The sequence below is a fragment of the Lolium rigidum genome, chromosome 6 (genome assembly GCF_022539505.1).
Source record: "Lolium rigidum isolate FL_2022 chromosome 6, APGP_CSIRO_Lrig_0.1, whole genome shotgun sequence".
In the NCBI taxonomy this organism is placed as follows: Eukaryota; Viridiplantae; Streptophyta; class Magnoliopsida; order Poales; family Poaceae; genus Lolium; species Lolium rigidum.
Window position 1 is genome coordinate 290,619,889 of NC_061513.1, and position 52,019 is coordinate 290,671,907.

Here is a 52,019-nt window from a genome sequence, read left to right on the forward strand (position 1 = left end):
TTATCCATCGTACATGGAGCAATGTCATAATTTGAACAACTCATTGTTTTCATTTGACCAGAGCAAAATAACAATTTATTAAGTTCTTTATTATAAACTCTAAGGGCTAGGTAGAATGCCAACGACAAACATAATAACACTTTATTATGTTCCAGACGTGCATTATTACCATATTCCTTATCAGTCACTTAGGCCATCGTATTCTTGTATTGCGTTGTATTGTATGACATCTCATACCAATCAATCTGGTACAAATACCCAAGAATTTTATTATGTGACCAAACAAGGAATACATCCATAACATGTATATCATCTATATACACCTGAGCTAGACTTTCTAGTCCTTTTCTTTCTTTCTGCTAAAATATCTTTGTGGTTTCTCTTTTAACTTTCCTCATTCTCAAAAAACACTTCACAGCCTAGGACCTCGTGGATTCGCAGTCTCCAATCCCGAAGAACAAGAATAAAGATAAAGGAGGAGAGATAGAAGTATATGGCCACGAAAAAGTAGTAGATTGATTTGTTAGATTGCTCTTAGTTCAATCGGCCGTCACCCTCATGAATATAAAGGGGGGCTGGACTTTCCGTGCAAGATGAAGGGTTAGATTCACTTCCAAAACCCTAATTTAGGTACAATTGGGATGATTTAGCACGAACTTTCCAAAATATGTACCTTGCGGGGCTTATTTGGGGCAGTAAACGATCTCAAATGAAAATCTCGTAAACAAGAAAGTTGTTCGTCTCAAAAAAACAAGAACTGTCATGTTCACCACTTTTTCATCCGAGTTAATCTTGTCCGTTTAATCGAGTTCGCAAGAAAATAGATCAATCCTAACGTTTTTATCTCTTCTCCAACTTCGCTCGCGCCTTACCTCAGACGCCTCTATGGTTGGGCGCCCCACCTTCGGTAATTCGGGTTTCGAAAATATTTTGGATCCACAAGCTGCATACTAACTCGGATCGCGATGACTCAAAAAACCAAAGTTGCTTGTTTCGACGAGAGGACAAATTTCGTTTGTATCACTTCTTCATTTGAGGTCATCTTAAAGGATCTCTAGTTGAAGCCTTCATATATCAATCCGCGAGATCATCTCTGACAGCTAGCATAATCGGCTATCAAGCCAGATCATGGCACAACTTGGCACGGTGGACATGGTATCTACTTAATGAGAAATAAAAAACTCGTCGAGTCAATCTTTCCAATTGCATCTAATATGTTTTCATCTGTCACGGTGGAATTATGTTCTTGATTAGCCATCGGCCTAAAACGAGTGTCAACACCATGGAACCTATTGCAACATGAGAAAACACAATAGAGGGAGAGGTTAAGTTGTTAGAAAGTGAAATGGTCTCCATGGACCTATCAACTATCTCTCTCAACTCACTCGGTGTATCACTCATGTCCTCCAAATGGAAGCACTCAATCTCACATATGGGGTGGGAGTCACTCGATTAACTATCACTCTCACTCAAGTGGGCTAAGTGGCTCTCATACTCACATGGGATTGGTACCATTTCATCATTCAAGCATATAGGAGTAGGCTCGGTTTTCTCATCTCCATGCGCCACCATTGGTGAAGGGAAAATCCCATGCTCACCATTCTCAACTCCATTCGCCTCCTTGGTTGAAGGGAAAATCCCATGCTCAACCTTCTCAACTCCATCACCTACCAAATTAGTCTTCGTGGCGGCTATGGCATTCATCTCGTCGAAGTAGAGCTTCTTAGCGCATGGCGTTGTGGCCACGTCATGTGCCGCTTGGCCTTGCACACATCACATAGGAGATTGGGACATTCCCGTGGATGGTGGCCTTGTTGCTTGCACTTGTAGCATCGGAGTCCATAGGCATATGACGATGTAGGGGCCATTGTGGTGGTGGCACAAGAAGTGGAAGTCACCTCATGAGAAAGGTATGCTTGATGTGCACTTCCCACCCTTGGAGTGGTAGACACCCTATGATGGTGTTTGTCACCTTCATGTCGAGGATCTCGTCTTATTGCATCATCACCATGTGTTGAGGGGTGTCATCGACGAGCTTGGGGAGATGTTGGTCGATGGCGATCATGAGGTGACTTGTATCGGCTATGATCATGTGGCGACATATGTCGATGAATTCCATGAGGTGGTGATGGTCGACGACGATCATGAGATGGTGTGTGTCGATGACGATCCTCGACATGCCTAGATGATGGCTCATGTGCCTTGGCACGTTGCTTATTGCGCCTTGTTGAGCTCGAAGAAGAGTGTCGATGACGATCATGTTGGGGACGCTCTTGATGATCCATATGATGAGCTCGATGTAGATGATCATGTGCATAAGCACTCTCGTGGTGGCACCATCTTGAAGGACCTCGATCTTCAAATGTAGCTCCAATGGCCAAGATGGGGTACTTGGAAGCACCGGTGTTGTTCATGGTGGAGTCGAAGTGAGGTTCCACCATGGTGTCAATGTCGTACTCGTGGTGTTGCTCCACCATGTCGTCCATGCTTTGCGAGCCATTGTCGGTGTAGAGCTGCTCGATGTCGATCATGTCCGCGATGCTTGCGAAGCCATAGTCGGTGTTGAGCTCCACATGCTCCTCCACATCCGCGGTGCTTGCGGAGGTATCATCCTCGATGTACTCCATGTAGTCCTCCGCTCGAGATGGTATCGAAACAATGGTTCATGCCAAGAGCAAAGTCAAAATGTATCGGGGTTACTCACACACACACTCAAAGCACACATAAAAGGGTAAGCACTCTATATGTGGTAGGTATGTATGTGGAAAAAAAATGAAAAAGACCAAAGGAAAAGTATATTGTCAAATGTGGGTAAGATCCAAAGTTAAATGTCAAAAGTGGTGATACGAAACACACACATCAAGAACAATGGGTTTAGCGCGACCAAGAAAGTGATCAAGTAAAAAAATGGTCCTAACGAAGACTATTAGCTTGTTGTCACACTAACACAAAAGAGACTGTAACTTGGTTGCAAATGAGTACACAAGATGTCATTTTTCTCTTTTCTCTCTTTGCTTAGAAGTTTTGATTTCTCTTGGTGGCGGTCTGTGGTTGTTGCGCGCGCTCGCGCGAATTCGGTGAAAGGATAGCTTGGGAGGGAGTGCTGGCGGCAGCAGCGAGGTAGTTTAGCGCGGGAGGATCAAGCGGGGCACAACTACGGGCCATGCGGTTTGGAAGCAAGTGACGGTGGGGTGGCCCCGGCGGCGCTTGCAAGCGTGTGGCGTGCGAGGTCAAGGCGGAGCCAGCATCGGGCGATTGGGGCGGTCAACGCGGGGGCGTGCTGCGCGGTTTTGCAGCGTGGCTGCGTGCGTGGTGGTGAACTGGTGATGGCCGCCCGCGCGATGGGAGAAAAGACGCAGCCCGGCGGCGTGCGCGCTCGAGCTGGAGTCAGGGCGCGGGCGGCTGGTGGCTGGGCGGTTCGGCTGCGGAGACGTGCTGAGACCAGTGGTTGCGGGCGAGCGGAGGCCGGTGGTGGAGCTGCGCGCGTTGCGCTGTGTGGTCGGCAGCCAGAGAAACGAACGGAGATGGCGAGCTGCGCCTGCACGGGGAGTGGCCTGTGCTGAGCGTTGACCAGGAAGCGGACACGGGCAGTTCTTGATGCAAAGAACACCAGGAAGAACACAACGGAAACCGGTCTATAAAATCTTCGATTTGGATATATAGAAACGAAATTAGGACACAAAAATTTGGGGAATGATAGATTAATCATAAAGACAACAGATCTGTGGATCAAAAACCATAAAAAAGAAACAAATCCATAGATCAAATTTCGAGCTATTTTTTGGGTATTTTTTAGAAAAATATTTGGAGCAAAATTGGAGAGGTGGGGATCAAATTCGTGGCAACATTTGCTCTGATACCATATGATGCGGGGTAAGCATCGATTGTGTGGCCCGATCTCACGAATTGGCCAAGAACAAGAGGGGGGAGAGGGATGAACACCAAGAACACAAAGAACACGGTAAAGAACACGATAAACACATGCAACACAACCCGATACAATTCCGGTTTACTCTCGATAGCCTGAACCACTATCCCGATAGAATCTCTCGAGGGAAATACACGAGGTTGAATCCCCGAGAGAAAGATCGGTATACAATCGATAGAGTCACACAAGTGAGAGACCAATGTAGAATCAGAAGTATGAAAGACCAATCATATGTGGAGTGCCTTGATACAGTAAATTTGGGTAATCTAAGGAGAGGGTTTCCATAATGCCAAAGGGATGGTGGAGATATAAACCTAGGTTCTCTCAAGTTCAACTCTTCCTCATGAAGGGGAGGTGGGAGCCTATTTATAGGGAGCCACTAAAGAAGGGTAGTTTATTTCAACACCCGGATTTTTAAGTCCAGATGCCTATTATGTCATTCATCGCAATCCCAGGATAATGTTGTTGCGAGGCATAATAGTCGAATATCACAGTCATTATTTATTACAAGCCATAATGTCATACAATCTTGAATCACATGATTCATCTTACACAAATAGTTGATCCTTCAATCAACAACATACACAAGTTCATACATAGCGGAAGCGTAATAGTAACGGGACTCTCTAGTCCACAGGCCAACATTTGACGTCAGAAACCCCTAGTTGTCGTAGGCGTCCCGTCGGTCATCCTCGTGATAGTTCTCGTTCCTCCTCGTACTCTGGCCATTTGAATAGCCAGGGACAAAGCCGTAAGTACTTCAAGTACTTGCAAACTAATACTATTGTAAAATGCCCATTAAAGAAACTAAGCTCTAGTTTAACTTGCATAAGCCAAATTTTAGTTCACAAGCTTGGATCATGTACTAACTAACTTAAGTGGGAACATTAGTGTCATTCCCACATCATTGGTTCAATACCCAAAGAGTCACCAAGTCACCATTCATATTTACTAAAGCTTTCAAAAATCCGACACCGGAAACCGTATGGCCCTTCCAACCGTCCGTAACCGTGGACACGGCTATTCGAATAGATTTACACTCGCAGAGGTTGCACACTTGTGCCACAACATTTGATTTCATCCGTCGAATAACTCCGAGTCACCGTAACACAAGACGCGGACCATCAACCATAACCTTTCACTTACACATCCTAGTATGAGCACCTCTCCCCATGAGCTTGGCCTCCCGATGAAAACCAACTCGTTAACCCGGGAACCGCCTGTGGCTTGGCCGTACAATTTCACCTCAATTCACATCCTTTCTCAACAACGGAGGCGAACCTCAAGATAACCCCTATGATGTGTGTTCGTAGGGAACTCATACTAAAATCTATAAACTTCCAGCTTAAGCCCTACCCATAATCGGGTATTGTGGGGGTACTCAAAAATTGGAAAGGTATCGCATTCAAACCAATATCGAGTTTTTATCAAAAATCACCATCTTCTCTTGTTCACATTCAACTTCAAACTCTTCAAGGGAATGCTTCATCATTCCAAGGTTTCAAAATCAACCATGCACATGCTCCCATCTAATATAGTCAAATTTTAGTATTTTAGCACTAGCACTAATCATGAGGGGTGCTACTTTGCTTTGCTATCTCTACTCATCTAGTAATCTTGTTCTCTATACCAATTTTAGTTCATCCTTGGGAAAACACAACAAGTATAACTTGTATGGTGTACACATAAGATAGGCTTGTATAAAGAAAGGTAAGAATCATGGTGCCTTGCTCAAGGAGAGATTTGCACTTTGCAAGAGTATTATCTTGCCTTGGTAGTTCTCTAGGTTTTCTCCTTCTTCTTCAGTGGTAGAATTCTCCTTCCTCTTGATAATCTCCGGTGCTAGCGTCTAAATTTGGAATACGAAGTATAATCACCAAACAAGCTCAAAGGCTATACTAAACACATCATTACTTCACACAAACTATACTAAGCACACACATAAAATAAGTAGGTGCATTGGTGGGATGACTTGAGGAAAATATTTTCCTCTCATTCATATGTGACAATTAACTTTCATATGATGCTTGAGGATTTGTTTCCTCTCATTGATATCTTCTTAAGATTTAATTTCTCACTCATAATCATGCATAAATTCATATTGACCTAAGTCAAACATTCATCATCATTATTGGAGAAAATGATTTAAATGAGGTAGACCACCTCATACTATTTAAATAACACTACATTTGATTTAAATCTCAAGTAATTCATATAAGAGAGTTGGGACCAGGGGTCCAAACAACGACATGAATTCATTTGAGACAAAGATTTAAATGAAGTAAAAATACTTCATAAGATTTACATAATAGTTTTGGACAATATCACTTACTAAACTAGCCATATTGTCCATTAATTAAACTAGGGCATGATCATGCAAAGTGACCACACCATTTTCTTGCAGAAACAATTAGTGTAAGTGAAATGTGAGCTATAGGAGTTGGAATTAACTTAATATCTATTTTGGTTGATTTTTAATAATTAATTGAATGTGCAAAAGTCTCTGGCTTGATCTTTTTGTCACATTAATTCTACAACAGATCTCAAGGTGAGACCAAGTGGAAAATTGTAGAACTTTTCCTTAGCTTTCTAACAATATAAAGTTTGTTAAATTTGGCCAAGCCAAACAGATTCTATTGATTTTCAAAGTTGGAACCAGTATTGAAATTAAATGGATTTGGATAATTCGAATTTGAATTATCGGAGCTACGCGGGAAAGCTAATCGGGCCCAAACGTTTAAAAACGGCCCAAGGCCCGCCCACCACGCATCCGTGCACGCGCGGGCCGCCCGACATTGGGCTCCACTCGTCGGCGACTCTTAAAAGCCGAAACGGTATGGACTAGCGTGGGCGTTGGATTAGAACGTGATTTAACGCGCTCGGTGCGTCGTCGTCGACGGCGAGAGAGAAGCTCGCCGGCGCGGCGCAGTAGGGGCTCGGAGGGCTTACGCGTGGCTCCAGCTAGGGTTGGCAGGTGTGCTTGACGGGGTTGTAGACGACGCGCGAGGCTCCCGGTAGCAGCTGGCGTCGTCGGGGCGGCCCCTTCTCCGGCGATTGCCGCAGGCTTCCGCGGCGGTGAGGCGTCGATTGGGCGACGGCAGTGGCTAATCGAGCATGGCGAGGTGCTGGGGAGGTCGAGGAAGAAGAGGGGAGGGTGGTGATGTGAAGAGATGGTCGAGGCGAGGCCTCCTTTTATAGGCGCGATGGTGGCCGGGGTGCTGCGGCGAGGTCGACCGTGGCGCGGCTTCTCCGGGGGTCTAGGGAGCTAGGCAACGACGCGGTCGTGTTCACGCGCGTCACCGCGGTCCTTGGAGCGTCAACGGCGTGGTTAATGGCGGCGTACGGTGGTCGGGCGGGCGAGTGTACCGTCGCGGCCGTGGCGGGAGCGTTCGTCCTCTCCGGCGGCCGTGGTCGCCAAGGCATGGCGTCGCCGTGTCCCGGCGAGCTCCGCGTGGCGAGAAGAGTACCACGGCGCGCGGGCTTGGTCGGGGTACGGCGGTGTACGGCGAACGCCGCGTGGCCGTGCCGCGCGTGTCCGTGCACGACGACGCCACCATGCCGCCGCGGCGCGCCGTGGACGTCGTGGGCGCGCGTCGTCCGGGCGTGTCGTCGTCCTCGCGACCCGGGGCTTGTACCGGCGATCTTCTCGGGATCCTTGGCGAGCTCCTGGACATGGTGGTGAGGCCGATCGTGGAGGGAAAGAGAGGGGGAGGTGTCGAGGTGCGACGTGGCCGGCATGGCCATGTCCACGCCATGGCTGCCCTCTCCTGGCGGTTTCTTGGCATGGGCTTGGTGTAGGGGTGTCCTCTGGTCATGGCTAGGGCAAGTAGTGGTCAAGGAGTGGTCTGGTTTGGTCAATTTCGAATTTGTGGTGATCTTGTTCTTGATAAAAAGTCTCCACTTTGCTGGCTCACATTTCTTGATCCAAAAAGAATTTGGTATGGTGCCCTTGACAAAAGTTGTTCATCTTGTTGTGTACTTGGATGACATGCAAAAATTTGAATTTGTTTAGTTTAGAAATTTTGAAGTAGAGAGGCTCAAAGTGGTGACCAGAATATAAAAGTCAGAAATGACCATTATCATATGTGATCCTATTTTCACATTTGAATTTGGTTTAAAAGTTATATCCTTGATTCTCCAAGTTGTAATTACTCATTAATATCATATTACAATTATTGGTGAGGATCAAATGGGTCTAGGGTCAAATTTAAAAAAATGACATAGACCATATGTTAGGGTTTTTAGGGTTTTAATAATATTTTATTTCTTTCTCTTTTTGATGGATTTGATTTATGATGATCACTTGATCACTTTAGGGTTTTGGAGTTCATCACATACACTAAGTAACAAACATCATGGCATAACACTCAAAATGCACAAGTCCTATGTAGGGTACTATATGCAAAGTAAAAGTTTTTGTTGGTTCTGAAAAATGAATAATTGGAATTGTTCTTCTTCCTTTATTTGAAATTTGAGATGTTACAAACCCTTCCCCCTTACAAAAGATCTCGTCCCGAGATCTTAAAGAAATTAGGTACTAAATAGATCTGGGTACTCCTTCTTCATATCTTCCTCGCGCTCCCAGGTGGCTTCATCTTCAGTATGATTGCTCCACTGTATCTTCAGAAACTTGATGCTTCGGGTGCGGGTGGTTCTGTATGCTTCTTCCAAGATGCGAATCGGCACTTCGCGGTATGTAAGGTCTTGGTTGATATCCACCGAACGGTGATCGATGTTCTTGAACACTTCCGTCTTCTCGGGGACTTCTAGGCACTTCCGAAGGAGTGAGATGTGAAATACGTCCAAGCACAATCATGATGTTTACCTGAAACTAGCAAATAACTTTAGTATAACAATTAACAAATTAGCAACTAAGAACAAATACAAAAAGCACTTAGCTCACCGGCAACGACGCTATAAAATAGCTTGATGGCTGCGAGTGCATATGTATATTGTAGCTAGTTTCAAAAGTAAGAGTATTGAACCATGGAGAGCTATTTTGTTAAGGTCTTTATGCCCCTCATCACTATCTATCAAATGATACTTATAAGCCACCCTTTATTCCAAGCAAGAGTGTTTAAAGAAAGTTTGTTTGATGTGTAAAGTAATGACTGAAAACTAAAGTAAACAGATAAGACAATCATGATGTAAATAGTAATGAATCTTTAGTAAGGCAAAATCTTCTCGGGGAATGTAGGATCCACCTCTAGCATTGGTATTACATATGATTAGGATAAATCTGCGCCTTATTCATAACATGTGTGGGGAGAGTTCCATAAAAAGATGATCATAGAAGTCCATCTGATAATCCATCTTGAATGACCATTGCAATGATCGTAAACAAGCCACTCTGATCCCTCGTAATTTGATGAGCCGGATGCGGTGACACATGGTATGGGCCCACGGTACGGGCGGGCCCTACCAATACCGGTGGTTATTAAACCTACTGGAGTTGATGCTGGTATTTTCCTTTCACCCATGTGCGTGGAAAATCATTTAAATGAATTTATGACTTAAGAATTTCATATTTATGTCCAATATGACAACTCCAAATGATATATTCATCAACACTTTCATAACAAGGTTAAAAGATGCACAAAGAGTCGTAAAATACTAAAAACCTATCACTACTAATGCAAAAACATAAGGTAAACATGCTTCTAAAATGCAGTCATAAATAGCAAAAATAAACATTTGCATTAGTTGTCGTATATGTGTTTTTATATAAAGGAGTATGATGTATGTAGATGTGTGCGGTATTGGACGGTGTAGCTGAATGAGATAAACGATATCTGTAAGCAACATAAATAGCAACCAACACCCTTTGGTATACTCACAAAAGGGATAATGGAGGCCAACTACTTGGGGCCAAGTGGTGGAAATGGCATGCATGACAATACCCTTTTCAACGTCCTTTGCACTTCATGTCTTAGGACATATTGCCCATATAAATTTTACAATTAAAGCACACCAATTGTGTGTCACTTAGTATCCATAACATGATCATCAACATTGTCACAAACACAGAGGTCAAGCGAACCCATGAACCTAGGTCCATTGTTAACATAATATTAAACCTTTAGTGTTGTCCTCTTACATTTTAGAGGACTGGGACATCGTTACATTTATTATTTTATTCTATTTTACTTTCAAGAAATAAATCAACTGCATTTTTAGTGCATAAATAACTAGAATTATGACACTCTAGTTGGAGAGGATAAATAGATTTACCTTCTTACTTCTACTAATTGATACCCATTACTTCCACATTGAGAGGTGCTACATCAATCCTTGGACTTGGGGGTTATCAGAGTGTCAAAATCCATGAGGAGGTGAGGAAATAGGTCACTAGCCTGATAAAAGAAAAACAATAAAGTTTGCAAAGTTTTTGGTATTTTTGGGTATATAGGTACCTGAAAAGTAAAACTCTAAAAAATTAAAATGCAAGTAATTAATAAAGTAACAAGATATTTTTAGAGAAAGTACAATCCTCTATGTAGCGAGAGGACAACCTTCGTGTGCACTGTGATTCAAACGTTGAGGATTACTAAGCACATGATTTCTAGATGAACACGGTGAATATTTTGTCAGGTTTTATTCCTATAAGGATGGAGCCTAAGACATGTGAAGCCATGTACATTAGGAATTACACTCCTAGTGATTGATCTCAAGTCCATGTTCGTGACAAAACAAGGTATTTATTAAGACAAAAGTCCAACCACCACGTAAAGTTTTAGGGTCCACGATAAATGGCCCCTATTGCGAGTATGGGACTTTGAACATGATTTCTGTCACTTCATGTTCCTCCTCTTTTCCCTAATCTAAGGTGAAGTTCCGTGAGTCCATAAAGGTGAAGCAATGTACATTCAATGTTCGCACATTACCATCATAGAACCACATCAAAGTACAAAACTTAATCAAATACCCAACACATATTATAAAAAAAGCAATGGCTAAGTCATCCTATGCCCTTACAAACATGGGGAACTATCCATAACTCATAAACATGGATATGATCAATGGCATAATGAATACACCACAATCTAAGAATATAACTCCACCACCATATACTATAAATTTTCCAAGTAAAAAATTATACGCAAGATACTACAAAGACGATATAGGGTTATGATCTACCCAAACTACGAGGGGGGGGGGGTACCATTGGTTTCGGATAAGGTGATGGTGTTGATGGTGATTTTCGTGAAGATGTTTATTGAGAGACTCCCTCATGTCCCAAGGCGAAGTGTGACGGTGTCTTCAATTTCCCCTCGGTGGCAGCCACTGAGCAAGAGGATCTGCCTTCTCTCTAGAAGAAGAGGCATTTCGCCTCTACCACTGCCTCTGAGAAATCCCTAAAAAATATGGCGTAACTTTTCTTTGTGAAGGAGTACCTCGTAAAAAGGAGGGGACAAAGAGGTGCTCGAGGCGTCAATTGGACCCCATGGCGGGACTAGGGCTGTGAGAAATGTAATCAGCCCAATCTTGGGCCACGTGGATCCACTCTAGTGCCTTCAAAGGGAGTGCTCTTATTTCTTATGAAAAACTGGCTCTACATTTTTCCTGTAATTAATTGAGCTCCGTAAAGTTCATGAAATAGAAAAAATGAAATTTTTTTTAGGTTTTCTACCTCCTAGGAAAAAATGAAAACAATGGGACTTCGGAATAGAGTCCCGCAAATCTTCTAAATTTTGGTAAATAACTCCATAATCATGCAAATGCCACATTAAAACATGTGTGATGTGACATAATATTGGTGATAAAAATGAACGTATCACCCTTGGACAAGGAACCAAATCTGGTAATAGGTCGATGTGGGCCCATTGAACCTTACACGTGTGGTTAGTACGCTCAGTCAAGGATTAGATAACAAGAGCTCGAGTAAACAAGTGGGCACGTGTAACAACTTCTGAAACAAGTTGGCCGCTGATGCCGCTTGTTATGTTATTATTACCAAAGCAGTTTTTAATTGTTAAAATGAAAGTACACCATGCTCATCTCCAATAACTTATATCAATCAAGTAGAACATGTGACAACTTCCCAACATCATCCGATAAAGATATCAAGATTCGATCAACAACAAGACTAAGAATGCACTACGACTCGCAAGGCCAACATGGTAAACAAGCAAGAAAGGTATAATATGATAGGGATGTGGAGGTTGTATCGGTTGCTTTGGCTTAACGCGTGGATAGGACTCGACTAAAGCATCACAACACAAGGCTAGAACCATATAAGGAGGCAAAAGCTGCAAAAACGATAGGTTTGAGCCCATGGAACAATAGAGTAGATAGACCCGATTCGTCCCTTTTTTCGTGGGGGAGTCTTACATAGTGGCTCCGAAAATCTTCATGTCACCGCCTGTTCTGTACGAGGATGAGAGGCAGCACGGCTGCCCAGAACTTCCGGGCCCATATATTCCGGGTCACTTAGGGCATGTACAATGGTGATATTTTAGCAGTGACACGTAGGATAAACGCTGAGGTGGAGGAAAGAGAAAGATAAAAAAAGACTTTGCCTTCTCTTAGCTAAGAGTGATCTCTTAGCACAATCTCTCTCACCACAAATTTAGGATGTCTCGTTACTAAAGATAAGACAAAAAAAACCCATTGTACATCATGTTTTATTGTTATATCTAGATTACATGGCAGGATTAAGATAAGACAGTCTTATGAACCATTGCACATGCCCTTATGTGCTTACTTTCATGTTGCGCCAAATTCTCATACTTTTTATGACATGTAACTTTTTTTTTGTAAGGACATATAACCCGTACTTTGGTTGATCAAATTTTTATTTAAAGTTTTATCTGCTAAATACTTGGTGGCCATATTTTTTTTTGGAGGAATATGAGTACTAGCAATACCTCGTTGTCATGTTTGTTTGGGTGTGCGTTGAAACGAATTTTGACCCATGTTCCCGTCGCAGGTGGGCTCCGGCTGATAAAAAAAAGGAAAGCCTGCGACATGTCTCCGCTGGGTGTGTGTCACCCAACTGCGTGAGGTGGGCCAAGAGAAGCCGGAACAGCCTACGACGTCAGGTGTGGTGTGCGTGGCTGCAGCCTACAATATTCCCCGCACATGCGGCCTCGCGTCCCGTGCAAATATTCTGCCCAACTTGGAGGAGCTGTGTTGCGTCTTGCGTGCCTGGGGACCCGATAAAGGCGCACCCGCATCTTTTTGCTACTACTAGCAGATCCTGGAAGACAGGTTTCGGTTCAAAATGACGTGACGAGAAACACCACGTTACAACACCACAACTCTTTGTGCTCCTAAAGGGACCTAAACTGAAGGGAGGAGAGATTTGTCATTTTCTATATATCATAGGGTCACCCAAAGACTTGTACTATCAAGCATCAGGAGGCATGTTTTACATAGTCTACAACCAATATCAGCTGGCCCCAGCCAGAAATGATCGAATCCAGATTCTTAGACAATCTTAGCTAACTAAGAGCATCTTCACCCGTGCCTCCTAAATAGGCGCCGACAGGTGCGATGGTATAGTCCTATCGTGGACATCGGCACACCATCCTCTGTTTAGGGAACGGGTTCCCACACTGGCGTCCCTAATACGGCAGCCCCGATAGATTATTTTATCTAAAGTATATAGTATCATTTTAGTTAAATCTTATATGTTACAAGTTTGCTACACTTCTAACCTGCTAACCTGCTGGCTGCCTGACGGAGCGTTGGACGGCCCCGCCTTGTCGTACGCTACACGCCGCATCATCCTCTGGAGCCCCTTGGAGTGAGGACGTCGTTCCACCTTGTCCTCGAGTAGCCGTTGCCTCTGCTCGGTGGAGAAGCGGCGACCCGCCTCGATGGAGAAGTCGACGGCGCGACGCCACCACTCCTCGTTGTCCTCCTCGCGGGCAGGAGTCGTCCTCCACCTTCTTGAGCGACTCGAAGGACTCGAGGATCGCCTTGTGTTGCGCCACCTGCGCCTCTGCGTCTGGTCGTCGTCAAACCAGTCGAGGGCCTCGTCGTCCTCCAATTCAGCCTCTGCCACTACCGCCTCCTAGGCCACCAAATCCGCGGCCGCCGCCTCCTGCCGCAGCTGCTGCTCCAGCTCCTCCTGCTGCCGCCGGTGCTCCACCTCCTGCCTCCGCTGCTACACCTCCTGCCTCCGCACCCGCTCCTACAGCTCCTCCACACGCCGCCGCTCATGCAGTTCATCCTGACGCCGACGCTCCTCCTGCACCTCCCGACGCCACGCGTTGGCATAGTCCTATCGGGGACATCGGCACGCCATCCTCTGTTTGGGGAACGGGTTCCTACACTGACGTCCTTAATACGGCGGACCCGATAGATTTTTTTTTATCTAAAGTAAATATTTTTATTTTAGTTAAATCTTATATATTACAACTTTGCTACACGTCTAGCGTACTGGCCGCCCAACGGTGCGTTGGACGGCCCCACCCCATCGTACCTTGCTTCTCGTACGCCGCGCGTCGCTTCTTCCTCGGGAGCCCCATGGAGTGAGCACGACGTTCCGCCTCGTCCTCGAGTAGCCGTTGCCTCTGCTCGGTGGAGAAGCGGCGACCCGCCTCGTTGGAGAGGTCGCTGTCGTCGGACCAGTCGAGGGCCTCGTCGTCCTCCGCTTTCGCCACCGAGGACGCTAAATCTACGGCCGCTGCCTCCTGCCACAGCTACTGCTCCAGCTCCTCCCGCCGTCGCTGGTGCTACACCTCATGCCTCCGCAGCCGCTGCTGCAGCTCCTACCTCCGCACCTGCAGCTCCTCCACATGACGACGCTCCTCCTATGTCTCCCGACGCCACGCGTTCGCATTTTGCCACTTTCGCCTCTCCGCCTCATGCTGTTGCCGCTCGTCCGTGACAAAAGCATCTATGGTCGCTCTTACCGCCGCCGCTTCCCACTGCTTGTTGTCTGCGAGCTCCGGGTCCTCCTCGACAGCGTCGAGATCGGGGGTGCCGGCAGGTGGAGGCGTAGGTGGAGACAGGGGTGGAGGCAGCTGGTTGCCGCCGGAGCGACTCAATATTGAGTATGTGGTAGGTAGACGACGGGCATCTTTTTGTTGCGACGATGGCGGCTATGGTGTCCGTTGAGCGGAGGTGACGTTTATAGGCTGTGCCGACGCAAGAAATGGTGGGAAGAACGCGTGGAAAGTGGAGAGAATGTGCGGGAAGCGGCGAGTACGGCCGGGAAGCGGTTTCCTACGTGCCGGGTCCTACGTGGCATGAGGCGCCGGCGCGCCTGTTTCGCGCCCTCCAGCTCTTTGTTGGGCGCGCCGGCGTGGGCCCAGAAACATCGCTGACCCCTAAATCGCTATCAGGAGTGCTATCGGGCTGCCGATGGAGATGCTCTAACGAGCCAAACTGCTGCGCGCTCTACTAGCTGGCTGAAAACTGCAGCCAGCGACAATGAGCCGGCAACTCCATGTCTTTGAGAATTTATGTGGAGTTGTTCAGTTCGTTTGTCATCCTAGTACTGTCAGGCTCGAAAATGATTGGTGTATTGCAAGGATCCAGTGTTAACTGAATGTCAAGCTTGGGCTCGAAAATGATTGATGTACTCCAATGATCCAGCGCCAACTGAACGGCAAACCTGGCCTTGTGGAAGCAGCCGTGCGCACTACCTGGCGGACGGCCGCACGTTGCACTCAAAGGCAGCAGCAGCGAGCCGCAACCTCAAGAGCTCCTTCCCGGCCCTGCAGCCCTGCTCTACTCAAGAGCGGCTGACGATCGAACGGCCAGCCGTGTCAGGCTGTCTCTACACTCGACAAGATAGCTTCGCAATGGAAAGCATGTCTCAGTGCTGCTCTGGTCACCTGCAGGCAGTACGCGGCGCGCACCAGCGGGGCGGCGCTGACGAGCGCATCGTCGCCGCGGAATTTTGTACGGCGTCGTGTCGAAGAGCATGGTCACGCACGACCGGCACCGCGGGGACGGGACGCCGGACAAGAACGCGGTGGTCGGCCGGCCTGTTGCACACGAAGAACGCGTCGGCGGCCCTGTGCGTGCGACGACGCCCCGCTGCCCAGCATGACGCGGCACACGTACGTTACTGGACACGCCGCGGCGCACACTAGCGCTGATCTCGTCGAATGCCAGCATCCTTTTCTTCGCGAACAGCTTGCCGCCTGATATGCCTTAAGCTTGCGCTAGCGTCTATAGTCATCGCTTGGTGATCCGCATATATATTATAATTTCTATTACGTTTAGAATAATTATTAATCAACTGACCCAAGAGTGTGCTTGGACTAGGACAGCGCAGGCTCGGTGTGACTGCGAGACGGATGAAGACATCGAGCCTATTTGATGGGCCTGCTGAGGTGCGTCGACTTGGTTACCAAGACTGAGATAACTGAATTCTACCCGTTGTCTGCTGAAGCCAGCGACAACGAGCCGGCAACTCCATGTCTTTGAAAATATGACGGGCTCTGCGGCGAGAATTTATGTGGAGTTGTTCACTTCGTTTATCATCCTAGTACCGTCAGACCCGAAAATGATTGGTGTGTATTGCAAGGATTCAGTGTTAACTGAATGGCAAACTTGGACTCGAAAATGGTTGATATACTGCAATGATCCAGCGCTAACTGAAGGACAAACCTCAGGTCCCATGCTTGAGCATGTTCAGCGTTAAGGCGATTGTCCAGATCCTAGTTTAGAAGCAAACAGAATGCCACCATGGTTGTTTCGAACGACCGTACTACCAACAGCAGCAGCTAGAAACTGTATCGACAGCACAGCAGTTCTTGGTGCCCTGAGCAGTCCACGGACAAGCGCGTCGCCGCTGGAATTTGTACGGCTTGCGTGGAAGAGCACGATCACGGCTGGGCGTGGTCGAGCCCGGCACAGCGGGGACGGGACGCTGGACCAAAACGGTGGCCGGCCGGGTTGCACACAAAGAACGCGTCGGCGCCCGGCGGCGGCCGCGAAGCAGCGCGCGACCCTGTGAGACGCGGAGAGCACACGGTGACGTCCGACGACGCGGGAAGCTGGGAGTTGCGGCGGCCGGCGGGCGGGCGTCCGCGCCGTCCGTGGGCATGAAACGACGGCTCGCCACAACTTTCTCTCACGGACGGCCGCACGGCGCACTCAAAGGCGGCAGCAGCGAGCCGCAACCTCAAGAGCTCCTTCCCGGCCCTGCTCTACTCAAGAGCGGCTGACGACCGAGCGCCCAGCCGTGTCAGGCTGTCTCTACGCTCGACACGATAGCTTCGCAACGGAAAGCATGTCTGAGTGGTTCTCTGGTCACCTGCAGGCAGTAGCGGCGGGGCGGCGCTGACGAGCGCATCGTCGCCACGGAATTTTGTACGGCGTCGTGTCGAAGAGCATGGTCACGGCCGGCACCACGGGGTCGGGACGCCGGACAAGAACGCGGTGGCCGGCCGGCCTGTTGCACACGAAGAACGCGTCGGCGGCGGCCCTGTGAATGCGAGTATGCGACGACGCCGCTGCCCAGCATGACGCGGTACACGTACGTTACTGGACACGCCGCGGCGCTGATCTCGTCGAATGCCAGCATCCTTTAATTACTTCGCGAACACCTTGCACTAGGGAGATGCATGGTGCTTCAGATACTATTCCTGCTAGAGGGTGATGTTCTGAACATTGGCTGAAATACTCGGAAGTGTAGCTATTGGCATGCACAAGCACTGCATCCATTCAGTAATAAACAGCAGCAGCTAGATCATGCAAAAAAATGAGTGTTCTCTACGGAAATATTTCCTGGTCTGAAACTCTGAATACAGAAAAGGAGTTCTAAACTTCAGTCAGTGACGAGTGCCCATAGCAAAAATTCCAATTATTACATCGGAACGATCGTGCGAAATCACCGTATGGGTAGTTAGCAAAAACGCAAGCTCGGGACACCTCCTTGCATGTTGACATTTTCAGACAGTTTACCTTTGGTACTGCTTATCGGCTTGAACATGAAGAACTGGCAGGAGTGTTAGAGGAGACATGTCTCATGTCTGGAAGCAGGGAATGCCCCCGTGCCAAATAAAATCCGTGATTTCGGCTGGAGAAGAGCCCAAGACTGCCTGGCAGCAAGAAGGAAATTAAACAAAATGAGAAGGAACCTGGAGTTGGATGACAAGTAGTAGTATCAAGCAACAGGAGACATGTTTTATACATAATCTTTCTTAGCTAACTCACACGAGCACTGCTGCACGCTGCACTAACTGACTGAAAATAATTGGTGTATTGCAAGGATCCAGTACTGCTAACTGAATGTCAAGCTTGGACTCGAAAATGATTGATGTACTGCAATGATCCAGCGCTAACTGAAGGGCAAACCTCAGGTCCCATGGTTCAGCATGTTCAGCGTTAACGCGATTGTCCAGATGCTAGTTTAGCAGCAGACAGAATATCACCATGGTTGTTTCGAACCACCGTACTACCAACAGCAGCTAGAAACTGTATCGACGGCACTTCTCGGTGCCCTGAGCAAAGGCTGCATGCATCTACCACGAGTCACAGTGGTGCTATACGGTCACCTGCAGGCAGGCACCAGGCAGCATGCGCCGGAGCCAGGCGCGCACCGGCGGGGCGGCGCTGAAGAGCGCGTCGTCGCTGCTGTCGCGTCGAAGAGCACGATCACGTACGGCTGGGCCGTGCCACGCTCGGCACAGCGGGAACGGGACACCGGGCAAGAACGCGCTGGCCGGCCGGCCTGTTGCACACCTAGAACGCGTCGGCCGCCGCCGAGAAGCAGCGCGCGACCCTGTGGTACGAGGATAGCACGGTGACGTCCGACGGGACGAAGAGCGTCCGCATCCGCCGCGGCGCGGTGGGCGGAAAGGCCGTGCTGGAGAGCAGCGTGCGCGGCGACTTGGGGAGCGCGTCAGGGCGTGCCGCCCGATGGCCTGCATCGTGCTTATCTGCTCCGTGCCTGTCGTTGAGGCGGGCGTCCGCGCCGTCCGTGGGCATGAAACACGGCTCGCCACTGACCTGGCCCTCCCTGACGGCCGGCCGGACGGCGCACTCACAGGCGCCCGCGGCGAGCCGCAACCGCTGGGCACCATCGCTTTCACTGAATGTGGCGGTTGTTGTCACCTTCCACGGCACCACGCCCTGTTTCTTCTTCTTGCTAGGCGTGTAGTGCAGATGGATGAGTGTACGCCATATATATCCTCTGGTTCGTGATCATCATACATGGAGCATTACGGCTCCTGTTCCTAGGACAATCGCCACGAATCTCTGAACATTACGATTCTGCACTCTGCAGCTAGACCAAGTGGACTTGTTCACTTTGTTTATCTCACGATAGTACTGCATGCCAGACTCGGAAATGATTGGTGTATTGCAATAATCCAACCAATGGCAAAAACCTCAGGGAGCCTGCTTCAGCAAGTTCAGCGGTAAAGCAGTAGTCCAGCATCATATTAGCAGCAAACAGAATGTCACCATTGTTGTTTCCAACGACCATACCACAAGTAGCCAGCCAGGCTTGTATGACTGTATCGACAGCAATGGTTGGTGCATCCACGTTAATTTCAACCCAGTTTTTCTCCCAATATTTCCTCATTTCCCATCTCAATGCCCCTGGCTTTAAATTTTTCCAAACAAAACACTTTGCTCTTATTTAGAAAATTAGAATCTCCATTTGGTTTTTCCTATATTTCTTTAATCCTCAAACCTTGGCAAAGTTGGGAATGTTGGAATGTGACTTTCATATGCATTTTGAGACTATGAAATGAGGCGATCCACTCAATATTTTCCATCACCAAAAACATTTCAAAATGATTTTCTTTTTTCCATTTAAAGAAAACCCTAAATCCTAGTTTTACAAAGGAACCTTACTTTCTATGCCTAAAAAAATTCATCAAAAATCAGGGACTGATCCCTATGACCCCTAGACACCAAATATCCCAAAAATATCCTAAGATCACTTTGGACCAACTCCAACTTTTTAAAGCATTATGTTTCTGCCTTTTTTCAAAATGGTTCACAAGTATTTTATTTTCTAGATCCAATGCCCAAAGTAGATGCCCATGCAGTAGGCCAATATCACACTGAAACCTTGATCAAGATCATGTCAAAAACCTCACCAAAAGCCTCTAGCCATTTTCATGCAGATTTGAACTTTGAAAATATTTCGACTACAAAACATTTCTCGTAGATGGCCAAGTAGGATTTGTCGATGCACCTTCGGATGGTCAATAACATACTGAAAGCCAAGCTTCAATATCATCCATATAGATTGCCAAAATGACTTATGAATTTCGTGCCATTTCTAAATTTTTGAAAACTCACCATTCTACACTTTTAAAATAAAGCCAACAAAGAAAAGTTTTATTGTTCATAGAGGATGATATGTGGGACCCATGAGCCAGCGTCCTCAATGTTTCAAAGGCGGCAGAAGATTAAAAGAAAAAGACAAATAGCTAGAAATTAGGGGTCAAAAATAAATCCAAGAAATGAAAGGTTTATCGTTCACATAGGTGGCTGACAAGTGGGACCCATGAGCCAACAGCGTCGTCAACGTTTCAAAGGAGGAGATCGAAAGAAAAAGGCAAGTGACCAAATTTCAGGTGCAAAAAATAATCCAAGAAAAAACTTTTATTATACACAGATGATGACATATGAGTCCCATTTTGCAGGAGGGGTATCAATGTTTCCAAGGCGGCACATGATCGGAAAAAAGTAAGTAGCAAAAAATCAGGGGGTCAAAAAAATATCGAAGAAAAGAAACATTAATCGTTTAGAGAGGATGACACGCGGGACCCTGATGGCGTGTAAGACACACGTCCGTTGGGAACCCCAAGAGGAAGGTGTGATGCGTACAGCAGCAAGTTTTCCCTCAGTAAGAAACCAAGGTTATGGAACCAGTAGGAGCCAAGAAGCACGTTGAAGGTTGATGGTGGCGGAGTGTAGTGCGGCGCAACACCAGGGATTCCGGCGCCAACGTGGAACCTGCACAACACAATCCAAGTACTTTGCCCCAACTTAACAGTGAGGTTGTCAATCTCACCGGCTTGCTGTAACAAAGAATTAGATGTATAGTGTGGAAGATGATGTTTGCAAAGAACAGTAAGAACAAGTATTGCAGTAGATTGTATTCGATGTAAAAGAATGGACCGGGGTTCACAGTTCACTAGTGGTGTCTCTCCAATAAGATAAATAGCATGTTGGGTGAACAAATTACAGTTGGGCAATTGACAAATAAAGAGGGCATGACAATGCACATACATATCATGATGAGTAGTGTGAAATTCAATTGGGCATTACGACAAAGTACATAGACCGCTATCCAGCATGCATCTATGCCTAAAAAGTCCACCTTCGCGTTATCATCCGAACCCCTTCCAGTATTAAGTTGCAAACAACTGACAATTGCATTAAGTATGGTGCGTAATGTAATCAACACAAATATCCTTGGACAAAGCATTGATGTTTTATCCCTAGTGGCAACAGCACATCCACAACCTTAGAACTTTCTGTCACTATCCCGCATTAAATGGAGGCATGAACCCACTATCGAGCATAAATACTCCCTCTTGGAGTTACAAGTATCAACTTGGCCGGAGCCTCTACTAGCAACGGAGAGCATGCAAGATCATAAACAACACATAGATGATAGATTGATAATCAACATAACATAGTATTCCATATTCATCGGATCCCAACAAACACAACATGTAGCATTACAAATAGATGATCTTGATCATGTTAGGCAGCTCACAAGATCGAACAATGATAGCACATGAGGAGAAGACGACCATCTAGCTACTGCTATGGACCCATAGTCCAGGGGTGAACTACTCACACATCAATTCGGAGGCGATCATGGCGATGAAGAGTCCTCCGGGAGATGATTCCCCTCTCGGCAGGGTGCCGGAGGCGATCTCCCGAATCCCCCGAGATGGGATTGGCGGCGGCGGCGTCTCTGGAAGGTTTTCCGTATCGTGGCTCTCGGTACTGGGGTTTTCGCGACGAAGGCTTTAAGTAGGCGGAAGGGTAGGTCAGGGGGCGTCACGAGGGGCCCACACACCAGGGCGGCGCGGCCCCCCCCTAGGCCGCGCCGCCTTAGTGTGTCGCCACCTCGTGGCCCCACTTCGTATCTCCTCCGGTCTTCTGGAAGCTTCGTGAAAAAATAAGACCCTGGACGTTGATTTCGTCCAATTCCGAGAATATTTCCTTACTAGGATTTTTGAAACCAAAAACAGCAGTAAAACAAAGAATCGGCTCTTCGGCATCTCGTCAATAGGTTAGTGCCGGAAAATGCATAAATATGACATAAAGTATGTATAAAACATGTGAGTATCATCAATAAAGTAGCATGGAACATAAGAAATTGTACATACGTTTGAGACGTATCAGACCCATGAGCGAGCAACATCCTCAACGTTTTCAAGGCGGCATGGGATCAAAAGAAAAAATAAGTAGCAAAAAATCAGGGGTCAAAAAATCCAAGAAAAAAAACATTTATCGTTCAGAGAGGATGACATGCGGGACCCATGAGCCAGCAGCGTAAACGGCTCGATCGGAGAACGTGAACGAGATGGCACGATCGAAAAAAACATCGCTAGAGACGCTGCCATCTGGGCCCTACAACCCTGGGTGGTGTGGATTTGCGATGACTTGGCTGACGCACCCGAGAATTCATCATGCACCACGTCTCGGGCCACCATACTCGACATTTTCCACGTTTCCGTGGTGCTAGATGGCCTCAAAAATGAGAAAAAAAAGTTTTGACATGCATCATAGAGAGAGCAAAAATCGTCAGAAATGGTGCATCAGCAACCACGGCCGGACTTTAATTCGACGGCCATGGCAACTTTTCTTGTAGTGGTACGAGGTGCATCCCTCGCCTTGAAATTGTTATAAATAGGCCCTCGTTGATCGGCGGAATCATAGACCTATCGACCACAAACCAATTCCCGGCGATGGGTGTTGGCCGCGCTCCTCTCCCTGCCGGCCGTAGGGTTGTCGTCGCCATGTCCAGCCGACCGGCGTGCCATTCCGTTACGGAAGGCGTAGATGCCCCGTGAATCTCAGGTCTGTCTCCATGGGCGGGTCGACCAGCATCTCGCCAACCATAAGTACGTTATCTCTTGGTCTTTCCTTCCTTTGTTACCCTGTTGTGCTCGATGTTTTGATCCAAATTGATTTGCTTGTTTCCTCAACAGGTATGCTAATGACATAGGAAGGCGACCCAATAGGCCAAGGTGTTGAAAGTTGTCGGCCCGTCGCACAACCGCAAGCTTCAGCAGAAGCTAGATCAGGCTGCCCACTAGGGCAAGGCGTCCAAGGGGAAAGGAGGTGGAGCGGACATCAACAACAAGCGCGCCGGTGGGGAAAAGAAGAAGAACCGTGGCCGCCAGGGGTGAGGTATGACGCGCTCTCCATTCGTTCAATTTTGCCGGTCAGCGATGTCCCCCTTTGCTTCTTCTTCTCAATTCCATCCTAATTTGCTACCTTACTTTTCTTCTTCTCACATCGAACCTAACTTTCCGCTTTGTAATTTCAAGGCCCGGTCTGGTGCGATGGGGGTGCCAGCTGTTCATAGGGATTTCCTCTTGATTTCCTCTTCCTTAAATCTCACGATTGTCTAGCTATGAGACAATTTAATAACATTCTTGTATTTTTTTTGGATACAATTTATTAAAGTATTTTTCATCTTATTTCCAAATTCGCTTTAATATTCATATTTGAAATTATTTATCATTGTATTCGAAACATATATAGAGTATACATTTTTGTAACTATTTTTTACAATATACTATCTTAATTATTTTTTCTCAAATTTCTATTGAAATTTAATTTCCCTGCCACCAATTTGATGGTCAATCTCTAGAAGTAACATAAAGCCAAGAGGGAGGAGTCCTCAGCTTTCAAGAAGATTGCGATACTTTTTTCCAATATGAGTAACATTGGTTAGTGTGTGTTATGATTGGAACCTAAAATCCCGACTCTACCAAACAATTTAATTTACTTTCATATATAGTTTAGGTTCGTATAGATTTAGTTATAAATTCTAGAATATTCTAGACGATGTGACTATGTAAGATATCAAAACAGGTTTTCCCAAGTGTCATTTCTGAAATCACTAACACGGTTGTGAAAAACAGAATATGACACAAGTATGCTCCTCCATCCATTTCAATGAAAAAGACGTCCATGTTTTACGTGTTTTTTCTTTAACTAAAAATTACCCTAGATATATGAAGATCTTTTGTATAAAAATATCAACATTGGAAAAGTTATTTCCAATACGAATTCAACAATACTAATTATGTATACCATCAAACTTTTGCTACTCAATTTTTTCGGCCAAAGTTCGTCTTCAAATGCGCGTGAACAGAGGTAGTGCAAGATACAAGCTAGTATTTTCTCTTCAAGGGTAATAAATGCTAATGTTCTGATTGCCGCCTCTTAGCAAGGATCCATTTGCTACTTAAGCTAATCAACAAGGAGCTAATTGCTCTCTTCCCGCGGGCACAGATGCCCGCGGCACTGGCGGCGTTCCTCGATGGCCAGCGCTAATCGATTTGGTGCACTCCGTTCATGTGCTCACCACGGTGGCGCTCTGCCAGGGTCAAGAGCGACGACGACGTCCGCTGGATCGATGCGAAAATAAACGGTTTTAGGGCTAAATCATTGAGAAAATATGGGCCATACACGCGAACTTCTCAACCGTATGTATATAAACCGCTCCGTACTTCGGAAACCGACCTCCTCTAGAGGAATAACCAGATGGATATGTGGAACAAGAGGAAGAGCGAAACCCTAACCTACCTGACCGTCAGTCATCATGCCACCACCGCTCGCATGGACTGGGCATCGCTAGCCGGGGGATGTCCTATAATGGTATTCTTAACAAAAGATAAGAAGCTCGTTTCTGAGATAGTAATCTTACAACAATCGAGTCCAAGTCTCGGGTTGCGTTTAGGCAAGGCGTCACTGCTTGGCTTTCGCTATTAAGAAAGCTTGACCTTTTTTTCATGAACTACTGGAACTTTTTTTTGTTATAAAAAGCACAACATAACTAGAAGAAGCAAATCGGTCCTCCCAGTTCAATACACATAGTTTTGGGCCCAGATCCACCGGGGTTGGGCCCCGGAGGGTCAAATACCGGCCCACCGAGGTTAAACCGCTCTGGTTTTCTACCCCGCTCGGTTTTGTGTTCCGTTTCCGCCGGTTTTTAGAAACGACCCGTGAGCGCGACACGACGCCACGAAGCGGCCGGCACTCCCTCTCGCGATAGCGGCGGCGGTGACTGGAACGGACGGTCGGAGGGGACGGCGGCGGCGACTAGACGGTTGCCGGCTGGAGGAGAGGAGCTCCTCGACGTGGACGCCGCCACGGAGTCCGACCGAAGCCCTAGCCGGAGGAAGCTCAAGATCTTCCCCTTCCCCGCCTCCGACGCCAGCCGGTACAAGGTAAATCATCTCCTCCTCCTCCTCCTCCTCCTCCGCCTCTTCTTCGCTGGGTGCATTTAGCATGTTACTACGTATGGTGAGGGATCTAATAAGGGAACCTTTATCATTGGTACTACTAGAATATTTGTGCCCTGTCAGGGTTTGGTCATTTAATACATTTTCCAGGGGTAGTTGGGGTCACCCGTAAGATAATGTGGCATCTGATCAGATTCACCTACGCGTGCAACACACTATACTAGTATGTTAGCTTGACAGAAGCAGTACCTACATGCAGATGGATGTGTGTCAAGTCAAGTTCATGCATTCGATTCCCAGCTTTTCTTTTTCAGACAGAAGATGCAAGAATTTTGAGTTGCAGCAATTTGCAAATAATAACCCTACATCATTGCTCCCATGCTCTTCTTTCTCAGATGAAGGAAGCTTTTGATCCGCTCGCCTTGCAGATGAAGGAAGCTTTCGATCCGTCCGCCTCTGTTGCGGCGACACCACCAGAAACAGAAGGCACTACTTCCAGCTGCAACATCATGGGTGACGTGCTTGCCGAGCGAGATGCCATCTCCTCGCAGCGGCAATGCACGTGTCCTGCTGATATTCCTGCTGAGCGAGACTCTCATCATCCATGTATGTCTCCTGGTAGCTTCCCTCCCAGACAAACCCAATTCTGGTTGATCTTTTTTGTTGCATCTTCTTATTCCGCCGCCATGGAAATTTCTTTTTTCTTTCTGCAGGGGATGGTATGAAAAGTGAAGACGATACCGATTTTCTTCATCACGCACACAGGACTTTGTCACTTCTGGTACGAGTGTATACCCTTGTTTAGTCATACCTTTTTTTTTCATCGTGCAGCTCTATCTCTATAATTTTTTTTGAATCAAGCACTTCCTCTTCTATAATTTTTTTTTAGAAACACTATATCTTCCTTTGTCATTAGTCGACATTAGAAGGGTTGTATTTATCTGAACCGAAGATAGTTGCTTTAGTCCAGCTGACTAAATGAATATATTAACTCTTCAGTACTCAAGCATGAAACCCAAGAGGCACTGTACTTACTACAAAGATGATTTAACATTTCAGCTTGTTTTTTTGTCAGTTTGAACAATTAGTTTAATTCAGAAGCAAAATGCAATCGCATTCTCATAGGTCTCAAGTGCGGAGTGTTCCTGCATTTATGCATCTGCTTCAGATGTACTCCTGTTTAAACATGAACAGAATCATTGATCACTTGTTCAACAAGCATTTTCTAAGCGAAGTATGTTTTAGTAAAGCCATACAATTTGTGGATAGCATGCTTTATATCAAACTTAATGATTTTGTTCATCAAGATTCCAACAGCTTGTCCCTCCGCAGGATTATCAAGAGAAGTCTTTGGAGGGCAAATATGCTACTGACATTGGGTCTCATGTATATTCCAAGCAAGCGATATCACCACGGAGTGAATATGATAGGCAGCAGCCTTACTCTCCTTTATCGAGCAGTTGTTGGGAAAATTCTTCTTCATTGGAAACAAGGCCAGGCAATCGGGATACATCATGGCATGCAGGAATGAGAAGTAATATCTTTGGGCCGAGGGATGACTACCTTTCATCATATCCTACTGGTCCTACTGTGAGAAGATCGTATCAAGAAGCTGCTAAAGTTGATTTTAGCTTAGATTTTCATTCTGAGCATCGCTACAAAGGATCAGATCGATTTACTTCATTTTTGAAGTGCAATGGTCAATCTATTGAACCCCACAGTGAGGTATATGAGTATATCTATGGACCATTAGTTGTACTGCAATGATTTTTTGTGTGTGCATATATTGTTGTGTATCTGACATATGTAGTAAATGGTGAAACCTTTTTGTGTATGGTGCCTTAATAACAAGTTCTCATTGATCCAGATAGTTGATTTGCCCAGAGGGGGCCATTGTTTGGATGAGACTGCTTCGTTTTCTAGTCGATGGTGCTTCAAAAATGGGGGCCGGGGGCCTTCACTACCTAGAGGACGGGCGTATGGCGATGAGATCCCTTCTCTGTCTAGTCGAAGTTGTAATGGCAACGGAGTGCTTTCATCCTCAGGTCCATGGAGTTATGGGGTTGAAACTCCCTCGCTCTCAAGTAGACAAGGTCACGGCGATGAAATCCCTTCTCTATCTAATCAGAAATTCAATGTCATCTCACGGTCAAGCCAGTGGCACCATAGTGCTGAAATCCCCTCGCTCTCAAGTAGACAGATTTATGGTGATGAGATCCCTTCTCTGTCTACCCAGAAGTCCAATGGCATTTTATACTCAAGACAATGGCAGCAGTATGATGCTGACATTCCTTCATTCTCGAGTAGACAAGGTTACGGTGAGGATATTTCAGTACTGTCTCCCCATTGGCACTATCGAGACAGGATACCTTTGTATTCTGGTCAAAGGTGTCATGATGCTGAGGCACATCGATTATCAAGCTACCAGCAAGATGCTTCTCGTGGGAGTGGGAACCCAAGAGGCTACCAGCAAGGTTCTTCTCGTGGGAGGAGGCACCTGGGTGACAATTTCGGCCATGGTCTTGTTAGTAATCAGCAAGTCAGGGTGACCACAACCAGACATACTGGCACAAGACCACGGGTGGCTAACAGGGTTGTAAGCAACACTAACTACTGTAGAAATAGCAAGAAAGAAAACCCATCAAGAAATTCTGAGGATATAAGGGACCAGGTTTGTGGTCCACGTGCAAGCAAATTGAACAGCGCATCAACGCCGTCTACGAAGAAAGACATCTTGAGCCCTTTGGTCCGTAGAGACCAATTTAATAGATCAGACTTCTCTGTTCAGTATGAACATGCCAAGTTCTTCATGATAAAATCATACAGTGAAGATGATATTCATAAAGGTATCAAGTACAATGTTTGGGCAAGTACACCAAATGGGAACAATAAGCTGGATGCTGCTTTTCATGATGCTCAGGCTTTAACGAAGGAAAAAGGCACAAAATGTCCTGTCTTCCTTTTGTTTTCGGTATGCCCTTCTTCTAATTGTTTATTCTTTTCTAGTTTGTAGCAGATAAAGCATTTAACAGCCCTAGTGAGATAATTAAGCAAGCATCTCAGTGCATGATAGCAAGTTCCTTTGATGAGATTGAGTTGATACTTACTAGCATGATGTTGATGTGCATCCTACCCTGTGTCGGCTGTGTGGGGAGACAAGACTGGCTGCATTATATGAAGGTGTACTGCATTCCTTTTAAGTCAAATTTCCCTGAATTGCACCCCTAGTGGGCTTGCTATCAGATTATGCCATGATTTTATCCAAAACAGATGCATTTAATTCGCTGAATGCTCCTTACTAGCAACGCCACAAATGCATCGCTGCATGGAAAAAAATAGACAGACGCTGACATCAGGCCAATCACAGCGATTCACACTTGGAACGCTCTGGCCTCCTTATTCCTAGGAATGGACAAATTGGCTCACCACACAGCCGGCACGAAAACACAGATGAGAACAGAGAGAACCACGACGCGCACATTCCCTGACAACAGCATGCCGATCGCCCAGACCACTGGGAGCTTAGAGCTCCTTTGAGACTAGACTTGAATGAAACTATCCAATATATTGTTCATTGCAGTGCTGTTTTACCAAATTGGAAAGACAGGTTTTAATTGTATTCCCTGTTACAGGTTAATACCAGTGGGCAGTTTGTAGGGATGGCTGAGATGCAAGGTCCTGTTGATTTCAAGAAGACCATGGACTTCTGGCAACAAAATAAATGGAGTGGCTTTTTCCCTGTAGTTTGGCACATTATAAAGGACATTCCGAATCGGCTCTTCAAGCATATCACTCTAGAAAATAATGACAACAGACCTGTTACTTTCAGCAGGGACACTCAAGAGGTACCATGATTCATTTTTCCTAATCTGTACCGTAAAATATTTTCCTGCAAATGATCCTTTAGATTTGCTCCTATTATTGCATTAGATAATGTAAAGAAAAGCTAAGAATTCATTTGTTCCTGAGAAAGTTGCTACTTTGGCTGATTTCAGAGGTTTATGTATGTTCCTCCAATGAAGGAAGGCGGTCCTATGTGATCAACATTATATGGCCTGAACCCGTCTAACATGTTACTAGTTGCAGTATCGCTATGCCGCTATTCTATTTCTTTCTCCCATGCGTGGTCACTTCTCTTATTCCTCACTTTGTATTTCTTTTAGAAAAAACAACAGGAGGGGAACTTTGGTAGCTATGAAGTAAACCCTCTGTCCCACATTACTTGTCGTATACCACATAAGCCGGGGGAGATGTCATGTGCCCCATTAGACAGCCTCATAAGGCAGGCATCATAGTGCATTTTTAGGCCTTACTAAATCCTTGTATGGCTTCCTCTATTTCTCTAAAAAAAATATGACCAAGAGTGGATCGAATGTATATAGAACAGATTTCTCCAGGCAGGTATACCTGACCCTTTTTTAGCTAGTTTCAGGAAAGCGGAGGTCCATCTAGTGCTATTCCTCCTGACCCATATTACTTGTCGCAGATTTACTATAACTTTGTACTAAATCTGTGACAAGTAATATGTGTCGGAGGGAATAGCACTAGATGGACCTATTTTGTTTCTTTTGCTACCATCAAATGATCTTGCCTCCTGAACTGAATTTCCATTCTGTTTGACCTGCTTAGCCCCACATGTCAAGCAACTATCAAAATGAGATCCATGTTGCATATGTATTGGCCTATTGGGGATATATACAATGATAAAGGTGGTTCGTAACTGTAAAGTAATTTCAGCTTAGTGTCAACTAATATTTAGGAGAGGCAACTTTTGACACAGAACTTTTAGCTCACCCTCTCACAAACAATCTTTCCAACAAAAAGAGTTCGCAAAAGTAAAGAAAGAAATAGGAACATCAAAATCAACCGATACTTCCTGATAATCCATCAAGCCATATCAGGGATGTATTTCATATAGATGTTTTGCCTCCTCTGTGGAGATCAGGGCAAGCCAACTGCAGAATTGCGCATCGGATCAAGTACATTCTTTATGCTTTGTTGCAAGTTAATTCTTAATGTCTTGATTGTCTTGATCGTATCCTTTTATTTCTTTTATGTAGATTGGCCTGCCCCAGGGTCTAGAAGTGTTGAAAATTTTCAAGGCTTATCGCCATGGAACATCAATTCTGGATGATTTTGACTTTTATGAAGAAAAAGAAAATACACGCTGTGCACAGAAGGGCATAAATGCAGACTCGTTGCATGAAGCCAGAGTATCTTACTTTGGAACAGATGACTTGAAATCAATGGTATGCATATCGTTTTCTTTATGGTTGTGTGGCAAGCTAGTTGTAACTTGTAAGAAGGGAGACACTGAGAGCATTACTTTTGTTATCTTATTTTATTACAAGAGAACAATTGTCGTTGTGTGAACATCGTGATTGTATCTGTTCTTCAGGTCTATGTAGCATTACATAGAATCTAAAAACAATTTTACACCTAATGGAAAATATCTAGAATGAAGCAATAAGCAGTAAGGTCGGGTTAATGTTGTTGTTTGCACTATATCAATGGAATACATGTATTCTTGGTGAGTTAAATTTAGACAAGCTGTAAGGAGAAAGAAATTTAGAAAAGCTGTAAACTTTGTACCCAACCGTGGTTTACAGTGAACCTGAACCCTGCACTGACCATGCCCATTTCTACTTGCAGGGAGACATTGAGGCAAGCATGGAGAGTATCAATCTCCACGAGCCTTGGGAGTAATCCAGATCGATCTCTGTCACGTTGCAAAATATTATGACAGTGACATGGCTGACCACCCAACAAGTGGACACTACACAAATTAACTGAAAATATGCTATAGAATGTTTGCACTTTCTATGGACCCAGATATATCGTTGTCAAGACATGCTATAGAATGTTTGTACTTTGTGGACCTGATATATAGTCGCTGGTACAACTTAGATATCTAGTTTCTGTCAGAGTAAAAGTTTGAGATTAAGTGGTTACAATCTTATGGTGACCGCCATGTTGGTTGTATGTCGCTGATGGAATATTTTGGTTGACAAGAATGGTTAAACCGGCAGATGATCTGCAACTGCGTTTAGCATGCAGGTTGTGATTTTCTGTTTCCGTGAGCTTATTACAATGTCTGATGGAATATGTTAGTTGACAAGAATGGTTAAACCAGCTGATGATCTGCAACTGCACGTACCATGCAGGTTGTGATTTTCAGTTTCTGCGAGCTTATTGAAACGGATTGCAATGTTACTTAAGGCCTGATTGTTTGCTTGCATGGAAATTTTTGCGTTTTCTCATTTAGCCCGCAAGAAGCCGTATGCGGAAAAACGGAGCTTGGCATATGTTGTGCGTTATGTTTGGATCAACAATGTTACTAGCTGCACCAGGGGAGAAGTAAAGGTTAGACTGATTGGTAGGCTACAAATCGTGTTTCTCTGCTCTGTTGATGCAACACATAATATTTGGTAGCTTGCATAAAACCCGATATGATTACCTTTTCGACGAGTCCAGGGTTTAGGCTATCTATCTATTTATTATTATATAGTTAAAACAACAAGCAAACAACACATCAGATTGAGCAACAATTAAGCAACGGTTCAGATTACAATAAAAAATAGCCTTAACACAAAATAGAATATCTATGCGACTCTAACATGTTTGAACTGCCGGGGACTCGGGAATGGCCCGGCAGTTCGTGGCCTCTTGTCTTTCAAGAGGGAGGTGGACCTGGATGTGCTCTTTCTTGCTGAAACGAAGCTTTATGAGAATGAGATGGAGAGGTTTAGGTGGTTGCTCGAGCTTCCTCACATGTGTGTGAAGAATCCAGAGGGGAGAAGTAGAGGCGTTGCTTTGTTCTGGAAGAGAAGTGTTAATGTGTCCTTGAGATCTGTTGGTAGGAGACATATTGACGTTGATATCACTAATGAGGATGGAAGAGTGTGGCGTATGACAGGGATATATGGTGAATCACAGGGAGATAGGAAACCAGAAACATGGCGCACGATGAGAACACTTTTTTTTGAGGAAACAACAGGGGGCGATCGCCCACCTGAACTCAATTTTTCATTAATGCGGGAGTGGGTTACATGGGGGCATAAAGCCTACAAAATAGGTCTGGGGCGGCATACCGCGCCCAAACAGAGCGAGAGTGAGAGATGGGGGAGGCTGGATACAGGGGGAACACAGGGCAAGGAGAAAGACAGACTCTAAGAGATAGCCCGGCACCAAGACAGCAGGGCGCTCGTGTCGACCCTAGGGGGGGGCGCGGACGACCCACATGCGGAGATGGTCTACCAACATGGTTAGAATGCGCGGAGTAGACATAAAATCTGCATCAAACACCATTCTGTTGCGGGATTTCCAGACGGTCCACAAGAGAGCTAAGATGGCCGTGTTGCGCGCTTCCGGGTGCATGGGAGGTAAGTCTTCGGAGAGAGCATCGAGGAGGGCCGGAACGTCGGCGCCCACATGGGGGCGACCTGAGGGGGAGACGACATTCCAAAGGAGGTGAAGGCGGGGGCAGCCGACAAACAAATGTGAGGTGTCTTCCAGTTGATTCAGGCAGAAGGGGCAGTTCGGGGAGGCCACACATCCGAAACGGTGTAGCAGCACCCGTGTCCTGGTCTTGCGGAGGCGCAGTATCCAAAAGAACACCCGCACCTTTAGAGGCGCAAAGCAGGCCCAGTTGACGTCTTGCCCTGGGACGATACAACCCGAGGAGTGGAGGGACCGGTAGACGCTTCCAGTGTTGAAGTCGGTCAATGGGCCGAGCGATACGAGAGAATGTCCGGCGATGAAGTGAGAGAGATCCGGGAGAGGCAAGCATGGATGAACTCCATCTCGCCGGCGGCTGCTGCAGAAACTCGGTGAACAAGTGGAACCTCAACTGCACCATTCTCGAGGGCATCGGCAACAGTGGCGAGGGGGCATAGACAGTGGGAGAAGGCCGCGGGGAGGGCTGCCGACAGGGGGCCCAGCGGAGTCCAAGCATCGTGCAGAGCGAGGTGGCGCGCCCGTCGTGGGGTTCAACTCTCGTAATGGAGCGGTATAGTGGAATGAGCGACTGGAAGCACTTCCAAGCGGGGGTGGCCACCTGCGGGCGCGCACTGAGGTAACTGCGCTTCACCCACCTGGTCCACGGAGAGTCCCGTCCGGTGAACAAACCATGCAGCGCTTTCAGCAGGAGACATTTGTTCTGGAGACCAAGATCGATATCACCCAGTCCCCCTTCGGACCGCAGACGGCAAACATAGTCCCATGCAACTTGGCAGTCACCACCGGAGCATTTATCTTTTGCCTTCCAGAGCATCGCCCGTCGAGGTCTGTCCATTTTTGAGAGTGTCCCTTTCGGTATTGGCAGAACAGACATGGCGAATGACGGGAGGGCTGACAGGACTGCCGTAGTGAGGGTAAGGCGCCCGCCAATTGGGAGCAAGGACGTCCGCCATCCGGGGATGCGCTTGGAGATCTTGACGGAGAGGAATTCCAGCGCAGCCGCAGGCAACTTGTGGTCCGAGAGCGGCAATCCAAGGTATGTCTCGCGGGAAGGAAGAGACGGGACAGCCGAGGATGTTTGCAAGATCCGAGGCCAGCTCAGCAGTGACACCTCCAACGGGGACGAAGGTGCTCTTGTGGAAGTTAATGTGTAGACCCGTGGCCTGAGAGAAGAGGTCGAGGAGCTCGCGGAGGCGACGGACTTGGGAGTGTTCAGCTCTCAGGATCAGTAGGGTATCGTCTGCATATTGTATCACATGACATGGAAGGTCGTCAAGAAGAGGGTGCAACAGGCGGTCGCCACCCGCCTCCATGGAGATGAGGCAGGGGAGGAGGTCGGCGATGGCTAAGTACAGGTATGGCGACAGGGGGTCCCCCTGGCGCAGCCCATTCTTGCAAGAGATCCATCGCCCGGGAACACCATTCAGCAGCACAGCGGTCCGCCCGATGTTAAGAATTGCGGAGATCCAGGATCGAAACGAGGGGCCGAGGCCACGTGCATCCGGAATAGCATCCGGCGCCTCCCGCTTGACGGAGTCAAATGCTTTCTTAAAGTCAAGCTTGAGTACCACAGCCGGGGATCCTCGGGCGCGGCAGCTTTGGACCACATCAGCGGCGTAGAGGAAGTTGTCGATAATGTTCCGCCCCTTAACAAATCCAGACCGTTCAAAGGAGATGAGGCGCTCGATGTAGTGTTGTAGCCGCGTCGTAAGGATCCGCGTGATAATCTTCATAACACAGTTCTGAAGCGAGATGGGGCGGAAGCCATCTGCAGTTAGCACATCGTCTTTTTCGGAATGAGAGTAATAAACGCTCGGTTGAGCCCGTCGAGGGGCGCCACCCCGTCGTAGAAATCCTGAAGGAAGGCCATGAGGTCCGGACCGACAACATCCCGTGAAGGTGCGGAAGAACGCGGGGCCAAAGCCATCTGGGCCTGGGCTGCTATCCACGCGCATAGCCCAAACAGCGTCTTTTGCCTCCTGCAGGGTAAAAGGTCTTTCCAGCTCCTGCAATCCTGCAACTCGCGGCATGGCGGCGCGAAGGTCGAAGCCCCACAACGGGGGGGTGGAGGCGCCAAGAAGGCCAACATAGAAGTTATGCAATAATTCGGCTTTTTCCGCATGGTTGTACACGACCCTGTCGCCATCATGAAGGACTTTGATCTGATTTTTCCTGAGGCGCGCCGACGCGCAGGCATGGAAGAATTTGGTATTATCTTCACCAAAACGGCATAGGCGAAACTTGAACCGCTGCTTCCAGTAAGCGTCCAGGGCCTTGTATTCCAAGGAGAGGCGCAGACGGACGCGATCCCTCAGCAGTTTTTCAGGGGGCAGCAGGGTTCGGAGTTCTTCGGTTAGGTCAAGAAGCTCAATCACCTTTCTGCAGTTAGATACCACCTCGGCAGGGCGACGCCGGTTTTTGGCCCATTTTTTAGAATCAGCGCGGGCCCATTTTAGAGTGTTGCACAGTCTCCGCGAAGCACAGGGAAGCGACCGGTTCTGCGGTCGGGCCCAGACGGAGGCCACAAGGGCCCGGTACTCGGTGGAGAAAGCCCATGTCTTCTCATATCTGAAAATCTGAGATTTCGGGGCACGGGAAGAGGCAGTCAGCAGAAGGGGCACATGATCTGAGGTGTTCCGAACCAGCGAGTGGAGAGTCGAGTTGAATAGGCGGGCACCCCAGGCAAGGTTGATGAACGCACGGTCCAACCTCACCAGAGTGGGGTCGGCCCTAGAGTTGGTCCAGGTGAACCTCCGGTCTAGCAGCGGTAGTTCTTGACGGGCTAGCTCATCGACAAGGTCATTCAGGCTATCCGCGGCGCCCGCATCAAAGTTGTCGTTGTTCCTGTCGGAAGCATACCGGGCTATGTTGAAGTCTCCTACCAAGAGCCAGGCATCCGAGTCGAGATCGGAGAGCGATCGCATTTCCGAGAGGAAGTCCTCGCGGCGAGCTCGGTCGCAGGGGGCGTAGATGTTGGTGACGGTGAATCGGACGCCGTCCTCGACAAGTTCGAAAGTCGAAGAGAGCGAGAATTGGAGGGCGCGGTCGGAGAGGTGGGTGACGAACCGCGAGTCCCATGCCGTGGCGATGCCCCCCGATGCACCGATGGACGGTAAGAGGGAGAACGACGAGAACCCAGGCGGCAGGAACGAAGCTGCTTTTTGTGTAGGGATGGACTGTAGCTTTGTTTCCTGGAGGCAACGATGAGAACACTTAAACAGCAACATCAGGATGGGAGGCCGTGGCTTTGTTTTGGAGACTTCAATGAGATTCTGTCAAACTCGGAGAAAGCAGGAGGTACCTTACGCCCACAAATATGTATGGATAATTTCCGTAATGCACTACAAATATGCGAGCTGGCTGATCTTGGTTTTGAGGGTGATCTGTACACGTGGAGGAACCATAGTAAGAACGTTGCGACATATATTTGCGAGAGATTGGACCGGGCAACGGCTACAAGTGAATGGTGTGCTTTGTATCCAAATTTTCGAGTGGTACATGGGGATACCTACCACTCGGATCATAGACCTATAATAGTGCATCTGGATGAAGGAGCAATGTCATACCAACGTTCTGCGAAGGGTCCGTTCAGGTTTGAGGCGCGTTGGTTACAGGAGGAGGGGTGTGATCAAGTGATAGAAATGGCGTGGAAGGAAGGCTGGGATAGTGGTGGCCAAAATGTGTCGGATGCTCTAAAATCGGTGGCAAACCAATTGCAGGCATGGGATGAAAATGTGATCGGCGATTTAGGAAGGAGAATAAAAACAACAAAAAAGGAGTTGAATAAATGTATGAGGAAGCCGATCTCGCAGGAGAAGGTGACAGAGGAGGTGAGGCTGCGGTGTCGTCTAGAGTTGTTGGAGGAAATGAATAACACGAAGTGGAAACAGCGTGCCCATACGTGGTGGTTAAGAGATGGTGATCGTAACACGCGATATTTTCATGCAGCTGCGACGACACGGAAGAAAAATAACATGATAAAAGAGTTACGAAAGGAGGATGGGACGGTGGTGCCGGCGGGGAAAGAACTAACCGATTATGTTATATCTTATTTGCAGGACCTTTTTACCTCAAGTGCGGGTGATCGACTTGAAGAATTAATTGGGAAGGTGGTGCCTCGTGTGTCCAATGAAACAAATAACCTTTTGATGGCAGAGTTCACTCGTAGTGAGGTTAAGGTGGCTTTGGATTGTATTGGTAGTTTGAAGGCTCCCGGTCCTGATGGTATGCAATCTCTAGTTTATAAGAAATATTGGCATTTGATGGGTGACCAGATCGTCGATGAGGTGCTATATGTGCTTAATGGTGGTCCAATTCCGGACGGGTGGAATGATACTTATGTTGTATTGATTCCTAAGGTGAAGAAACCAAGTCAGATTAAGGATCTGCGGCCAATTAGCTTATGCAATGTGCTATATAAACTTGTCTCTAAGGTACTTGCTAACCGGTTGAAATCAATTCTTCCTGATGTGATATCAGGGAATCAAAGTGCGTTCGTGCCGGGTCGCTTAATCACAGACAATGTACTGATTGCTTATGAATTGTCACACTATCTGATGAACAAAAGGAGTGGAAAAGAGGGTTTTGCGGCGGTAAAAAAAAAAGAGACCAGCCAGGACTAGCCCATGGCAGCATTGTATTAAGTTTTCAGGGCACAGAAGTGCAACGGTGCATCCACGCCCGCAAGTGAGTACCGGGACTCGAACTCGAGCGGGGGGGCATCACAGGTATCATCACCCTGGTAGCCATCCGGGCTAAGCCTCGGTATGAGCAAAGCTTACGATAGAGTGGAATGGAGTTTTTTGGAAGCAATGATGATTAAGTTGGGATTCTGTAGAGCGTGGGTGAAGTTGATTATGAAATGTGTGACCACTGTCAAATATCAGATTAAGGTGAATGGCGAATTGACAGGAAAATTCATGCCCACAAGAGGTCTAAGGCAGGGAGATCCTCTTTCTCCCTACTTGTTTGTGATTTGTGCTGAAGGGTTGTCTGCACTGTTGTATGATGCAGAAGTTAACGGTCGTATTAGTGGTGTCAAGATATGTCAAACGACACCCGCTGTGACACATTTGTTCTTTGCAGATGATTCGATTCTTCTCATCAAAGCTGACAATGAGGAGGCTTTAGCCCTTCGAGAAATTCTTGAACTGTATGAGAATTGTTCTGGACAGTGTATCAACGCTGAGAAATCAGCCATCATGTTCAGCAAGAATTCAAGTCAAGTTCAAAAGGATTTGGTGAAGGGTGTTCTCGCAATTCATGGTGACGCGTGGAATGAGAAATATCTCGGGCTGCCTGTCTATGTTGGAAGATCGAAGAAAAAGGCGTTTGCTTATCTAAAGGATAAAATATGGGCTCGTATTCAAGGGTGGATAGAGAAGTTATTATCCAAGGCGGGTAAGGAGGTTTTGATAAAAGCGGTTGCTCAGGCAATCCCGACGTTTGCAATGTCCTGCTTCTATTTGACAAGAGTTTTTGTGATGACATAAGTAATATGATTGGCAAGTTTTGGTGGAGTCAGCAAGATAAGACTAACAAGATCCATTGGATAGGGTGGCAGATGCTGACTAAGCCGAAATCGATGGGAGGGTTAGGCTTCAGGGACATTCACGACTTCAATATTGCGATGTTGTCGCGACAGGTTTGGAGGCTGCTTCAACAACCTGACAGTTTATGTGCACAGATTTTGCGAGCCCGTTACTACCCTGACGGTGATCTTCTTGCTGCTGCACCCACGGATGGAATATCATATGCTTGGAGGAGTATTTTGCAGTTGACCTGATAAAAAAAGGATACATATGGCGTATTGGTAATGGAGAATCAGTGAGAATATGGTCTGATCCATGGATCCCTAAGGTATGGGATAGGAAAATATCTACTCCTCGGAACGGAAATTTGCTTCAGAGGGTTTGTGATCTTATAAGTCCAATAACTGGTACGTGGGACGAACAGTTAGTTAGAGACACTTTCAGTACCAATGATGCTAGCTTAATTCTGAGTATGCCGGTTCGTGTTGATGCGGAAGATTTCATAGCATGGCATTTTGATAGTAAAGGACTACATTCGGTGAAGCAGGCTTATAAACTGCAGGTACAACTTGGTGAAAATGAAAGGAATGGTGGCAGGGCTGGGAGTTCTACGGATGTGAGTAATCTTGACAGCGGAGGTGATGATCGTTGGCGATGTATTTGGAAAATCCCATGTCCTCCGAATATCCAGATGTTTATTTGGAGACTGGCACACAACACTCTTGCTTTAAGGCCAAACCTAGCAAGACGTGGTGTCATTTTGGATAATGTTAACTGCTTGTTCTGTCAAAGTTGCATGGAAGAGGGCGCTCATCTTTTTGTTAAGTGTACTAAAGTAAAGGAAGTGTGGCGTTGCCTTGATATGGAGTGGATGAGGCAGGAGCTTGAACGTTCAGTATCAATTGATCATGCAATGGATATTATATGGAGGAGTCCCGTGGAAAAATGAGTTCAGATTCTGACTTTTTGGTGGCTATGGTGGAACAACCGAAATAGACTCAGGGAAGGAGATAAGGTCCTTGACGCAAGTGAGATCGCCCACCAGGCTCGCTGTTATTCGATGGAGTATATGGAAATTCTGGGGAAGAAATCATCAAGTACAGTATCTGAACGAGATTAGGCAATGCATTTATACTTCAACACTCCCCCTCACGTGTGGCTCCCTCAGGCCTAAACGTGGACCGAAAGTGGGCTGCAATATTTTTATTTTATATTGTGCCAGCCGGGTCTTGAACTCAAGATCTCTTGGCTCTGATACCATGTAGAACTGCATGCTCTACCAATGCAACCAAAAGACCGATCTGATAGAAGAGATTAGGCAATGCATTTATACTTCAACAGCACTAGACGTGATTAAGTTTAACTTCGATGGAGCGTTTACTCCAGGTCACTGCCATGCAGGTTGGGGTGTTATTGCTCGCAATCATAAAGGTGAGGTGGTGGCTGCTACTGCTGGACGTAGCGAGAATGTGACGGATGCTTTTCAAGCTGAACTGATGGCGGCGGTGCAAGCGCTACGTTTGGCCGAGCATTTGGGAGCTATCCATGTTATTCTAGAGATGGACTCGCAACTGCTGATGTTAGCCCTAAACAGAAGAGAAGCTGATGCATCTTCCCAGGCTCTGATTATTGATGATCTCAAGTTTCAAATTAGAACTAATTATTCCCTATATGATGTCGTTGCTTGTAAGCCTGAACTTAACAAACCAGCTCATGAACTTGCTACGATTGGGTGGTCTTGTGATGTAAACAGAGCCTTGCTCTGGGAGTACGAAGTACCAGCGCACATTGCTGATCTTGTGTCAGGCGAAATGCCTTAATAAAGCTAAAGCTTCCCCTAAAAAAAAATGTGTATCTGACTCTAAAGGACGTGTGTCTTTTGGAGTCCACGAAGAACTCTGCAGATCAAGATGCAATCGCATCTTAACTAAACTTTCGCGCTTCATCCTTTTCTTCCCATCTGATTCGCATCAAGATCGCGCGCCGTCATCCAAAGTTGATTGGTCTCCTCTTCATCTCCGTCCAGAAAGCATGCACAAAGTTGAGTGGTGCCTTTCGTGTCGCGCCTACACGGAAGCTCCTGGATGCCGTGGCGAATGGCGTCGTCCTCCTCGTCGGGCTCGACGTCAAGGCCGGCCACGCGATTGTGCGGATTGGCGCCTCCTACGACGCCGAGGAGCGGCCTGCGCGCCGTGAAGACGGAGCCCACGTCTCCACCGCCAACCCGAGGACGCAGCACCGGAGCCCTCATCATCCGCGAGGGGCGCGCCTCTTCTCCGTCAAGTGGGTGGAAGCAGAAGATGAAGAAGGAGGCGGTGACCGACCTCGCCGCCGAGGAGGCCGCGATCCGCGAGGCGATCACGAGGTCGCTGAACGACCTCATCCCTGCCGACAATGTCCTCCTCATGGACACGGCGCTCGCTTGGTCCAGGCAGGACTGGGAGAGGGAGGAGGCGGAGCAGCAACGCCAGCTTATGGACCTGGCGGCCGTGTGACGCGGCTCCGCACCGCGCCGCACCCGCACCGCTCATCAAGCTGAAGGATAGCTGCGAGGATGAGTGGTATCGGCCGACACCGTCGCCGCCACGCCTCGGCGACCCTGGCCAGGGTTCTAGCCGGTGGGGAGCCCCGGGCCATAGCAGCAGCCAGCAGGCGCCGCCCAAGGACAACGGCGACTCCAGCGACGGCGATGACTACCACCATTTCGGCACGTAGAACGCCGTGTTTTTATGTTTAATTTATATTCCCTCTAGCCGAATTCAAATATATTATTGGCCTATATATGTACGAACTAGCCTATATATATTAACTATCTCTAAATTTAGGCTAAATTTGAACGATTTTCGTCTTTTTTCATTTGATTCGTCATTTCGCCAAGATTTTCATGGACTCACCGCAGGAAACCTGAGCCGCCCCAAACCGAAATTTACATGCATCCGGTGTTATTTAGCGTCAGATTTTAGCTTGGGAGCCCAACGAACTGGAGGTGCTCTTAGAGCATCTCCAGCCGCGTCCCCCAAAGCAATTTGGGGCGCGCCGGACCAAAAAGCCGTTTCAGCCGCGTGCCCCAAACCCGAATTTTGTCCGGCGCGCCCCGATACGGTGTCCGGCGCCCCGAGCCCGTTCCCGTCCCACAGGGGACGCTCCGGGGACGCCGAACACACCGAAAAGCGAGGCGGGGAATGGCGGGGCCGACCCGTCAGCGGCACAATAAATTTTAACCTAACCGTCGCCTACCTCGCGACGGAAGTTATTGGCTTTGCAGCGACGGTGCAGTTCCCGCAGCGACGGTGCAGTTCCCGCAGAGGCGCAGCGACGCGTCCCGTCGCGCCTAGCTCTGCGTGCCGGCGCTAATGAGCGCCACCGCTCCTCCGCCTCCCTCCGGCCTATTAAAGGGCCGCCTCTCATCGTCCCTCTCACACACAAACCCTAGCGCCTCTCTCCCAAACCCTAGCCGCCACCATCTTAACAAGACTCGACGCTATGACTGGTAGAGGCGGAGGCCGACCTCGCGGCCGTGGTCGTGGTCGTGGTCGTGGCCGCGGCAGAGCTCAACGCTCGCCGTCGCCTCCCACGCTGTCGGCTTCATCGTCGGAGATGGACGTGGAGCCGGACGTGTTGTTTGAGTTCGTCCTCGTCCTCAAGGGTGACCCGCGCGGCATCCAGAGGCTGCCGGACTCCTTCGCCGACTACGTCGCCGGCGACGACCGCCCGCGCACGATGCATCTGCGGGAGGCTGCGTGCGGCTACTACCGGTGGATCGTCGACGTGATTTACGACGCGCGCGGCAAGATGTACCTCAACATCGGCTAGGAGATGTTCGCGCGGCACCACAGCCTCGAAGCCGGCTTCATCCTCCTGTTCTTCTACTTCGGCGACAGGGACATGAGCATCAAGATCTTCGACGAGACGCGCTGCCGCCGGGACTACCACGGCGACAGCACCGACGAGGAGGACGACTGATGATGAAGAGTGTTGTTTCTTCGCAGTGAATACGTGCACTGAAGTTTCTGGATATTCGCCTCATCGGTAGAACCAACAAGGGCATCATCCTCCCGCTGGATGTTCCAGTTTGGGTGACTGGTTGTGCCCTCGAGTGTTCTTTCTTAGCAGCGAACACAGGAAACCTTCGATGCACGGCCTAGTTAGGTTTAGTTTTTTTGCAAAATTTTATATTTGTGTCCACCATGGTTCAAACTATGTATTAGTTTGTGGAAAACCATGTTCCAAACTGTGTCTTCGTATAAACCATGTTCCCAATTATACATTAGTTTGTGGAAATTAAAATAAAATGCCAAAAAAGTATTTTAAATGTTCGGAGGAGGCGTTTGGGGGACGCAGCTGGGGAGCGACGTCCCCCAAACGCGGCACGAACAAAACACGTCCCCCAAACACTCAATCCGGCGCGGTTTGGAGACGCTTTGGGGGACGCGGCTGGAGATGCTCTTAGTCCAGTTTCTTTAGGTTCCAATTACGTGAACTAAATATTCAGACGGACTGCCCAATGCACCAAGTCGACTCAAACAGGTTTGGGTATCTTCTTGAGCTGACATGTCGATGTCGTGCATGCATTGTGTATCCAGATGATCCGGCGAATGTGTAAAACTTATATACGATAGGCTTATTACTGAAATAGAGTAATTACGTGTTCAAGTTGGATTGAAAATTTAACTTTATTTTATAGAAACAAGCCCAAATAAGAACCACACATGAATGTTTTGCAATTCTATTTATGTGTAAAATACTTTAAAAGGGTGGATTTTATTTGAAAATTAGCAGTTGTAATAATGTGCAACAGAAACAAAATAAAATTTTGCGAGAAATTTTGCAATTAGATTTATATATACTATTTGTAGAATGACAGAGAGGGATATACGGAATATGATGGATGTTATATTAAGTCTCATGGGCGAGCATATATAGTGGTACAAGATTTGGAGGCTAAGAAGGCTCTCCTAGATATAAGGTAGGATACGGATTGCAAATCCTAAACTACCAAATACATGCACACGTAATATATCTCTAACATCCTCCGCAGTCGTAACGGTAGCGTCGTGAATAACTGGAGCATCACCGACGGTTAGACTGGAGAGCGAAGTAGAACCAATGTGCTGACATCATCCCACTCGTAGTGGGAGCGGGAACGTCGTGGACGGTGTCGTGGCGCGGTAGCTTGAACTGTAGAGTGTGTTGGTGAGGCTCAGGCGAGGTGGTAGCCCTTTGTGCCGATGTCGAGGTAGCCGAGAGCGTTGGGCGTTGCAGCCTTGGTCGAGGTTGCCGTGTGAGGGGTTGACGTGGTCGATGTCATGGTCGGGTGCCGGTGTCGAGGTAGCCGCATGAAGCCGCAAGTGCATAGTGCGCGAGGAGAGTGACAGAAACGCGTCGGGAAATTGTCGAAGAGGAGTGTCGATGCCGAGTCGATGCAGTCCGAACCGTCGAGGACGAGGTGCGGCCCTAGTTTTGCAAGAACCAGTCGCGCGTCGGGGACAAAGGTATACTTCGGTTTTGCCAGAACCGAGTACGCATAGAAGAAGTCGGTGACGTGGTCGAGGCAGACATAGACGAAGTCGATGCCGCTGAAGACGTTGTCGAAGCCGATGAAGACGAGGCGCTGACCCGAGCTTACCAGACTCGGGGACGCATTGGGGATGAAGGCACGTACCAGTGTTGCCAATACCGGGCATGCGAGCGCAGGGACCATCATGGACCATGCACCAGTGTCAGGGGGGGCAACAAAGGAGGCCTCCGGAGCGGTGGTGAGACGCAGAGCGGCGAAGAGGGAGAGGTGTCGATGCAGTCTGCGGTTGTTGGAGTAGACGAAGTAGTCGGGGATGAGACAATGGCGCTGGTGACGAGGTCGTGGTGGACGGAGACGTAGAAGGCGGCGAAACTAACGGTGGCCATGAGGGCAGCCGATCAACTGATTGGCGGACGAACCCTCATACGGATTGCGCGGTCCCCGGAGTAGATCATGGAGATCGACCTCCCCGGGAGCGGCACGGCGTGGAAGCTTGTGCGGCGGCTAGGTCAAGGAGCTTCCTGCTCTGATACCACGTAGAACAATAGATAGGGATATACGGAATATGATGGATGCTATATTAAGTCTTATGGACGAGTATATATAGTGGTATAAGACTTCGAGGCTAAGAAAGCTCTCTTAGAGATAAGGTATGACAGGGATTACAAATCGAAACTATCAAATGCATGCACACGAGTAATCTTTACTATTATATTGGAGTTGGGGATGGTGTGTTACTTTGACATCAAACATTGGAGCAATCTCAACCCTCGAATTCAACGCCCATCAAACATTCAGAGAATCAGCACCGCCGGATCGCATGCGCGTCCAATACGTTTGTAATCACGAGTTAAGGAAATTTTATATACCAATCAATCAGAGGATCGCTACAATCATGGTAATTTATATAAATATGGACAACAAACACCAATCACGGGAAAGAAAACGTGGAAGTAAATCACCGGAAAGCAAACATGGAAAGAAATCATGGGTTCTATCAAAAGCAATCCGGGCTAAAATTTGGGATCATCATAAAACAAACATCCTCCTCGTTCGAGGTTACCTTACCATTCTCGTTTCTTCCGGCAGTCTCCTCATTTTCTTCCCGACGACACCGCAATGCGAATGCATATCCCCTGCTCCGCATCGCTGCTCTATCGGCGACCAAAATGCGGGGCGGTCACACGCAGCGTCGGCAGCCAAGGAATAACATTTTGGGTCGGCCACCTCACTTGCGCACCACGTCTCCAAATATGGTTTGACGAAAATATATTTTTTGGCGGCGATGGTGGTGGCCGGCAGTGCTTCCTCTGAATAATGTCCCCATCATACAGCGGACATCAGGTCCGTCCTTAGGTACTCGCCTCTCTCGCCGTACCTCCGGCGCATCACTGATCTAATTTATGGGTTTGATGGGTTTATTGATTCCTTCTGCCCCACACCTGACCTTCTGGTTTCTGGTCAATATCGAACATCTCTTCTGATCACGGAGTGACAGCCGTGCTCGACTTTCTTGGCAATGCTTCATTTACACGTTCAAAGATTAGGAACTGAGGTTGCAGGAGGAAGAGGAACTGGTCACTAGCAACAACAAATCTATCGACTATAGGTTCCGCACTTCGCTTTTCCTTATATTTTTGAATTCGTATTTTAGCGGCTGGCCGAGCTTGGACCTCCCTGGTGGTAACCGGCATGTTACTTTTGCCCCTAACTCAAGCTTTTTCCTCAATTTAGTTTGTTCTGCTTGTCAACCAGTTCAGTTCACATTTGTATGCCAATATTTGACATTTCCATCTTGCAGTTTAAATTTTGTGGTCCCAGTGCTGTTTCAGGTTCCTACGGGACCTCTTCCAGACATGAGAGCATGTAGGTACAATCGTTTGTCAAATATCATTTGCCGCTGTTTACAGGTTCTATAGTATTCCATCTTCAAAGTGGTATATCTTCTTAGGTCGTTCACAGTTTTACATTTGGATTGTCATACGTGTTTTCATGCCAGATATGGAGGGACGAGACCCATGTACATCGGTAACAAAAGATTTGCTCAAATGCCCCTAATTTCTTTGTTCCGATAATTAGAAGCGCTACTATTTGATTGAAGAAGAAAATATGGGGCTTTCCCTGACCACTCGAACATGTTAGGTTGCTCCTGTAATGGTTTATTAACCATGAATAATCTCACATATGACTTAGCGGTTTACTAATCTAATCAACAATACTTTCCTTCGCATCAATTCTCGCAGCTGGGTCAAAGAAGCAAAATAAAATCAGACTAGAGTTGTTTGGTTTTTCAGAAATAGCTAGATTTTGCACTGTAGGAATGTACTGCTTCTAAATTTCCAGGAAGTGGTGGCAGCAGCGGAAAAGGTAAGGAGCACCGTCATGGTAGAGAAATAGTAGAGTTCGTAGAGCAGGGACTGAACACACCATCAAGGATTGTGCCATCTCTGTCTTCTTAGTCAGATACTTGGATAGTCTATCTTGCAGCACTATGTTATATCTGCGTCACAAACTGCGAAAGCTTTTCGACCCTTTGTTCTCAGTATTTACAAGGTCCATATAACCATTTTTTTTCATGATGTAAGCTATTCCTATAGTTAAAGTTCGATATTTATTCGCCGAGTACCTTGTATATATACCCCTTCAGCGCTGCTGCATTGTTACTTCAGTTTTGACTTTTTTTTAATGGCTTCAAAAGGATCTGGCTTCAAAGGATCACGCATATCGGTTACCACCAATTCATTACTTGTAAGAAATTCTTGATGTTCGGACATTGTTAATAGTCATCCATCTCATTATGATTTTTGTTGTATCTCTGTACTACTTATGGAAAAACAATATGATGTTTCAGTTCATATGTGTTTCACCCTAAATATATCTATCACATTTTTTAGTTCACTTCCATAGAATGTAAATTGTTCATTCATTTTTCATATCATGTTGTGTATCCCTATAAAAGATCTCCTTCAAGAGTTTGAATCATGAAATTATGCCATCCAAACATCAGAAAATTTGGAAACGAAACCAAAGAGAGGGCGAGCACGTTAGACTTGAGCTTCTCAAGTTTTACGAGAAATATTCAGTAAATCTTATGCACTTGTTATTTTTAGAAAGGCTAAATATTACAGGTTAGTCAATTTTGGCATACATAAACCTATTTGTTACTGATAAATGATTGCACTCAAAGCTTAGTTCAAAGCTTGTTTAGTGAAGTTAAAAACACTTAGCAGAGAATTTTCAATTGTCAAAGTCAACCTCTTGCATCATCTGCTCAAACATTTGTCCTTGTTTAGTTTTTTGTGTCAACTTTGTGACATGTGACATCACGATTACATGCTGGCGTAAGATTACATGCGCATAGTCAGCATGTAGGAGGATCTTGCATAGTGTGTTCTTAATTTTAAAAAATAATGTATATTTCTCAGTATCTCCATGATCATGCATGGAGGTTAATGTAATTCTGAAGTGCAAGTGGCAACAAAGACAAGGGTTCAAGATAAGGTATGCCGAAGAAGTTTATGTGGCACGCCCTTAATTATCGCGAAGGAAGCAACAACAATTGTCTGCTGATCCACGAGGGTGAGGTCCCAATTTCACATGATTGCCAATTCAGATGGTTCTTCAAATCTAATTTTTGCTTGATCCGGCGAATACCATCGTATAAGGAGGCAATCTAGCGGAGCATGTTACCGAAGTCTACTGCCTGACAACAACTATGCTAGCACAATTGAGAGAATGGCCCTCGCCACCGTGCGCTATGATCAATCGAGTGCCGTGACACCAGCCGAGCATAGAAAATACAATAGGACTGAATCTCTGATTTTTTTGTAAATTTTCCTAGCAGTTGTCCTTTGGTTTGCCATGCTCGGTTCATAGACAGATCATATGCTATTTCTTCTGAACTTCTCAGTATAAGTTCACATGCATCATATTTACATCCATACATCAAGAAAAAATTAGAGAAGCCGTAGCAACGCACGGGCATTCAACTAGTATATCTCTAACATTATTATATTTGAGTTGCTGATGGTAGGGTCGTACTTTGCAATTTGCACTTTTAACTTTATCGTTGCAAACATCCGGAGCGTCTAATCCAAGCTCAACAACTAACACCATCCGATCTATTTGTGTGGTACATACCTCGTCTAGCACAGCCCCTTCTTCTCCACAAAAACAAAAATCGTATAAAATCCCCGCCTTCCTGGTTACATCGTATCCAAATTAAATTAGGAGGTGATTCCAGGATTCAATTTTGCATCGGCCCGTCAATCAGTCACATACTTCCGTATATGCTCATGCCCTTCCTCTAATTTCCTCCCCTTGTGTTGTCGCTGATCACCACTATAGTAAATTGCGATCAATGCAAATTAATTATGAGATCATTCCTTGATGCGTATGTCACTCCCGAAAAAGAAATATCTTAACACTGTTGCTAATTTGATATGATACTAGTATCAATAACATGCGCGTAAAGCATTTGAAAGCGGGACGAGAAGAACTCGAAAATTAAGTGTGATAGTGCTGGAGTAGTAAGAGGATGGATGACCGAGCCAGAAATTTTACCACGAGTAAGTAATTTGACTAAAAATTAAGTCTAGTTAGAGACTAAACTTGTTAAATAACTAAAAAACTAGAAATTCTAAAAAAAATAGAAATAGAAAAGGAGTAAATAATAATAGATAAAAATGGATGATATAGTATTTAGTTCCGGATGGTGTTAGAAACTGGAACTAAATGTTCTTTGTCCCGACGCGTGTCCACAGCTCACGTGGCGGGCCTTTTAGTTCCGGTTTGTATTACAACCGAAACTAAAGAGTAGTGTATTTAAAGTATCTCCAGTCGCGTCCCCTAAACCGTCCCTCAACGGCGCCAGATCGAGCGTTTGGGGAACGTGTTTTGTTCATGCCGTGTTTAAGGGATGTCGCTCCCCAGTCGCTTCCCCAAACAAAATTTCGGATTTAAAACTTGAGCGAGATTCGATTAAATTCGGCCAAACTTGCTATATATTACATAGATTCGAACGAAATTCGATTAAATTTAAAATAAACCTAATCTAGAAGTACTTGCGACAGCCGGAGGCGTCGTAGTACTGGTGGAAGCTGTACATGTCGTCGGTGATGACCTCCTGCTTGACGCGCTCGTCGGGCTCATCGACGGGCAGGTCCTTCACCAGGCCGCTTGGTCCTGCCTCGCCGTCGTCGGTGAGGTCCACTAGCGTCTTGCTGGTGTCGCGGATGGACATGGCGATCGCCGCCGCGAGGTCGCCCCTCCAGGCGTCCTTGTCGTTCAGCGACGCCAAGCACGCCGCGCGGAGCCCTGGGCAGTCCTCGGGGTCGTCGCTGCTAGCGATGAGCCGCTGCTTGTTGTGGGTATACTTTATGGGTATATCAACGGCATGGCCTAGATCCGGCAAGCCCGGGTGGCCCATAGATGGTGGTGAGGCATGTGGCCCATCGGGCGGCCCAGTTGCCGTAGATCCGGAAGGATGAAGTCCAGCCCAGGAACAGGAAGCCGGATCTCTACCGACCTACGAAGGAGGCCGGATCCGTGACGGCCCATGAAGTATCCGGATCCAGCACGTACTTGGAGGAAGGCGGATCCTTGACGTACACGGCAAGACATTGAACCGTAGTTAGGCAACTTGTATTCCGGCTAGGACTCTCCATGTAAACCCTAGATCCGTGCGCCTTTATAAGCCGGATCCTGGGAGCCCTAGAGGCACAACCGCAACTCATTGTAACAACGCGAAAGCGCCCAGATAATTCCAGACAAGCAGCAAGTAGGCCCCGTCATCGTGCGGGTGTTCCGAAGCTGGGTAAATCGCGTACCACCGTCCCGTGTGCACTCCGCCCTATGGCCCCTACTTCTTCTCCCCTCGTGAGGATCCCTCCTCCGAGGTACCGTCGATTAGGCAACGACAGCTTGGCGCCCACCGTGGGGCCTCGCGGCGTCCGGAGGCCGGAACCGGGAGGGTTCCGCCATGGGAAGCTACGACGACACCATCGCCGTGGGGCGTGTCCTTTACGCCGGAAATCTGCCGATCGTCCCTCCGGATGAGTGTTGGATTCCGGCTAAAACCGACCCCGTCAAGCTCTCCATCGTCCCGCTTGGCGGCATACACATCTTCATCGGGGAAACCGTCGATTCCAACGGAAACCCACCGGTAAGTAGCGCCGACGCGATTGCCGCCGAGCAGGACGCAGCCGCGAAGATCCGATCCGAGACGCAGGAACTTCCTAGCGAAGATTCCGCCTTAGATCCGAAAAATCAAAACCCACCCAATCCGCCCCCGAGCGGAGAAATAACGGTGGAAGACCAATGCAGATCCGCCCGGGTCTCCCGTGTGTTAGAGAAGCAAAGGTGTCACTTTGTACACTTCTTGGCCCATACCGCCGGAACCGCCCCTCAAGAAGTCGGAGCCGGTCCCGAGCAGGTCGTGGCCCCGGAAAACAACGCCGCTCCGGATCAGCAAGAGGTCTGTCGGAGAAAGCGGAACTCCGGTCGAAGAGTCAATTTTGGGAAATCTAAGCCCAATTTCCGGAGACACCCAATCCATGGACACCGAAGAGTTCGATCGCAAGGTGAAGGAATATGGATACGGTGAACAGACTCGAAGTCGATTCCGCCCAGCCAAAGCAGGTACTTGCAACTGTAGCGGCGCTGGGAGAAAACGGATCAGAAGAGGCAGGCACCCAATCCGACCCCCAGCCATCCCACCACGGATCTCCGATGTCGCGGGAGCGGCCCCGTAGGGATTCTTCCTCGGAGAGCCTCCTGTCGCCCGAAGAGATGGTCGCACAAGCAGGCATGGATGCGGTTTATCGCTCAGATATTCTTAACAAACCCATCACTCCCGAAGACGTAGAAGCTTTAGAAGCTAAAAGAGTGGAGCTGCTGGCCACAGCCCAAGAAATTCAAGGTCACCGCAGCCGCCATGCCGGAGGAAAGGAAGCACGCCGCAGCTTTTGTGGAAGACTTCATCCAGCCGTGAGCAGGAGGTGGACGAAGGATTGGCAAAAGTCAAGGAACTCCGAAAGCATTGGGAGGACAAGATCGTTGAAGCTCACCGAGAGGTCGAAAAGGTCCGGCGTGAGATGATAGCTCCCCGCAAGATCACCTTCGCAACTCCAACGGAGCAGCAGCCGTTCGCAACCCCAAAGGACAATATGACGAAAGCTGCAGAGATCCTGAAGAAAAGTAACGAGGAGATTGACATCGACTACGTACGCACGCTCGTTGCTTCAGCGGTTAAACAGCAGAGTAAGGCAGACACTTCGCGCAAGTTGGAATCTAATCCGGAGCATTGCGTCTCCACTGCGCAGAAGGACGCCCGCGACAATCGCCATCGAGATGACGAATCGCGAACCGGATCCTCGGAACGCGAAGGAAAGCCGTGGAACACCCAAATCCGATCCCCGTACCATCAAAGACGCCACCGTCGGATCCGAGAAAGGGAAAGGATGCAATGTACTCAGGACGAGACAAGTACCGCAACGCCTCTCCTCCGCCTAATGGTTACCCGCGTCCCCCTCGCCGCCGTAGTCCAGCCGGAAACACCAGGCCTCGGGGGCATGGTGGAATTGTTATCCGCGACAACGTGCTGCCCTCAAGAAACAGGAGCAGGGAGCGCACGCCGGAACCTCGCCGGAATCAGAACAACGATCGTGAGCCCGAGCCTAGGAGGAGCCGGAACGACCAGGGCAGCCAGCGTCACGGCGAAGGCAGCCACAGGAGCCGGAGCCAGCACCGGGAGGGCCGGGGAGAATCTGAAGGCGGAAGCAAGAGGTCGGATCGGCCCCCTCGCGGTCTCCTCACCACCACCTAGCGGTGGCGGCGGAGGTGGAGGCGGAGGCGGTGGCCGGGAGATCTCGCTCTCGCTCACAGCTCCCCGTCACGGCTCGCGCGACGCGCGGGAACGCCTCAACGAATACGAACCGACTACATCGGACCGAAGTGCTTTGGCAGGATGATTCGAGAGGAACCAAAGCCAAGGAGCTCCCTCAAGCTACCCGGAAACTTGAAGCATTATGATGGCACCGAAAGGCCGGATACCCGGATTGAGGATTACTATAATGCAGTAACCTTTGCCGGAGGAACCCCTAATATCGCCCGCCGCATGCTCCAGCTTGTACCTTGTAGGTCCAGCCCGGATCCGGCTCGCTGACCTCGAGAAAAACTCCATCTTTTGCCGGTTTGACCTCGAAGACCGCTTTCGAGAA

General features: G+C 47.6%; 1 protein-coding gene across 2 annotated transcripts; it reads left to right on the top strand.

The window, feature by feature from the left end:
* The first annotated feature begins 25,244 nt into the window (after nt 1-25,244).
* LOC124667013 lies at nt 25,245-31,317 on the top strand. Of its 2 annotated transcripts, none has more exons than XM_047204348.1 (9): nt 25,245-25,278; nt 25,689-25,899; nt 26,007-26,074; nt 26,611-27,018; nt 27,161-28,264; nt 28,926-29,138; nt 30,354-30,542; nt 30,946-30,960; nt 31,009-31,317. In XM_047204348.1, the coding sequence occupies exons 2-9, from the start codon at nt 25,689-25,691 to the stop codon at nt 31,084-31,086; spliced, it is 2,286 nt and encodes a 761-aa protein (XP_047060304.1). In that variant the 5' UTR covers nt 25,245-25,278; the 3' UTR covers nt 31,087-31,317. The 2 variants fall into 2 exon arrangements, with proteins under 2 accessions (XP_047060304.1, XP_047060305.1); XM_047204349.1 differs by having other exon boundaries at nt 25,247-25,278; nt 26,626-27,018.
* Nucleotides 31,318-52,019: the final 20,702 nt, after the last annotated feature.

What these genes read in the sequence shown, in the direction of transcription:
- LOC124667013 (XM_047204348.1), top strand. Translation starts at nt 25,689, where the DNA reads ATGAAGGAAGCTTTTGATCCGCTCGCCTTGCAGATGAAGGAAGCTTTC. An exon ending in ACAGGACTTTGTCACTTCTG is followed by an intron (nt 26,075 to 26,610) that starts GTACGAGTGTAT and finishes AGATTCCAACAG; the next exon opens with CTTGTCCCTCCGCAGGATTA. An exon ending in CTGTCTTCCTTTTGTTTTCG is followed by an intron (nt 28,265 to 28,925) that starts GTATGCCCTTCT and finishes TCCCTGTTACAG; the next exon opens with GTTAATACCAGTGGGCAGTT.